Below are 72089 nucleotides of genomic sequence, written 5' to 3'. Positions count from 1 at the left end.
AACTCTTATCTTCAATAAACTACTAAAAAAAAAAAGCCAGAAGTGGTGCTGTGGCTCAAGTGGTAGAACACTAGCCTTGAGCAAAAGAAGCTCAGTGACAGCACCCAGGCCCAGAGTTCAGGCCCCAGGACGGGCAAAAAAAATTATATTGTACTTCATAGAGTAATTATGAAGATTAAGGCAAATACGTTCATTATCTAGAAATATTTATTCTGCCTCAGTGGAGATCAAGACACTATCTTAGGCTTTGGAGGAACAGTTAAAAATGAAATGAAATGGATTCTACTGCCTTCATGGAGTTTCCCATCTAGTACTGAGATACAATAGTTCCTCAATAAACGATTCTGTGAATGATAGGCATTTTCTTTTCCTTCCTTCCTTCCTTCCTTCCTTCCTTCCTTCCTTCCTTCCTTCCTTCCTTCCTTCCTCCCTCCCTCCCTCCCTCCCTTCCTTCCTCCCTCCCTCCTTCCCCGTTTCTTTCTTTCTTTCGTGCTGATACTAGGCTTGAATTTGGGACCTCGCACTGTTACGTGGCCATTTTGTTCAAGGCTGGCTCTCTACCACTGGAGTCATAGCTCTACTTTTGGCTTCTTGGTGGTTAATTGGAGATAAGAATCTCACAGATTTGCCTGCCCTAGACTGGCTTTCAACTGTAATCTTCAGATCTGAACCTCCCCCGACCCCCATCATGGGGCTTGAACTCTGGGCCTGAGTGCTGTCCCTTCAGCTCAAGGCTAGTGCTCTACCACTTAAGCCACAGTGCCACTTCTGGGGTTCTGGTGGTTTATTGGAGATAAGAGTTTCATGGCTTTTCCTGCCCGGGCTGGCTTTGAGCCGTGATCCTCAGATCTCAGCCTCCTGAGTAGCTAGGATTACAGGCGTGAGCCACCTGCGCCTGGCTTATCCCATAGCCTCTTGGTCGGAAAAGCAGTTTAGTAATAGCTGAAACTACGTCATCACTGTATTCTGGGCCTTTCACATTCACCAGCCTATGCCTCCTCCATCAGGCCTGAGTCGGCTACTGCCTAGGGTTATTGAAAGGTCAGTTAGGGCACTGAGGAAATGAAGTAGCTTTGCTCCAGGGGAAGGCCAGAGCTGGGATTCAGACCCAGGTAGGCTGGGAACAGAGCTTTGTGCTCCTCATGCTCTACTCCCCTCCTTCTAGGAGAGGGTGGGGCTGTGGACTCTCCTGAAGGGATTTTGGGAGGGTCCACAGAACGAGGCAAGAAAAGCAGGAAGCGCCAGGCTTGGCACATTGTATGTGCTCAGTGCACACCATCTAGCACACTGAGTATTTCAGGTCATCTGTATTTCCCTTGCTACTACTGAAAGCCATGGGGCCTTGAGCATGAGCATGGGGTATTCTTTGGAGACCCCGGTTCATGGCCTATGCATCCAGGATGGAAGCTGGAAACCTATTGCCCTTGAGTTATACCATCAGCAGTTCTAAAACGCCCTGTAGTTTCCAAGTGCTGTGGAAGCAAATGCAGAGCTAGTGCCTGAGACATTTCCCCCCAGGCCCAGCTGCCTCTGAGCCATCCCTGCTCACATCTGGGCACGCTTGCACAGTCCTGCTGTCTCTTGGGCTGTACCCAAGAGGGGCACAACTCCTATACCCACTGACAAAGGACACAGCATTGTCCAGCACAGCCCTCCCTCCACCAAAGGTAGGAACAGTTGATCTTCCCGAAACTCATCTGAGCTTTAGAACACTACTAGGGAAAGACGGCAGAATGCCCTTTAAAAGCACGGTTTACAGCTGGGTACCTGTGGCTCAGGCCTATAGTTCTAGCTATACAGGGGTCTGAGGTTTGAGAACCTGGGTTTGAAGCCAGCCTGGGCAGGAAAATTCATGAGCTCTTATCTCACAAATGGCTGGAAGCAGCGCTGTGGCCCAAGTGGTAGAGTGCTAGCCTTGAGCAAAAATAGTACAGGGACAGTGCCTAGGCCCTAGGATTGGTGCGCGCACGCACACGCACACACACAATCACAAATGTGTTTTATGATTAGGAAACCCTGGGGGCCTATCCACTGAGCACCACCTTTGACACTAGATTTAGTCTTCCTTCCTGGCGCTATTACTTACAATGGTATGGCTTTGGGCAAGGCCCAACTGAGTTGGTTTCTTCCTCCATGGATGGAGCAGTGATACTGAGCTGTCTAACTCCAGTTGTGGTGCAGGCTGAAGAGGTGGAAGAGTAATGAATACACGGAAGAGCTACTGCTGGGGCGATAGGAAGATGACTTCCTATTCCTACCACATGTGGGTAGATCATTCTGTATTTCCTCTCTGGGAACATTCACATTGACAGATAAGGGGTCCTGTAGAAGCATCTGGACAGAAATCCACAAGGGTTGTAAATAGACCAGCCCTGATGAGCACACCTATACAGGGCCTAACCCGATTTCCTGATGATTGGCCTCAATATCTGTTCTATTGAACTGAGCATCAGCAAAAGTAGGACTGGTGGGCGCAGTGGGCTTTTGGGAAGAGAGGACGATAAACCTTGTGAATAATATTCCCAGTGAAAATACGTGTTACAAAGGGAAATGTTCATCAGAATGGTTTCTGACAAATCCAGGTAGGACTCTGTGTGTGTGTGTGTGTATGTGTGTGTGTGCATGTGTGTGTGTGTGCATGTGTGCACGTGCATGTGTGTGTGCATGCCTGTGTGTTGAAAAGCACCAAGGACATGCTGAGGAAAATCAGCTGAGGTTTTGTTACTCATTAACGTTCCACAGGAGGTGAACTTGAATCTGGGTCTTTCAGGTCCAGCTGTGAGTCCCCGCTTTGACTCCGTTGAGGGGAAGGGATGATAATTTATGGCTCTAGTTACATTGAGCAGGACATTGTCCCCGATATGCTTTTTCATTGTTTTCTGAAAACCAATTAACTTCCAAGCTCTATATTATTTGCTTTTAAGCAATAGTGATTAATAATGTGTCTCATTGATTCCAAGACAAGGATTCTTTTCCCCCACATTTTTAACATCTCTGAAATTGGATGCTTCTTACAAGGGATGGTATATCATCATTTAATTGGCAGCATTTTTCTTTCTTAGTGGCACATAAAATAATGGCACATCTCACAATGGAGGGCATCTTAGATTTGATGGAATGCAGTAATAATGACTTGGCATGTGGAAAAGTTGGAGAATGGTGGAGAAGAGTGGATCATGGAGTATGCCCGGTTGGGGCAACCGTGGGGGTGGGTAACGTAACCTATTTTTTTTTTTTGGCCAGTCATGGTGCCTGCTACCACTTGAGCCACAGCACCACTTTCTGCTTATGTGGTGCTGAGGAATCGAACCCAGGGCCTCACGCATGCAAGGCAAGCACTCTACAACTGAGCCACCTTCCCAGCCCCACGTAACCTATTTTCTATCCCATTTTCTATTACTCCAGTTATGACCCCTGGTGTCTCACAGCCAGGCAGATCTTAGCTTTCCAGATCTGTCCAGCTGTCTTCTGTATAATAACTAAAGTTTGCTCTGTTATCATTGCTTCATATGAAGGCTGAACATGTTGCGTGAACTTCAGGGTCTTCCCTAGTCCTAGCTCTTCTTCCTGCCCCTTCCCCCTCTAATTTATTGTTATTATAAAGATGATGTAGAGAGGGGTTATGATGTCATAAGTCAGGTAATGAGCACTGTTCTTTTTTACAATGTCACCCCTTCCTTCGCTCTTTCCCAGTGCCTTCTCTCTTCTGCTGTTCTTCTCTTAGCCAGCTCGTGATGGACTTTGATTGCACTGTTTTCTAGACTATGGGGCCTGGATTCACAATGGCTGTGGGGGTACACACCAACATGACACTGAGTCACCCCGAGTCATCACATGAGTACTTTATGCAGTTTGGGATTTTTTTCAATCCTTTACCGTCCCTTAATCTGAATTCTAATGCTGGAAATCTTTTTTTATTTATGTTTTAATCCATTGTTCTTTTGAACCATTCTTTTGAATGCTGCAGAATTACCTTTCAATAAAAGAAACATATGGGCTGGGGGAATGGCTCAAGTGGTAGAGCACCTTCCTAGCAAGTGCAGGGCCACGAGTTCAAACCTAGTACCATCAACGAAAGAAAGGGAAAAGCCACTTATTTTGCTACAAATTTCAATACAGATGCTGGATCTGATAAGAGTTGTAAATAGGGAACTCACACAGCTGAGATGGGGATCTTAGTGATCTGTTCCAGAAGCTTCCACGTCTCCATCTGTGTGCCTCGGCCTTTTTTTTTTTTTTTATCCCAGTGTTCTTCTTCTTCTTTTTCTGCAGGAACAATGCCACTCCTCTGCTTCTTCCTTCCCAGCAACGCTGTAGTCAGAAAGAATCTTGCCTCCCATACATAGCACAGCACATGGCTTAACTCCGAGTACATTGGTTATTTTAATCTTATTTACCTAGATTTTCACATGCCGGTTTCTGTTGTGAATGGAGGTCGTTACAGGCAGGATTGTCTTCTCAATCTGTGTCTCTGGCTGCTTTACTCCGTGCCTTCTAGGTGGCTGTAAGAAAGAATGAATGGGTGAAGTTGCAATTGCGGTAGTCCTTAGCTGCCTGTACTGTGCTGTTCTCTGTGGCCACTGCTCACCTGCTTTTCCACCACTCCCTGGTGTGGCTTCCGCTTAAGCTTTGTCTGTGGCTAACAAGGCATTTGTAGAACCTGCATTGTTTTGCAGCATAACTATTTTCCAAGGAAGTTCACAGAATCATCTAAAACCATTCTTAGAGCGAGTTCTGAGGTAGGAACAAAGAAAGGCCAGGAGAAATCTTGCCAATATATATGACTTTGTATGTGAGTCTGTGTGTGTGCATATGGGTGTGTGTGTATCCGTGTGAAGATGGGCGACAATCCATTGTATTTCGATCTGTGCTTTCTGGTTGACTTAGCTGTTCACTTGAAGCCCCAAAGACAAAATTCAGTGACCAAAGATAATGGTAATCTAAGCAGAAAGGAAGAGAGATAAATAAAATACTAGCAGTTTTTATACTCGAGCAGTCGCTGTTAGCCTTTGCAGAGTCTTAGATAAGGAACTGTGCTCAGCCTGGCCAGCCGAAGCGATGGCGAAGTGTAGAGAATCACAAAGATAAATGTGACTCCTGGAGAGAAGGCAGACTCTGCTCCTTCTGTTGTTTTCTGGAAAGAAAGCAGAGAAAGATTGGATACCCCATCCCCATCAATTCTGTCGGATTAATGGTGCTTAAGCAGCTCCTAATAAAGCCTCCTGTTTACTAATCTTATGTCAGCTAAGAAAGACCGATGCCAGAGTCCACCAGTGGAAGGGAGGTGATAAAAATCGGAGGCAGCTTTATTGGAACACACCTTTTATCTGCTGATGAGCCTTGGCCAGCATATCTTGCTGCTTTCTATTAAAAAAAATAGTTCTGCTCAGTTTATCGTGTAGTCTTACAGAATCTGAGGGGAACATGCCACGGGGCAGGAGGCCTAATGCTTGGCCATCTGGATTTCCTGTTCCTGCTTTTAGGATTGAGCTACACGGAGGTGTGAGCTGTGTGAGAATTTCCTGGTCCTCTGAGGACAGCTCTAGTCCAGTCAAGACTGACACAGGGCCATCTGGGGAGTGAGAATCTTCACTTTCATTTGGAAAAAAAAACACAACACAAAACAATTGTCTTAGTACTGAGGCTTGAACTCAGGGCCTTGCAATTTTGCTTAGCTTTATTTGCTCAAGGTTGCTGACCTACCACTTGAGTCGTATCTCCACTTACAGCGTTTTGCGGGTTCATTAGCACTGAAGAATCTTTGAACCTTGATCCTCAGATCTCAGCTTTCTGAGTAGCTAGGACTACAGGCGTGAGCCACTGGCGCCCAATAGAGGACCCCCACCCCTCCACTCTCTCTCCTTGGGTTTTAGTCAGCAGATACTATGGATGATAGCAAAATTCTTACATGTTTGGGATTTCCTAGGGTCTCCCTAATGCTCTGGCAAACTGAATCAGAATCTGATCAATTTTACATTAAAACTAATTTCTGCTTGTATCTCCTGTGTCCTTTGTGAGGGTAGAACCCTGTAGTCTGCTGATCTTTAAAAGAATATACAGAAAACCTTCTTCAGAGTGTGCCGAAAGCAATTTACTATTTGCCTGTATTTGGGACAGTTGGTTTTGGCTACAGAGACACAATTATTTCAGGAAAGAATTTTCAGTGATGAAAATGAAAAAAAAAAGTTAAAATAGTCATAATTTACTGCCCCAGAGTGCTGGGCAGCTGTTTCCCACCCCGATGTATATTCTAATAAGTCTTTTAAATGAAGAGATTTATGAGATTATTTTAATTTTGATGTCTTTTTAATGCTTCATGCATTTTAAATACAACCTTTTAATAGTTTTTGAGATTGAAGAATTTAATTTTGTTTTATACTAGAGAAATAAATGTATTCTCAGGAGACCATACTGTGATTGTAGTTTATCTGTTCATTCTTTCCTGTCCCTCCCTCCCTCCCTCCCTTCCTCCCTTCTTTCTTTCTTCCTTCCCTCCCTCCCTCCCTTCCTTCCTTCCTTCCTTCCTTCCTTCCTTCCTTCCTTCCTTCCTTCCTCTTTCCTTCCTTCTTCCTTCCTCTTTCTTCCTCTCTCCCTTCCTCTCCCTTTCCTTCCTCTCTCCCTTCCTTCCTTTCTCTCTCTTTCTTTTTCTCCCCATCCCTCACCTCCCTTTCCTTTCCCTTCTCTCTTCCTCTCTTCTTCTTTTCCTTCCTTCCTTCCTTCCTTCCTTCCTTCCTTCCTTCCTTCCTTCTTTCTTTCCTTCCTTCCTCCCTTCCTCCCTCCCTCGCTCCCTTCTTTCCTTCCTTCCTTCCTTCCTTCCCTTCCCTCCCTCCCTTCTTCCCTCCCTCCTCATTTCCTCCTTCCTTTTCTTCTTCCTTCCTTCCCTCCCTCCCTTCTTTCTTCCTTCTTTTTCTTCCTCCTTCTCTCCCTCCCTTCTTCTTTCCTTCCTTCCTTCCTTCTTTCCTTCCCTCCCTCTCTTTCATATCAGCATATCCATGACAGAGTTCAATTGTTAACTAGAGTCCTCAACATTAGATTTTAACCAAACATTTTTGAGGTAGAAGCCAGAAAATTAGGAGAAAGAACACAGCTGTATTACCATGGAACTGATGCTAAATAGAATTTTGGGAGCTCAGATGTAGATTTGTACTGGAGAGGAAGAGATTTCCAGATGGAGATGGCCTGAGTTCATTGACTTGTCAGTGATGGTTCCTGGCGGATACAACACATGGCTTCTGAGTCAGATAGACAAAGGAGAACTCCCAGTTTAGAGAAAGCACTGTTCTTTATACAGAAACTCCAAATCTGCTTTCAAAATAACAGCATTTTCACCGTGAGACATACTTTTAGAAAAGTGATAACCTCTGGCACAATTAGATTTTGAAGACCTTTGTGATAATATTTGACTTTTACTTTCACATTCTAGGCAGAGGAAACCATAAAGTTAAGGCAATCTCTCATACCCAAGAGCTCTGAAGCACTCAAAACAGGTCTGTTAAATTTAAGCACAAAGAACCATCCTGAACTAAAAGCTTTTTTTTCTTTTACTCCCCTTGATATTTTAAAATAAATTACAACCCTAAGTTGCTTTACAAGTGTTAATAGAAGATCATAGGAATGGAGGAAACTGAGGCAGATGATCATGCCAGAGAGATTTGAAATACAGAAAAAAATTCAGTGGACTAAAAAGTTTTTTTCTCTCTTTGTTCTTGGTGAGGTCATCAAAATATTGTTTCAAATAATACTTCTATTAGTTTTGTTCTCACAATGGCACCGAGGCAGACCTCAGGATCTTGTACTTTTTATTTTAAAATTACCAGTCCCAGGGCTTGGACTCAGGGCCTGGGCACTGTCCCTGAGCTGCTTTTGTTCAAGGCTAGCACTCTACCACTTGAGCTACGACACCACTTCTGGCTTTTTCTGTGTATGTGGTACTGAGGAATTGAACACAAGGCTTCATGCATGGTAGGCAAGCACTCTACCACTAAGCCACATTCCCAGCCCTAAGATCTTGAACTTTTGCTTGGCCTTTTGGCTTAAGGCAGATGCTCTACCAATTGAGCCACAGCTCTTCTTCTGGCTTTTTGGTGGTTCATTGGAGGTAAGAGTCACGTGGGTATGTCTGCCCATGCTGGCTTTGCATTGTGATCTTCAGATCTCAGCCTGTCAAGTCACTAGAATTACAGACATGAAATACCAAACAATATTTCATACTATGGAAAATATTTTTGATATAATGCTAGATAAATATCAGGTGGCAAAAAGTATGAGAATCTATCTGAAAAGTAACTAAAGCCAAAGCGGTGCCTCTAGCAAGCATAAGGCCCCGTGTCTAGATCTAGCACTGCCAAAAAAAAAAAAGAGTATGTATATGAGAGAGAAATTTATAATAATGCATCATCATGATATAAACTGCAAGAAGTGAAATACCATTGTAAGATGGGAGCATAGTAAATGAGTTCAGCGCACATGTAACATACCATGCATATCCAAATCATAGTAATATTAAGAAAGCTTCCTAGCCGGGCACCAGTGGCTCACACCTGTAATCCTAGCTACTCAAGAGGCTGAGATCTGAGCATTACAGTTCAAAGCCAGCCAGGGCAGGAAACTCTGTGAGGCTCTTATCTCCAATAAACCACTAGAAAACCGGAAGTGGTGCTGTAGCTCAAGCGGTAGAGTGCTCACCTTGAGCTAAAGAGCACACGGACAGTGCCCAAGCCCCGAGTTCAAGCCCCATGACCAACAACAACAACAAAAAGAATGCTTGCTTGAGGGCTTGCTTTTTTTTCCCTCATCATTTCCACAAGGAAAAATGTTCTTAGATAGCAACAAACCTGATAATGTATGTATATATTTTTGTCAAGTAATAAAGGGGCCAGGATTTATTATATGAATTACTAAAATTCCTACTTTTTGGCTGAGTGTCTGTGGCTCATGCCTTTAATCCTACTCAGGAGACTTGAAATCTGAGGATCACTGTTCAAAGCTAGCAGGGAAGAAAAGTCTATGAGACTATTATCTCTGAGTCACCAACAAAAAGCCAGAAGTGAAGGGATGGCTCAAGTGGTATAGCACCAGACTAGAGTGAAACAACAAAAGAACAAGACCACACCCCTTCAGTTTGAGCCATAATATTGATGCGTGCACATATGCACGTGCACACACGCTTGCACACACACGCACATACAGACTCTTACCTTTTTGTTGTGTTGTAGTATTTGCAAATAGTGATCTTTTACTTTATTTGAGAGGGGAAAAAAAACTGTAACTTCCTGTTCTAGGACTTGGAGGTCGTTTTGAAGTGGGGCTAGCCCAGGAATGTCCTAGTCTGTGAACTTAAATGCACTTTTTACTTTGTTGTTTTTTACAACTTTCTCTGAAAAACAAACGAACTTATAAGTTATGCCCTAATGAATGCTTACTCGTTTTACTATCCCCAAATCTCCAAATCCATCTAAGTTACCTTGTCAAAAGGCAGGTCATAAATGCCCAACTGGTTTTTCCTAGAGATCACACTGGGAGATTGACCCTTATTATTATTTTTTTTTATCTTTTCCTTTATGTTGTAGTTGCAGAACAAAACTTCCCTCAGCCCTTAACTACCATAACATCTCAGGAAGACAGCCAGGTGACTTGTTTTCCTGGAGCTCAGATTCTTGAGCTGTCTGAAGGATGGACTTGTAGAGTTGTAAGTGGATTTGCAAGAGAGAATGTATGTAAATGATGCTATGCATACAAAAGGTGTAATGATAATTACTGTCATCCTTATTTGTGTTATTACAAATAGTAGTAATGAAGACACACTCCCTTAGCAACAGAGCATTGACTTTTCTGGGAGTCTCACAACATTATTATTATTAATAATAATAATGACTAGCATTATCTGTATGCTTGATCTTCCAGATATACCTCTTAGAGCCCTGCACACATTAATCTCATTTAATCCTTACAAGACCTCATGAGAGAGAGATATTCTCTAGTCCCTCCTTTGCAGAGGAGGAGTTGGAATCAGAGAGTGTTTCTGTAGCACAGGTTTTGTGCGTATTTAAATATGCACAAATTTGTGTATTATTTTTTCCTTTAAGGGTTTTTTTAAACAAAGTTGTCTACTGTAAATAGTATTCAATTAAAAAAATGCACAGAGCTCTATGCGGGTGGCTCATGCTTGTAATCTTGTTACTCAGGAATCTGATCCTTGGAGCACAAGAGCTTGAAGCCAACTAGGAGCAGCAAAAAGCTGGGTTGGAGGCTTGGTTCAAGTACTAGAGCACCAGTGATGAGCAAGAAAGCTGAGTGATGCATCAGGTTCTGAGTTCAAGCCCGAGTACCCAAAAGTGCAGAGAAAGTTAGTATTTAGCATTTCATGAATAGTTTGGGCTACCATTTCCTACTGTCATGTTTTCAGGGAAATGAGTGAAAGCATTCAACAACAACAATGTGCTTATAGTCAGTGTTGTCTACATAGCAAGGTAACTTCAGTAGTTCTCTTTTTCTTTTTGATGTACAGAAGGGCTCTAGTGCCATGAGTCTGGTATGGGGTACATTTCTTTTTGAACGGAGTCACCTTTTCCCTCATTTGATCCCAGTGTTTTTCCTCCCGACCCCCTTCACTCCACCATCAGTATTTTTCTAGCACAGAATACTTAGATAATTCCACTGAACCTTGTATCAGTTCTAAACAGGGCTCTGAGTCGACGGATGAGTCACAGTCTACAAATAGTCTACAAACATGTTTAGATGCTTTTTTTATTTTTTAGAACTCTCTCTTTCTTACGTAGGACTATTTCCTTTCCATTGATTTTGGCTTCTGTTACAACCCTGCCTACCACAAGCTGCCTTCTGTCCTTCCTTCCTCTTAAATGCTGAACATTCTCCAAAGGACATTAATGGACATTTTGAAAGTGCCACAGAAATCATTCTTATTCCTCCAACATAGCTCTTGTTTTATTTGACTTTCAGTTTGTGTATTATTTTTCTTTAATAATATTTTTAGTTTGCATACATAATTTATAATTATACGATGGTGGGCAGAGTGAGCAAACAATTTTATTCAGCTTTGCTTCATGTATTTAATGACTGTGCATTACTGCCTTGCTCCATTAAGCTGATGTCCATAATTTATATTCTTTTCTTCCATTGCACAGTTTTTGAGTTATTTTTAAGGTTTTTGTTCTTTAGATAATTCCTAGTGAATACTTTATTTTTTTTCATATAACACTTTTTTCCAATTATATGATAAGTTCCTAGGTGGGTTGGAAATAGCAAATCTTTTCACAGATCTCAAATAATAAAATTGATATTTCTAGGTGACTTGAGAGACAGAATGATTGAGACTTTGACCCCGTTTTGGGCTGAAGTTTCCAACATTAAATTAAATATTCCATTGAGAGCTATAACAAAAATGAAGTTCCTTAAATTTCTTCCCATACTTCTTCAACTAGCTTGTACTACACAAATGAATTTTTTTTCCAGACAGGTCTTGATGTGTAGCCCAAGCTGGCCTCCAACTCATGATCCTCTGCCTCCAAAATGCTGGGAGATAAGTGGAATTTTGTTTAGTCATTCTCAAGTCTACTTAATGTCGAAAGAGTTATACAGTTAATTTAATTTTGGCTATGCCACAGCCAGTTTAGGCAAAAATTATTCCACCTGCTTTCAAATTATAGCTATCAACTGAATTCTTTATATTAGCCAACTCTTTCAATTACCTGGGTAACATAAAAATTTAAGGTGAGACTTCAGAAATGGGATCTCAGGACTTTCCTACACTCACACAAGACAGAGGATATGAATTTTACCTGGATAATGTGACACTTTAAGTACCAACATCTGGACTTGTATTGTCATATCTTCATTTTACTGCATGTAGCTATATTTTCATTAGGTAAGGTGGAATGTATTCATTGCTTTGGGGCTTGTCACTGTAATGGCAGCTGGTCACTTGCTAATAAATAATCAAGGTCCTTCTCTCTAAGATCTGTGGTCACTTCTAGTTTGTCTGCTTTCTTCTTCAGTTCATGGTCAAGCTTCTAGAAGGAGTTGTCACATTGCCACTGTCCTTAAATCTGAGCCAACCCATCAAAGCACATCAACCCTCTCTCTAAATATCTGTCTGTACCTCCATTGGAATCGGTCCCAGTAATGAGCAATGAATAATTTTAGATTTTTATGATAAAACTGAATGGTGTATTTCGGCCCTTATCTTCTTTGACCTCTTTAGCATCTTACAATTGGGTCACTCTCTGAAAAAAATCTCTGTCCCTCAGCTCGCATTATCGTGCTCTCTCTCATCATCCCATCATGTGGCTTTGGATGGCTCTCAGGTGTGTGGACTCCTTCTTTTGTAAGTCTTGACGGTGATTCCGTCCATGATTCCATCTCCATATCTGTATCTACCCTGAGCTATATGTGGTATGTTCTCAAGAGGCCTGGGAATGCTTAGGAATGTTTGTTCACTTATATCTGTGGGCCACTAGACTTAACCGGTTCTGGTCCTTTTCTGGTTCTGAAACTCTTTTTCCCCTTTAGGATGCCCCTCTTGTTGCCTGTGGGAATCTGAGTTAGGAGTAACTCAGATTCCTGGTTCTAGTCTTTCTTTCCTCCAATTTTCTGCTTCCTTCAATTGGAATGAGTGAAATTACTCATCAGACCCCATTATTTTCTTCATTTGATGCCTCCCCAGACCTCCTTTCTCAGCAGGCTCTATGTGTCATCCAAAGGGATGACGCTGGACTTCCCACAGCAGTCAGGCACTTTCATGGCCAGCTGTGCACCATTTCCAACAGCTGCTTCTCAGAGACCTGGCCAGGATCTTTGCTCTCCATTTTCTTTGCTGTTTCCCTGTGTTATGCTTCTGTGCCTTTGCAAGTTATTTCTTTTGTTTTATCTACTCTCTGTCATTTTTGAGCGCCTGCTCACGTGGAAAGGTTTAGTTCTCTGCCTTCTCTGAACTTTCTCCATGTATGCTCAGATACCTTTGGGTATCTGCTTTCAAAGACAGTCTCAACTGAACTGACAGTTTCTCCTTGGAAGTTTGTGAGTCATTGAGGACTGGGTTCCAATTGTGTTTTCCTTTAAATAACATTTATGGCCCATAACTGAAAACAAAGCAAAACAAAGTTGGGCATGGTGATGCATATTTGTAATCCCATCATTTAAGAGGCTGAGACAAGACTATCACAAATTCTTGGCTAACCAGACCACTTAGTGAGCTCCTGTTTCAAAGTGTAGTAGTAGTAGTGATGCTGCTGCTGCTGATGTTAATGATGATGATGATGATGTTGTTGATGATGATGATGATGATGATAGGTAGAGGATGTAGCTTGATGGTAGAGTGCTTGCCTAGCATGCACAAAATCTTGGTTTCCATTTCTACTATCGCAAAGCAAATAAATATCAACAAAATACTATAACTTTTGTTGTGAGGAATTTAAAGTCCAAAGAAGAAAGTTAAACCATGTATATTTCCCTTCCATATTGATTGGATCCAATTTGTCTATATCTAATTTATCTTTTCACAAAATTGATATCACAGAGTACTGAGAATCTTGTGAGTTTTTAAAAACTAATATATTATGAATATTTCTCTGTTTACTTAAATATGCTGCATTGTATTTGATAGCTGCATTGTAGCTGCATTGTATTTGATAATATCCAGTAGATATACCATGATATATTTAACCATTTCTCACTGATGCCTACATAATTGTTTTGAATTTTAAATATACCAAAGCATTACAGGATTGCATTTTTATTGATATTTAACAGATTTTGTGCAATAGAAGAATACAAAAAATTATCATAATACAATTTTTAATTTCTTCAAGCTTATTCAGTAGAAGGGAAATTTTATGAAAAGACTGTCTGTGTATGTTAAAAGCTTTGTTAACCCTATGTTTTTTTCTGGTGTTGGTAATTAACCATGCTTTAGAAAACATAACCTTTGGGTTAGATTAAACATAGAACGTGTGAGAATGTGGCAGAGTGCTCAGCCTTCTCATTTTCTAACTCTGCAGTAATACAGCTTTTTATGTAACCAGTTCATATTTGTGAAGTGCTTTGAAGATGAAAGCTATTATGTAGAGGCAAAAATCACTTCATAAAAATGTTACATATAAAGTACAAAAATCCATAGACAAGACTGTAAGATTTTCAAAGTAACATCAACTCTTTCATGTAATCATTTATAACCACTATCTTTAGACTAGTAATCTAAGATTCATTTATGGATTATTCCTGGAGTATTTTAGAGCTATCTGTTATGGTGAAATTGTTTTCATAGTCAAAGGCAGTGGTGAGCAATGGCGTTATTCTTTTTAACCACAGTTATTGAGGTGGTAGTCCAATTTATAAATGGGTAAGAATAAATAAAAATTGTCCATAAATATAAATCTTTTCTTCTTGTGACATCCAGTATTATAACTATACTGATTGGAATTTTGAAGAAAAAGATTTCATTGTGTGCTGTGTAGGTTTCAAAGTTACAGCAATCGTAAATTACAAATCACCTTCTCTCTGTGTTGTATTTGAAGAAAGAGAATAAACTGTGTGAGTAACAGACCTAGAGAAGTGCTCTTCAACATTTTTATTTCTCTTTGTGCTGGTAGTGGGACTTGAACTCAGGGCATGGATGCTGTCCCTTAGCTTTTTTTTGGGGGGGGTCCGGTTGTGTGCCTGAACTCTGGGTCTTGGTGCTGTCCCTCAGCTCTTCAGCTCAAGGCTAGCGTTCTACCACTTGAGCCACAGTGCCACTTTTGGCCTTTTTTCTGCTTATGTGGTACTAAGGAATCGAACCCAGGGCTCATGCATGCAAGGCAAGCGCTCTACCACTGAGCCACTTTCCCAGCCCTACTCCTCCATTTCTGACTTAAAAAAATAATTGGAGATAAGAGTTTCTTTTTCCCAGCCCATTCCTTAGCTTTTTTACTCACAGCTGGCACTCTACCATTTGAGGCATACCTCCACTTCTGGCTTTTTTGGTTGGAAATAAGAATCTTATAGACTTCAACCTGGGGTGGCTTTGACCTGGGATCTTCAGATCCCAGCCTCCTAAGTACCTAAGGATTATAGGCATGAGCTACCAGTACTTAAGCCTATGGCAGTATTTTCATTGTGACTCTGGAAACAATTGAGATAGAGTCTTAATAATATGTCACTGTCAAAGTCAACGTATATGAACTTAACATTGGACCCTCGTCCTCATATAATATTTTTCAGTTTAAACAATTGGCTATAATGGCATCTCCCTTCCCACTTCCTATAGGCATATTTCTACTAAGGTGAAGTATTCACTATTGTAGCCGGAAACTGATGCTATCCATTTCTAGCAATTACTTACAATTATGATAACCCCCAGCCCATCTTCCCACTCAACTGACCAACTCCAAATGCTCACTAGAGCATACCTAGGATCCATGCTTCCTTTGGCTAAAGTAGAAAGTCAAGTACAGTGAAATGAAGATCAGGAGCCAGAATTCCAGCAGTGCAAAGAACCACAAATCAGGATCAACTTCCAGGATTACTGACACAATGTGCTCCAAGTCCAATGATTTTGTTTTGGCTTTTGCACCTCTCTACAAGGCTGATGGATATTCATGCAATAATTACGTCGACCTGGAAGATGAGCCAAATATTTTCTATTTAGCTTCTTGTTCATTTTCTTTTCGCTCCTCCTCTCCTCTGTAATTTTCTCTTTTTGACCCCCCCCCACCTCTCCCAAGTTGAGGTCTCCAGTACTGAATATCAGGCATCCATGAAAAATGACAAAATTAATGTTGTTCTGGAATCCTCTTTCTCTCTCTCTGGCTTATGACCTTTTTGCGCACTTGAAATTGCATTTAATATTTCATTACTACAAGTCTTTCCATTTAATTTCCTGGATTTTTTTTTCTCGCTTGGAAAAAAAAATCTACAAATTTGGTTTTGCAATGTGGAATTATGGGGTCTAATATTTCTCCAGTCTATGACAGTTCAGTAACTGGTGCTCTCCAGCATTTTTATTGCATGCCATTTTATTACTAAAAGGTTAAGCCATTTGACCATTTTATCCTACATGTATCCATCCAGCATTGCTCACAGAGAATTAAAATCATGCACAATTTAAAAATGTAACCAACATTTATCATTTATTTGAAAGCAGTGTTCTTTAACTTACCATGGAGAGACTCTTCCCCTCTCCCCTACCCTAGAAGGACAACACATAACACATGACAGGGGTCTTGTGGCCTTCCAAAGGTGGTCAGCGGGAGTGGAGGCTCACCACTTAGCCACGCAAAGGCGAAGGGATGAGGATGTTTTTTTTTGTCTGTCATTCCCTTGCAGTCATTCATAAATAGTTCTAGAGCATTGACCTTTCAGCCAATAGCAAATTCTTTCATCCCAAATAATGAAGGGTGGATCAATGAGTTGGCTAGGGAAAGTTGTGCAATCTGCTTTATTTTCCCAAATGGTTTAAAGGTAATTAAGGAAACTTGTATGGTGGGAACTCCACCAAGTTTATCACTCTTCTGGTGACTTACAAATGGGAAGGTGCTTTGTATAGTTGAGTCTCTCTCTCTCTTTCTCAGTGCTGGGGTTTGAGCTCAGGGCCTCATGCTTTCTGAGCTTTGCTTACTCAACTGTCACTCTACTACTTGAGCCATGCCTCCGGTCTTGTGTTTTGGTGTGTATATGAGAGGAGGCATCTCAGACTTTTCTTCCTGGGCTGGCTTTGCATTGTGATCCTCAGAATCTCAGTCTCCTGAGTAGCTTAGATTACAGGTGTGAAGCACCAGCGGTGTTTAGTGGGTGTCTTTTCTTGATGGCTGGGAGATTTACCAAGGATTGGCGTATCTCTGATGTAACAGATTTTCATGGAGATCCATAGGCCTTTGCGACTCTTCTTTACCCTCTCAAGGGCTCAGGTGCCAAAAAGCCATTCACATAGGACATGCAGTAAAGACTTGATTGCATTTAGAGTTGCCTGATTGGATAGCACACTCTTATGCTACTTATCATAGGATGCATATACGCTTCTGATGTGTGCTACATGCCTTCAACCACTGGATGTTCACCAACTACATATTCACTAACTGCATGTGCAACAGGGTGCCAGGAGATTGTATTGCCTGTGACCCTGCAGTCTTCTTTGTTTGTAGAAGTCCTGTTGCACAATGATGAACTCACCTAACAACACTGTTTCCCAGAACATATTCCCATTGCTCGGTGAAGTGGGCAGGCTGCATCCCACTGAATGAGCTGATGATAATGTGTAATAATGATACTTTCCCCAAGGAAAGTGAAATGCAGGGGCTGCTAGGTGTCATTTCACAGTGCTAGAGACCCTCAAAGGGGAAGAGCCCAGTGTGCTCTTGTTCCTTCTGTTGTCACCAACACGAATGGTATGCACACCCCACACAAAAGGCTTTTGCAGTGTACCTCAGACTATCTCTTGGCTTTACAAGCCACAGTGGGCTTGCTCTTCCTCTCTTCTTCTCTTTTGGATCCTTGTCTGCCCAAGACCAGGACAGACTCCACTTAGGACCTTGGTTTTTGTCCCTTCCTCTTCCCAGAACACTCTACTGACGGAGGATTTCGTGAGATCCTTTCATCTTAACCCAATATTTCCCTTTGGAGACTTGTTGAATCATTCCATTTGGATAGGCTAGCTCTTTCCCTTGGCACACCTTTTTTTCCTTGGTGGTTTCAGTTTCAATTTCTTTTCCTTTTTCCTGGTACTGGGGTTTGAACTGAGGATATTGTGCTTGCTGGAAGGTGCTCTACTATTTGAGCCATGCCTCCAGTCATTTTTGTTTTAGTTATTATTGTCATCATTATTGTGTTTTGGCCCAAGAGCCAGCCTTGGAGTATGTTCCTCCTAGCTATACCTCCCATGTTGCTGGGCTACCATGCTTGGCTTTTTGTTTTGAGATGTTGTTTTGGCAAAGCTGGCTTTGAACTGCCATCCTCCCAGACTACCTCCCACATAGCTGGAATGACAGGTTTGCACAGCTAGATCCATTCAAGTCTTCTAATGGTTTTATTTAGTTATCTTTCTACCTCTCAGCATAATTATCATCTCCCATGTGATTCATCAGATCCTTAACTCTAATCACATTACATAGCAAAGAACAGGTACTAAATAATATGTATTTGTTGAATGAATTGGTACAGGGATGACCAATTTAAGCATGATTCCTGCTTCAGCAAGTTGACATGACATTTTCCCTTTTAGCTATCTTTCTGGTCTATGCCCTGTTCAACTGTTGAAGAAACTGACTGATTTTGATAAAATTCGGTACATTGCACGACGTAAGTCCCATCTTGAATTGGATTTATAACTCAGTCTGTCATCTTGAATCCAAATGGTGGCAGATAAAACTTGACAAATGGGACTTTGAGCAGATTTCAGTTCAGTTTGGTACAGGGATCGATGTACCATTTAATTGAAATGTGTGGAGGCTAAATTTCATGAATCTTAACCCTAAGCTGAACCCACCGCAACCTGCTTCTCCTTTGTAATGATTCTGGTTTCTTCAAAACTTAACATTTGGGGTGAGATTAAAAGTGTCGTGCAGGGTGAAAATCAACAAGGAGGTTAAATGGTGGGTGTTTACCTATTTTCTCTTAAAGTCTTCACATCCTTCAACCTGACAGATCCGATGATTGACACAAATTTCCTGCAAGACTTCCTGTAGTTGGGCCTTGTGGAAAGATATCTAAAGCTAGAAGGATGGGCAGGGATATTCTCCAACTTGCCCTGAGCATCAATGCCCATAGGCCAGGGCCGATGCACATAAATAGAAGAAAAGAAACACTAAGCTTGGATTAGTGGAATTAGAGGCCTTTCCCACATGGAAAATTGGTCCCTCACTGGGGGAGCTGTGAACATCATGTTTTGCTACAGGAAACCTTTTGAACATGGTAGGAAGCATTTCATGTTGATATTTGGGATTGTCTCTCAGAATTCCACAGCACCTCATAGGAGGGTGTCATGGGTTTGTAAGATGGGGGAAAATGCTGACAAATAGTATCCTTTGTGTTGGTTTCAGATGACCTGTGCTCACAGCTATGGTGAATCCACGTAGGCGTGCCTTAGTGGCTTCTTTCCTGATAACTATCATGTAGAAGGCCCCAGCAAATTCTTAAACACTGGAAAAGCTGGTGAAAACATGATGGGCCAAAGAGGAGAAAATCCAGATTGAGATTATTTGCTGTTTGCAGTAGCAAAAAACGTGGTCTCTTTAATGAGCAACCCCAATAGATTTTCATCTGTGATAGTCTTAATAAAATCCCCCCTCCCCTCTCATATACTGGGGCTTGAACTCAGAACTTAGCTTTCTCCACTCAAGGCTAGTACTCTACCACTCAAGCCACAGCTCCACCTCTGGCTTTCTGGTGGTTAATTGGAGTTAAGAGTCTAATGTACTTTATTGTACACGGCTGGCTTCAACATCTGATCATCAGATCTCAGCCCCTTGAGTAACCAGGTGTGAGCCACTGGTGCCTGGCTACAGCTTTCTCTTGACACCGACCTCCTGCGGCGCTCCCCACCCCCAACCCCAGTAGGAACCATTTTTCTTCTTATCCTTCCTTTCTTATACATGTGTGTCACATGCCTCATTTTTTCCCCTTTTGATTCTTTTCTGATAAGAAGGCATTCCATTTATTATAGGTCTGCAGTCTGCAGAAATGCCTATGGAAGTGAATAGAAGTGACTTGCAAGACCACTTCTTAGGGGTAAGCCTCATTCAAGTGGCGTGAACGTATTCCCTTCCAGCTGTGTCCTAGGCCTGGATTCACAGGGGTAGAACAAAGCTGAGTTGCGGCAGCCATCTTCCCGCAGCTTCAATGCTAGATATTTTCCTTGCTGCTTATTCTCACTGGTCTGAGAAATCCATTCGTTGGCCCCTGCCAAAGATGGAAAGGGCAAATATCTTTTATTTTGCTTGTCTCTTCCCTCCTCCATCTGTGCAGGCACCTCTCTGCCCTGGTATCAGTAGACCCAACTGTTCCCTCATTAGCTCCCTTTGACTGTGTGCCTCCTTTTTCCTGCTCTTTTGGCTGCAGGAGTCCAGGACTGGCCTACTTATCCCACGGCCTGCAGTTCTGTGAGTTCACCTTTGCAGCTTCTCCCTTCCCCGGTGGAGCACAGATTGTGATTCTGCTTCTCTGTGGCTGATAACAGGCAGGAGGCTGCTGCCCCCGGTAGGGAGGCCAAGCTTTGAAGCTCTAAGTGTCTCTCTGGCTGGTGTTGATCTGCTCAGCCTAAGACTAAAGGATTCTAGAAAAATCCAGCCTGGCTTTCTATCAGTTCTTTCCCTCCAGGCACACAGGACCTCCTACCAGCTGGGCGCTGGAGGGAGGGAGTGGTAGCCGGCATATTCTGAGTTGGTGCGTTGCACAGTTCACCCCTCATAAGATGCAGGAAATTGGGCTAATGTTCTTCATTTTGGAGGTGAGAGATTAGAGGCTTACTGAGATTAAGTGGCTTGATCAAGGTCACTATACAAGGACTCAAAACCAGGTCTGTTTACGTAGCTCCAAAGCCTGTGTTTTGCCAAACTCCCAAGTCTTTCTTGGTAGAACAAAGATGAACATGAGTTCTTTGAAATTCTGTAATTCTGTGGGCCAGGCTGAGGATGGTGACTGGAGCGAAGTCACAGGTGTTTACTGATCAAGGCTGTGTGGAAAGCTGGGGGCAAGGAAAGGCTGGCAAGGCTGGCATGGCCCAGGTTTGAATCAGGGATTGAAAGAATATTAGCCAGGACCTTAGAGATCCTCCAGGCCCAAGTTCCCCAGCTCTGACTGTGTCTTAAAGCCACCTGGGATCTCAGACACGAACCACAGCTCAGCATGCCTCAGCCCCTTTGATAAACTCAGCCGATGATCGATGATTGTAGTGTGAGTAGAGCCAGCTTTGAGGGCCACGCCGACAGACCAATCCCCTCTTCTGTCCTACAAGTCAACTCAAAGCCTGCACACATGTCTCTCCTTCACACTCTGACTCAGGGTAGTGAGGGTGGTTTGAGACTCTGCGTGAAAACTTGGCTGTATCAGAAGGGCATGTGCACTCCCTCTCTCTGGAGGCCGTTCTAGGCACTCCTGAAATTAGCAGGAGTTTCAGGAAGAGGCAGGCTTACATACTGATACAGACAAGTCCACCCTACCTGTGTCTCAGGTCCCATTTGTACAGGGGGCAGGCTCCTGAATCCACAACATAGGCTCTGTCTGTTTGTCTGTCTGTCTGTCTATGGTCACTAGTTATTCTACTACCCATTAGAACAAACTCAAACCACATAAAACTATATGAACCTACCTATTTTTGTCCATTTCTGATCCAAAACAAAGAAATAAAAAACAAAAACTCCTAGCCATCGGTTTCCTAAGTTTAACCAGTAAATTTCTTTCCCATCCCTGGTTTTCATTAGAAACTTTGTTACCATGTTTTAATGGGGAACATCAGTACCATATGCAATAGTATAAAGTTACTTAAAAAAAAGTTAAGCAGGGAGCTTAAGCTCAAGCCTATACTCTTAGCTACTCTTGGTGAGGTTGAAAATCACTCTTGGCAAAAAAAAAATAAGGTTTCTAGACTTCATCTCAACCAATGATTGGCTGTGCATGGTTGGGGACCCATAATGTGAGAGCCCAGCGGTATGCACCTTATCAGCCCTAGTAGACCAGTGCAAAAAGGGGCTGGCGGCATGGCTCAACAATAGAGTGTCTGCCAGGTCTCCAGTTCAAGCCTCAGAACTGCAAAACCCCACCACCACCCCTGCGAGTGAACATATGTGGATAGACACTGATGCTGACCGCAGGCTTTGAGTCTGCCACCTGGTTCTTGCTTTGTTTAAAGGAAGTCTGAAATCTTGGGAGGTTTGAGGTGAAGGCTTAGTGACCCCAAGACAAGACTTGCTGTGATGGGATCAGAGATGGAAAACGGGATGGAAAAGCAGTCAGCAGGGTACTTAATGCCATGAGCACCCGCCAAATGCATTCAGTGCGAATGCGTGCGGAGCAGCCGTCTCCTGTCACCGGGCCTGGGAGCCAGAGGAGGCCCTAGCGTCCTGAGCCGCTGGGCCCGGCTAGGCTAGCGGGGTAGCTTGTCGGCCCAGAAGTCTTGGCAGGTTTTCTTCATTGTGACTTAGTCAAATGTGTTGACGGCGCGGTTGTGCCTTCTTGAATAATTATGCAACAGCAAATATGCCAAAATTCTTGGTGCATTTATACCTACAACTTTGCAGGGTGTGAAAAAAGCATGGCAGGCTCCCAGCTATCATTTTTTAAAAAAATGAGTGAGTCTGGTGGTTTATGTTTCTTTCTCTGGGTGATGGGGGAGGGGGGCACTCTTTATCTCCAGTAAGAGCATCCATTTTCTCATGTAGAAACTGGCCCTTGTCTGACCTCTCTTACCTGCTTGGTGGGATTGTAATTAGGACCAATCAGAGAGTGATTGTGACAGTGAGTGACAAGCGCCCTTTGGATGTAAAGCATTGCTATTATTCTAATACAAATGAATTTACTGGAACATGCCTGCCACAGAGCATATTCTCTATGTCCTGGGCACTGATTGGTGAAATTAAACTGTTAAAAGGAAAACTTTGCTCCCTTCTGATTTGAGTATCTGCAGTTCCTGAGGTGGGAGCCTGTTAGATTTTCATTAAAACAAAACAAAAGCAAAAACTTGGGTTCTTGGGGCTGGGAAAGTGGCTCAGTGGTAGAGTGCTTGCCTTGCATGCCTGAGGCCCTGAGTTCGATTCCTCAGCACCACATAAGCAAAAAGAAAAAAGCCGGAAGTGGCGCTGTGGCTCAAGTGGTAGAGCACTAGCCTTGAGCTGAAGAGCTGAGGGACAGCGCCCAGGCCCAGAGTTCAGGCCCCACGACCGGGCCCCCCCCCCCAAAAAAAAAAAAACTTGGGTTCTTGTAGCTGTATAGAAGTGACACATATTTCAATGAAAACACTGACCCAAACAGAAACAAACCAAAAGAAGGAAGTCAGGACTTGCAGTGTTTTGTGACTTGATGAGTACTCATGCATCTGTAGATCTCTGGGCCTTGGGCAGGCCCAAAGGCAGGCCTGCACTCCTGAATGCAGTAGCTTTGTGGAAGGCAAGTGTGGGGGCTGGTGGGAGGGGGAAGGGTAGTGAAGAGAGCGCCAGGAATGCCTGATGGGGGTGCATTTCCTTGTGGGGAGAAATTGCCAGTCTTGTTTCAAAGGAGAGAAAAAATAAACCTGTTCTGAAGAAACGGAGTCAGCCTTGCCCTTGCCTCTGCTGCTCATGTGTCTCTGGTGGCTGGGCTTCCAGATGCTTCTCATGCCTGGGAAAGTTGGCTTCTCTGTGCATTAGATTTCAACGACTTCCCTTCTGCTTTAGGCTTAAGAAATTAGTTAAGATAATGACTCCGTCTATGCCACAGTTTATGCTTGTGGAACATTTTGTGTGGTATAAACGATATGGCACAAATGTATAGATGAGAGAATTCATTATTTATCTAAGGTTTCTTTTTTGCTCTTGTATTTGGTTGGGGTGGAACTTGAACTCAGGGCCTAGGTGCTGTCCCTGAGCTTTTCCTTGCTCAAAGTTAGCATCTACCACTTTGAGCCACAGCTCCACTTCTGGCTTTCTCATTGTTTATTTGGAGATAAGAATCTCACAGCTCTTCCTGTCTGGGTTGGCTTTGAACTGTGATCCTTAGCCTCCCGAGTAGTTGGGATTACAGGTGTGACCACCAGCTCCTGACCTATTTAGGTTTTCTTTTGTGTTGTTAGGGTTTGGACTCAGGGCCTCGGGCTTGGTAGGCTGGTTTGCTACCATGGAGCCTTTTTTCCAGTCCTGGTTTTGTTTTTGTTTTTCCAAAACTAGTTATTTAAAAAATAGGCTCTTGCTTCTTGCCTGAGTGACAATCTGGACCGATCGGCCTACTTTAGGCTTCTGTCATTTCTGCAATCGTGGACACATGGCATTATTCCCAGTTTCTGTTGAGATGAGGTCTCATGGCCTTTCTCCGCGCCTTTCTCTCTGGTCTGGAAGTATAGTCCACCCAGTCTCAGCCACTCACTTAGTGTGGGACGAGAGGCACATGCCACTGTGTCCAATTAAGAACTGAAGAAGAGTCTCTAAACTTTTCTGTCCAGGATGGCTTCAAACCATGATCTTCTCAATCTCAGCCTCCCAGGTCACTAGGTTACAGATATGGGTCGCCAGCACCCAGCTATTTGTTTACTTATGTATTTATGTCTTCATTTCTATTACCCAGATCAGGGGATTGAATTCAGAGTCCAGGTAAGCAAGTATTCTACCATGTGAGCCATACTCCCAGTCCTGTATATTGATATTTTAAAAACCTTTGTTTGGGGGAATCTGCTTTAAAAGTTTGAAGTTACATCTTGAGTAATTGAAATTCAATTTCCTTATTGTAAGACTCTTGATTACACAGCCTTACATAAGAGAATACATAAAAAAAGAGAAAAATATAAGTGAAATCAGGGAAAAAGGGAAGGAAGTTAAAAAAAAAGTTCTAAATTTGCATGCAGGTTACCATGACGACAACATATCTTTATCACTTATTGAAAGTATCTGTTAACCTTCTATGGCTGCCCTCCCCGATCCAGAGCTGCAGTTCAGAACTATGACCCTGAGATTGTATAGTCCTTCCAACCTGCCCCTTTAACAGACGGACCAATTGGGGGCAGGGAAGTCCAATGATGATACAGATGGAGTTCACAGCCCATCTCATGTACACTTGACCCAGCTGGTGAACACACTCGAGTCTCGTAGCCTCACATCCACCGAGCCCTTAGGTTTCTGTGACTTAAAAGTAAATGGGAAATCTCTCTGTCATCTTGGCAAGTTATAGGAAAGTATTTTTAGAAAAAACCTTCCTTCTATCATGTTGATGCCTTTCCTTTTTTTCTCTTCTCCATATAGGAACCATAGGTGATAGTGTGGAAGTAGGGTGTTTGGGGACTGTGGAGATATTTGTGTCCCTTGAATAAATGATTGCATCTCCTGGACACAATCTGGGAGGGGCCGGTGTGAGCTGACAAGGATCGTCCTGTGTAGTGGAATGTTTTAAAATTTCTGATGACTCCAGTTGTTCCCAAGTACCATCTATCACTTCAAGTACACACATAGCTGGAAAGTGGCCAGATTTGCTTTTTAATTCCTTTTCTCTAGCAACAAAGAAACAACCATCATATCTTCATTATGACGGTGTAGTTGCTAATCTACATCTACTCAGTACGAATGCTTATAGAAAGCCACTTCTATTTCTAAGCAGAGAATTGCTTCTAGGTAGAGGTGGCTTAGCTGATCAGTGTCCTGACCTATCAGAGCTCATTGCAAGGCTCCTGTCATTTGGAATGTTCTACTGTGAGAACCCTTTGTGCTTACATGATTAAATAAGTTTTTTTAAGTCAATATGGGCAAGAAAGATTAAAACTTTCCTTTTGCATTTGCTATTTCAATCTTGATTCTAAATGAAACAAGTTGGTGCTCATGACCAATGGTTATTCAGTACTTCTTCCCCCAATGACAGAAATAGAGGGTTTTTCCTTTTCTGTGATTTTTTTTCCCAAGGACCCCCATTTCTGCCCTAAGAAGCCTACTTTTCTCTTACACAGTAATGGACAATCACCCTTGGGCTCTTAGTTGTGATAAACAGCCATTACCCTAAATGCTTCTCTCGAGGGCAATTGCTTTTCAAAAGGACGAAAGCCACATTTGGACAGTTTGATCCATTATGATCTATTTTGAATGTACACACTAGAAAAGAGCAGGTGTTTTAAAACATCCAGCCTTGTCATTTCTCCATAAGCATGCACATGAAGTAGCAACCCTCCCCACCCCCCCAGCCACTTTATTTCTCCCCTCCGAGGGTGTTCCTGGATTAGATCCCAGCATAATCATCATCTTGTGAGCACGATCAAAGTTAGAAGATGCCACAGAAGAATGGAAAATAGTTCTTTCTTATTTCAGAGAACAAAAACTTCCCATCTGTGGCTGGTACCAGAGTACTTCTCTAAGAAGGGCCTGCCCATGCTAAATCTTCCTGGCTTTTAAATAGTATACAAATTTAAATCTTGAAGGGAACAGAATAGATAGCCTTGAGCCATGTTGAGTTCTGACTGAGTAGATATGGTCTTTGCAGGTTCCCAAATGCTTAATGCTGTTACTTTAATTGCTATCCAATTTGGGTCACTGAATTCAGAAGAAAAATCCTGTCTGTTGGGTGTGGCTTATGGAGCTTACATTGGAAGAGAAAAGAAGTAAAATACGTTTCTTTCAAGGGGAGGGAAGGCAGATGGGGAGATCAAAGGTGGGCAACTAGAGTCATCATACTCAATGCACGTAGGTGAAAATGGAACCAGGGAACATGGGAGAGATGGCTGAAAGTGAGGAATGGGTCACACCAATCAAGATGCATGGTACTAAGAAGCTGATTGACATGCTGAATTGAAAGCTTTTTGTGCAACTCCATAAGTATAATATTAAAAATTAAAAATAAATGAAAAATAAGATGAGAAAAATAAACAATTCTTTTCGCAGCTAGATAACTAGTCATTGACTCACGCATTAGAATAGCCAAAAGTCACTAATCAATCCTTTTTAGAGTAGAAAGGCTCCAGGTAAATACCAGCTTTTGCCATAAATTGTACTGAGTCAATAAAAATTGGCCTAATCATTTCAATAAACATGACATGATTTCTTTTCTCATTAAAGATTTAAGGACTAATGCTACATAAACCATAACTCTCTCCAGTGAATGAAACTGAATAAAGTATGGGAAGAGAATTTTTTTGGCTGGCTCTCAGGGGAGGCTGGCGTTTTGGTTTTAAGTGCCAAGCAATCTGATTTTCAACTTAATATTTCAATGGCATGAATTTCAGTTCTTGGCTAGGAGAATTCTGACTGACAAGTCTTGCAGACTGGTTCAAGCTCAGAGGTTTGCACCCAGCAGTTTGGAACATGAGGAATGTTTATTTCTTTCCTCTCTACCTTACCCCTTCTCCCTCCCCAAGGTGATGATGTTAAGAAAAGCCAACACACTGGAAAATGGTAGTATACCAACTAATCTGGATGCGCTACATTTTTCTTCACATACTCTTTTAATTTTGAACCTATCAAGTGTTATCTGTCAATCATTGGTGTATAGCTCTTTAAGATTACAGAGTCGTGAATGTGCATAAGAGATTGACTAAATCCTGTGATTAGCAACAAACGTTAGAAGAAAAAAAAAGGTAGAGCATGCATTAAAAAAAACACGGGTGGCTAATAAACACTTTCATGTTTGCTCATGAAACAATAAGAAAATATGTGATTGGGAAGAAGATATTTTGGAGAATGCAGCACAACTGGAATTTATCTGATGTACATTTAATAATATAATAACAATACTGAGGCACCTGCAATACTTAAGAGCAAAGGGATTATTAGATTTGTGCATGGAAGGTAAAATTACTGCAAAGAATTGCTTTGGGGAATACACAAGATACAGGAAATGAAATGAAATAAAATAAATACAGGGGAGACGGCTGGTTTCTTGATTATGCTGGGTAGATTTAATTAATTGCTAATATAACACTGAGCTGTGAATTACTCAATCATGGCCATTGTTTCAATCTTAGAAATTTCCCCTTTAAATACAGATTTGTCAGAGAAAGAGAAGCCACAAGGCTAGAACTAAGTTTATGATGTCAAGTATTGACTTTTTCACAGGCAACTACATTATTGAGAAATCTTGTGATGATGTTTTTAAACAGTTTGGAAGGTCATTTCCCCCCTCCCTCTATGTTGGTGGAGGCCTTTATTGTCCTCAAGAGTCCATTTGTGAGCTGAACTGGATGGTTTTAATGCTGTCTGTGTGCTTTGCTATGGTAGATATTTGTAGCGGACATGACCAAGGCCTTCACTCCTACAGCACCTAGCTTTGGTGGGTGAGCTGACAAGTATCTCACCACCTACGTCTCCTTTCAACAGACATTGGAAGAGTGATGAATAATCCATCCACCTGCCATTTATTGAGTACCAACATTCTGCCAAGCAATGTTGTCAATGCATTTCTTTAAAATTTATGAACTGTTGGGTATTATGCTAATTGCTTTACATGTAGTACCGAATCGAGTCTTTATATAGCATGTATGATATATGCATGTATATAGGTATACATGTAAATATATGTTCATACAGAGATATATAAATCCATAATTGCATTATAGACGTGGAATGATTTGCTCTTGGGAAAGATCAGTTTCACTTTTTACAGGGAAGTTAGAAATTCTATTTTCTTTTTACATTTTTGAAATTATTTTTAAGTGGTTGGGCAAAAGGGTTTCAATGTAGCATGCCAATTTATGAGTATAATGCATCTTGATCAGTTTCACCCCTTCTACCCCCCTGACATCTTATTCTTGGAAAGGAGAAAGGCTTGGATACTACTAACCTGAGCAACTGGAGAAAAGATATAGGGGCATGTTCAACACTTGGCCTCTTAGGTTGAAGTGTGCCCTCTCTCTGTCTCTTTTTCTTTTTCTTTTTCTCTTTCTGTTTCTTTCTTTCTCTCTCTTTTTCTTTCTTTCTTTCTCTTTCTCTCTTCTCTTTCTTTCTTTCCTTCCTTCTTTCTTTCTTTTTGTCTTTCTGTCTTTCCCTTCCTTCCTTCCTTCCTTTTCTGTCTTTCTCTCTCTCTCTTTAAACCCTGGGCCTTGTACTTTGTAGGCAAGCTTCTCCTATGTGAGTCATGTCCACAGCCCTATTACTTTCTAATTTGTTTTTCACATAGCATCTCATACTTTCTTTCCCCAGGGCTCATCTTTCATAGTGATCATCCTACCTCTGTAGTTGAGATTACAGGCCATGCTCAGCCCCGCTGAACCTCACTTCCACTAGAGGTTTTACCATTGGAAGTGTCATGCAAATGCAACTTTGCCATGTCTTCGTGAAAGGGAGAAGCGACAGCGTAGTTATCTATAGGAAATCCCTTCATGTAATTAGAATATCTTTATTATAAATAAGCGTCAACCAACTGAACTCTTAACACTCCTCTAGACAGCTTCTCCATGCCTCTCTGTAACTGTGGATGCTGGCTTCTCCCCTGTTGATCTTGGGAACCCTTTATTTTGGGGTTGTGGAGGTTGTTGCAAGGGGTGAACTTGCTAGGGAGATCTGAAGCTTAATCTCAAGAGCAATCTTTAGCCAAGTCAGGTTTTTAATCGCGATGTTAGTCATCATACTGATTACATAAGGAACACGGTAGGAGCATTTCAAATGCCATCAGTTCTTGGCAGCGGAATCGCAGTGAAGATGAAGTATTAAAAACGAGGTACTTGTAAAGGCCGCCATGGAGAGGGGCCTCCAACTCCCTGCTCCTGAATATGTCTCTCCATTAATTCTGCTCCTTTATAGGAGAACTCACTGGAAGAAAAGCATAATTTGAATTAATTATTTGCACATATGGTGCATTCTTGATGTCAGCTAATGTTACATTAAGGACAGACATGCTGGGCACCCATTAAATAATCTAGTAAATATTTGTATTGTGTATGATAAACAGATTCCTTCTGTGGGTATTTTTCTGTGCCTTTGTAAACATTTCTTTAGGAGGCTGAGTCTGTTTGTTGGGGCACTATACCAGGCTTAAATCTGACAGAGAGTGCTGTTTCTATTCCAAATCTGACAAAGAAAACCTCACACCCACTGTGTTTTTTGGAGCTAAGTGAATATTTAGTAACACTTTAATATAATAGCCGGATCATTATGGTATATTACCAAACTGAATGCTATGTTAATAACATTAATCACAAGGATTCATTCTTGTCCTAGCCGGAGAGTTCTAAGCACTTTCTATGACTTGTACTATAATTCAGTAACAATTAGTGATACAATTACCTCAAGCTGGCACCATGTGAGTATTGAACCAACACAGTGTTGGGCTCAATGCAGAAGTCAAGCTGGTCTGCGCGCATATTGGGGCCAGAAGGCATTCCCGTTGTTCTTTGGTGACATAGGTTTCCTAGCTGGTGTGGGCACTGTGCGAGGCTTCCGACGTACTTCCATGAGGGCTGACTTTTCCCTCTGTCCACTGGAGGTCATGTTGTCAGAGGGAAAGATTTACAGACAGAACCTCCGGACATCCTTTTCCAGGAAGAGTCCGTTGTTTGAGAAGAGCTCACTGTGTTTCTGGGAGAAAAGGGCATGGAATAGAGAAGGCCCCTGTGCCTTTGAACTTGGGCGTTAGGTAAAGATAAATTCCTAATGACTCTTGGGCTCTGTTAGAATAAGGCCCTTAGAATGACTGTTTCAAGGAGCTTTAGGAAAGCAGCTATTTGAAAGCGGCTTCTGTGTAGGCTTGGATCCCTCTCTTGCTCACGGAAGGAAGGCCGTGTGCTCTATCATTCTACTTCATCTTTAGTGTGCAACTGAGTAGGTGTGGGGTGTGCCCACCCAGGATTCTGGGGAGACAGGAACAAACTGTGCCTGACTGTCAGCTAATGGAGATTAGTGTAACGGTGTGAATGAACAACCGCTGGATATTTTCTTGGAAAGTTAGAGGCAAGGATCTCATTCATTTTCTGGAAGTGGGGAGAGCAGGCCAATAAAGGCTTCTATTCACTTTAGGGCAATGGAGCTTAGAGTTGGCTACTTCTTGGCTGTGGAATTCAGTTTGTGGATGAAAAAAAAATTAATCATTTGATTTCCTTCTGCATGCTGCTTTAAAGAAAACAAATGCTAAGTGTATTTACTTTTTCTTTAGCCCCAAGGACAGATCTCTGATCTCATAACAAATGAATATATTCATTCATTCAGTCACTTGTTGAATGAACTTTTATTGAATGCCTGCTGGGCCTTTGGAATTGGGCTCCATTCAGGAACTGATAGAGAAATTTGAAACCTGTATTTGGGGGGCAGCAGAATGAGAGGCAGGGCAGTGTATAGTCCTAACAGGAAATGATGATAGCCAGTATCTGCAGTGGGTGAACTTCTGAAAGGATTAGTACTGGGTATGGGACCCAGGAGTGGTGTCCCTTTGGAATAGCTATCAGAGGCAGGACTGTGAAGAATATTCTAGATCAATTGTAATATTGAGTGGAAACAAGTTTTGTATGAGGCTCTGTGTAGTTATTCATTAATATTTTTTTGTGATAGAAAAAACTCCTTCAGAATGTCCAAATTGGGTTGAAGTCTGGCCCCTCCGCTCCCCAACCTCCTTCTCTCCCCTCTCCTCCCAGATCCCGCTCCGCTCTCTTGCCCTCCCCCCCTTCCTCCAGCATTGTTATATCCTCAGTACCCAGTATGATGCTTCCCATAGATGTTTGCAAAATAAATGTACAGTGACATGTCTTTGTTTTTAAACTATAAAGAAATGCTGTACACCATCTGCGGCAAGACAATACCTCCAGAAATGGGAATGCTAGCCTATATGCCGCTGAGCCAATGCATTTGGAACCACCCCGGTGGTGCCATGCTGTCTGCTAGTGCACACATGTGAAAAGGGGTGGGGAAATGAGGAGAGCATCTCTTCTTTGCTGAGCTTCTCCATGTGACTCGGGTGCCCAACAGACCAAGTCCCCCATTGGGCGACCACTAACCCCTCTGCCATCAGAGTGCATTCTACTACATGTCTTTGGTTTCAGGAAATTAAGAACTGGGATGGAGGTCCTCCATAGGGCAAAGACAACATGGCCTGGGGTTTAGAAGCCCAGGCAACCATGTGAGATGAAGAGGAGGGAGAGTAGTCTTGTGTTCTACAGGCAAAACCAAGGCAGAGGTGATGCTCGGGACAGTTTTATAGAATGTCATGGCAAGATGAGTTAAGAAAAAGTAGTGTTTAAAAGCACAGGATGCTCAGCTCCTGGCTGCTTAACTCCTGGCATCTAATCGTCGTTTCCTTTCACTACCATTTGTGTGTCTGCTTCAGAAATGATTATGTTTCAAAAAAACACAAGAGGAAAGGATGTTTAACAAGTTTAACAACTGGAATTAGCACTGTCGATATTTTGCACATAACGCTCCAGGTTTCTGTGTGCATATGTATACTTGCTATTGTCCTTTTTTAAAATCAAAAGCAATGCTACCTTTCAACTGCTTATGACGACAAGCATGTTTCATAACCTGTTGCTCACAAAGAGCTTGGATGTGATCTTCGGCTCAGGCTAAGCCCCATACGACTTGTGCAGTCATATCCTAGCCTCAGTTTCCTCATCTGCACGATGGAGGTAATCATGCCCTCCTCAAAAGGCTGTCGTGAGAACGCGTGAGACAGTATGGAGCATCACCAGCCCGTGCGGTTGTCAGAAGTTGTGGCTCTGTGCTGCGGACTCCCCCATCTTGACAGCTAGGCACAATACAAGTGTGCTTGTCTCATGTCAGTGTGAGTGACTGTCAGGGATGTAGAGGATGGAAAGAAGGTCACAATGAATATACTTTATGGCCTTTGATTTTAGCAAGGGGAGCTATTGTGAGAGGTAAAATGGGCAGGGGAAAAATGAACAGAAATATGGAAAAGGGAGCTTTACTTTATCAGTTGAGTGCATTGATTGAATATTATGCCAGGTATGGGATGGCGAGTATTTGATAGGGACTCCAGGGAGCCTTAGCGGAGAAGGGACAATAGAAGAGACAGCGTGGTTTAGGAATGAATGCATGCACTTTGGCATCAGCCAGCCTGGATTTGGTTCTGGCTGTGACACTCGTTGATCCTCTGACCTTAGTTGTGTATGTTGGCCTCCTCCAGAATCTGACCTCAACTCTTGGACTTGAGATGTCATTATTTATATTTATTTGGGTACTCCCAGAGGAACATCTTGGGGAAGAGGCTAAGGAAGCCAATGTCAGATGTGTTAATGAGAAAGGGATTTCGACAGGCACCTGGAGCCTGCACCTGCTGCGCCATCGGATGACAGGGGTGACCTGTGTCTCCATCATCCCATACAAGGAGAGAGGAAGTTCCAGTACTGTCCTCCAGATTTTACTTGTTATAGCCCGAGAGCTGTTCCTCGCACAGGGAACAGGGGCTCCTATTCATACATAGTTCAAACATTGGGAGCAAAGCAAGTCCTCAGGGAAAGGTTCTGTACAAAGCTCAGTACTCTGTGGAGGGAAAATGGGTAGGTCCTAACCTGTAGCTGCTATGACAGGTCATTGGACTCTCTAATCGCAGCTTGCCCCTCTAGGAAATGGGGATGACACTCATGTATATCTCAAGGAGCAAGGAGTATACAAAGCCAGCCTGGATAGCTATTATTGTGATGAAAGAGAATAGAATGAACAAGAGATGTACCTTCTACCAGAGTGTCCAGAGCCACTGCTCAGGGAGTAATTGATTACAGAGAGTTTGTGTCCATTTAATTTGCTTGGAGAAGTGCCCATAATAGAATCTTCTAGCCTTGGTCACTTAAAAGAATTATGTGTGGCCGACACATGGAAGACATTTATCCACTCAGACAGAAGGTTCATCTTGAGTAGAGAGAGCTTGTAATTTACTTACAGGTGTATATAGTGGGATAACTCAGGTTAATGTCCGTGAACAGAGAGCAACAATTAGCAAGTTAATTAGGGTCCTGATTTTAGTAGCAAAGGATAATCATTTATTAGCTTAGGTCGGACCCTGGGCCTTCCTGTGAAGTGACTTTTTATGAAAATATTGACTGAGAGTGAATCCCGGCACGTTTCCATGTAGAATCCACTCAGGCCAAGGAAACTCATTACCTCATACAGAGACAGTGGCGAGGACGTGGCAGGCTTGGGGCACTTGGCGTCACCAAGCCTGTGTTGTGGAAGGCCACCAGGCAGATGGAATGATCCCAATGCCGTGGCTTTCCCATGCCATTCTGCTGGTTTGTGGTTGGTGCGAGTTTCATTTCAGCCAGATTTCAGATCAATTAATATCCTCATTCATTCTGGTTAGGCATTTGTTGAAAAACAAAACATAAATACATGTCAACAACGAAGAAAGAAAACAAAGGCTACCACTAATTTTGGGGGCTAAAAAGCATCAGGAAATGGGAAATCTTCTTTCTTTCTTTTTCCTGTTTTGCCTTGCCTTTTTTTTTCTCTCTCTCTCACTGACAGCCATTGACCCATACCTGGGATTCTGTACAAGGGGCTGGAGATTATAAATCCAATTTAGAGAAGGGGAGAGGGCATGGATTGAAGAGGCAGCTGCAGTGGAAGAAGATACAAACCCCAGCTCCTCTGTTCAGCAGTAAAAGCTCTTGGGTTTATTGTGTTTATTGTGAAGTCTCTCCCCCGCCCTTCTTGCTTGTTTCTTTCTTTCTTTTTTTTCTTTTCCCCCTTCCTGGCACCAGCACCTGCTTAGTGTGGTTACAAAGTTGCTCAGCATGTCTCTTGACTAATAAGGTGGACTCTTGGCCGCGCCTCATAAGCTGTAGAAAGGATGATGGACAGGGCTTTTAAAATCAGTTTGGCTCCTGTTTCTTACTCCATCAGTCATGAATTGTAAATCTGAGCTGTTGTTGTTTGTAAACTAGAACCAGAAATGAGGTTGCTGCAAATGGAGCTTTGGTAAGTCGTTTCAGCTTTCGGGAGGAAGTTGAATCAGGGCTCTAGAAACAACCCTTGGCCTTCTTTTGTCCTGGCAGATGACACATAGTCGTTTCCCTCTTGGGTTTAAGCTGAATTTGCCCGAGGAAATGCTTAATATTAATGAGAAAGGGCCGGTTTAAAATTATGTGAGGCAGTATTTTTTGTTTGTTTGTGATGATACTCTGCCACTTGAGCCATGTCTCCAGTCTGAGTTTTTCTTTTTCCTTTTTGGCCAGTCATGGGGCTTGAACTCTGGGCCTGGGTGCTGTCTCTGAGCTCTTCAGCTTAAGGAGAGCGCTCTACCACTTGAGCCACAGCACCACTTCTGTTTTTCTTGTAGATAATTGAAGATAAGAGTCGCAGGGACTTTTCTGCCCTGGCTGGCTTTGAACCGCGATCCTCAGATCTCCGTTTCCTGATTACAGGTGTAAGGATTACAGGTGTAAGCCACCGGTGCCCGGCCAGTTGTGGGTTTTTCTTAACACTGCCTTGGTGAAGTTAAATTTTCAGTTATAAAAGAAAAAGGACAGACACTAGTGGCTCATGGCTGTGATCCTAGTTACTTACATCTGAGGATTGTGGTTCAAAGCCAGCCCAGGCAGGAAAGAGACTGTTATATTCAGTGAATTTCCACAAAGTCAGAAGGGGAACTGCTCAGGGACAGCTCCCAGACCCCAAGTTCAAGTCCCAGGACCAGCACAAGAAAATAAGAAAATGAAAGTAAATGTAAAGCTACTCCAAAAATCATTTTCTCATGGCTTGTGTTCCAGTATCCTAGATGATCATTGGTGAACACTGATCAATTGTTACAATGCAACGCGTCCTCTTGTGTGGTAGGAAGAGGCTTGTCCCAAGCAACATCACCTTCCAGGCCAGAGGAACTCTGACAATATGGTTAAGAGAGACCGTGATATAGGGAGATTATCTGGGTAGGCCCTCTGTGATCCTAAAATTCCTTTCAATTAAGGACTTGTTCCTTTTTCCTAGCTGTGTATGTTACTGGTTCTAGGATGAGAGGGTGGTGTGCAAGAAACTAGAATGAGCCCAAAAGCTTCATAGTGAAGAAACAATCCTCCCCCAGATCACCCCAAAGGAACTGGCCTTGTTTTGAGCCCAGAGACATGCTTGTCAGACTTCTGACCTTCAGACGTGTTAGTGAATACATTGGCTTAACGTATTGGTTTAAGCCACCCCGGACATGGTATTGTGTTGTGGTGAGAGCACAAACCCATGCATGGCCATTTCCCTAAAGATTAAGAGGCTTCTGAACATCAGCAATGCAACCAGGTAGTCAGGAAGAATTATATCATGTTTTTCAGCAGTATGAAAGGCTCTGTTGCTGGTGTGTCTCAAGGAATCTCGTTCTGTGGCTCTAGATTGCTCAGACTATCTGAGGCTGTGGGTGATGGAGCACCAAGAAGAAATGAGCAAATACTCATGGGGGTTTCCTATGCTGCCCACTGAGCTGGACAGTCACCCTCAACCCTCACCATGGTCTGTGAGGTGTACATCATGGTTCTCAGATGGGGAACTTGGCTCTAAGAAGTGAAATGACTTTCTTATGCTCATGGAACCAGTAAGTGAGATGATGACTCTCCAAGGATCTATTTTTTTTGTTTTCTTTTCTTTTTCTTTTGCTGGTCCTAGGGCTTCAACTCTGGGGCTGGGCACTGTCTTTGAGTTTCTTTTGCTCAAGGTGAGTGTTCTACCACTTGAGCCACAACACAATACTTCTTCTGGCTTTTTTGAATAGTTTATTGGAGATAAGAATCTCATGGACTTTCCTGCCAGGCTGGCTTCGAACTATAATCCTCAGATCTCTGTCTGCTGAGTAGCTAGGATTACAGGTGCGACCCAACTGCACTGGGCCTTAAAAAATTATTTTTGTTTTTATAGCAAACCTTAGGAACTGGGCATTAAAATAAAAAAATTTGTGGCCAACTCCTCTGCTGTAGAAACAAAATGACTACAAGTCTCCTTGCTGCTTCTTCAGTTGCTGAGGGTCTGGTGCCTCCCTCCCTGTCCTGATAAAAGGCAAGGGATAATCTTATAAATGCATGAAACAAATGCATGAAAGAAAAAAACATTAAAATACATATCTAAAGGTTCATTTTCCTAACATCACATTATCTGACCTTTTCTGCTTGACTCATACATATATTAGATATTGCAAGTAAGGGAAACCATGGGACCTATGTTTCTTTGGGCCTGGCTTACTTCACTTAATATAATTTTTTCCAAGTTTTTCCATTTCCTAACAAATGGGGCAATGTCATTCTTTCTGATGAAGGCATAGAATTCCATTGTGTATATATACCACATTTATAAGATTATCTCTTTGTTGCTTTGTATGTCCCTCCCCCACAGTATAACCCCTGCTTTCACTATATTTGATGTCAGTATAACTTGTGGAGGAGATGGGGAAAAACAAGTTGTTTAAGGATACAAGTGGACCTGTTGCAACAATGAGCAGTACAAGTTGTCTTGTCGAAAACGAGCTTTGGTGCGGGGCGGGGGGAGGAAGGATTGGGGTGGGGTGGGGAGACTGCTTGATAAGAAATGTACGCATTATCCTGCCCATGTAATTGTAACCCCTCTGTACAGTATGTTCACAAAAAAAAAAAGTCAAGGGAAAGGTGGGACCCATACAAAATGGCTCATCTTGGTCTCCACTTATGCTCCCTTACGCCTTCTGCTTTCCTTGATTACTAATCAGAAATGCTCCGTGGCTTGGGGAATAAGCACCTTGTTTGTTAGCAAAGGAATCAAGTTGGTATTTAAGATGAAAAAAAGAGTAAAAAAAAACGACTGATTATTTCAAAGGGTCATTTGGTTTGACTGCTGGCAGTGGGTTAGGTTTAATGTACATACCAAACCCCTGAGTTCTTAAGACCCTCAGCCAGCCGTTTGGTCATCCTGCCTGTCACCTAAGGAGAATGTTGGACATCGGTTATCGAACCTCAATCCCCAGTGCCATGGAGGATGGGCTTCTTTGAATTCAGACAGCTGTCCTAGAGGAGGCCTGCCCAGAGGGCTCCCCAGCGTCCATCTACAGCATTGCATTCTGTGACGGTACAGAAGTGGCTTAGAAAGCGTAACCACATTCCACTGAGAGTGGGAAGGAGGCAGATTAGAAAGATGAACCCATTTTGGTACATTGTCTTAGGTTCCACTGATTGGAGACTAAAGCTTACCTGGGCATGTGCTCAGGTTTGAGGCTGAGCAGGTAGCCATTGGCTGGGGAAGATGCCTAAAAACAGTCCCAGTATCATCTGTAGCTTAGAGCCAAGTTTCTAGACCTTGGCATTATATAAGACCTTGGTGTTATACAAGAGTCCTGTGGTCAGTTATACCCTACTCCTGAGATTCGGGGATAAGTGGGTGGCCTCAATATATCTTATCCCTAATCATTAGTTCTGATATGTTCTTTCACCTGGAGCTAGGCCAGGATTCTAGAACCTTCTTTTCTTTCCACTTGTACTGGCCATTTCTCATGCTAGCTGTTCTCTGGCCTAGCTTCTGATTAGGGCTGACCTTGTCCATCCCTGTGCTTTCTATTTGAGTGATGTCTTTGTCTTGTTTGTCCCAGCAAACGACAAAGCTAAAGTCCTCTCCCCCTACCCATCTTGGAATCTGGGTCAGTTTCTGTTCCCCTCATGGCTTCACCTCCCAGCTGCTCCTGGCCTCTTGCCTCCTACTGCCTGGGAACTCTCTGTAGTTCAAGTCCCAGCATGCCTCACTCAGGAGTTGGAAAAGCAACAGAGTAGGCCCCAAATCCATCCCGCCGAGTCTGCTTGATTTACACCCTGAAATTACACCCTCAGGTTTTCAACTCTTCTTTGAGGCTTTTATTGTGACCTGGAGCCCAAGAAATAGCGTACCCAGCTCTGCCACTACGCTGGATAGAATTAAAATTCTTACTGAAAGAATAATAATAATAAAAAAAGCAAGCAAAACCTCTCTCTTCTTTGGTGACTATGCAGGCTTTTTTTTTTTTAAAGAAGACTATATTAAAAAAAAAGCAAAGCCTGTGATTTTTAGGTTAGGAAATAGTGTCAGGGTACACCATGCCCCATATCAGGATGCAGTACATTTTCTGTACCATGAAATCCTTTTCTTCCCCTCAAGCACAACTTTTAAGATAATTTTAAATGCTTAACACTAAGGATTTCTTAGTCAGGATAGGGAATATCTTTGTGGAAAGAATTTTAGGTTATATTTTTGCAATATTCCCCCTTCCCATTTTGTAAATTGATACATCTTTTGTCAACACACATATTAAATACTCCTTTAATGTATCACCCCTTTGCTCCGAAAGATTTGTTTCCTAATCTCTTCTTTAACTGAATCTTAAGTTTCTAGTCATTCCAGCACTTGATTCTACCAGGGCCTGTATATGTGTGTGTGTGTGTGTGTGTGTGTGTGTGTATGTGTGTGTGTTTGCATGCACATGTGCGCGCCAATTCTAGACCTTGAACTCAGAGCCTGGGTACTGTCCTTGCTCAAGACTTGTGCTCTACTACTTGAGCTACAGCTCTGCTTCTAGTTTTTTGCTGGTTAATTGGAAATAAGAGTCTAATAGACTTTCCTGCCCAGGCTGGCTTTGAACAGTGATCCTCAGATCTCAGCCTCTTGAATAGCTAGGATTATAGCCTTGAACCTCCAGTGCCCAGTAAGGTTTTAATGTTGTTTTTTCCCCAGGTTCTACTCATTAGGAATGAAAGGTTGTGCTAGGGTTAGTAAAAAGCCCCAGATATTGGAGTTCTAGGTTCACATCCTGTCCATCCATTATCAGCCCTGTGACTTGGCAAATCTGCTCATTTGTCAGTTTCAGTCTCCTCACCTGCAAAAAGGGAGCGTAGCCTGATCCATTTTATATTGGATATGAAGATTAGCTTCTTGCATGTGAAATGAATTTGGCACACGATAATATTACATACATATGAGTTATGATTATATTCCCTCGCGAGGGGACTGGTGATTCAGAATAAGGGAAATATTTATGTCCTATTTTTTTATTCCCTTTGCATTCCAGATGTATGTGTCCTTGAAGTGGACTTAACCTAAAATTTGCAACTTATTTTTTAGATGCTATTTGTATTAGCATACCTAACCCCAGGGCAGCTCTGCAGATTCAGAATGTACCAGCTAAAAACATTTCCCCCAAGATGCACACAGACTAAATCTCTGTTCCTACCCTAACCATTTGCATATGCATACAAAGTCTTACTAGTAATCAAGGAAGTTAAACACCTTTTAGGTTTGGCTTACTCTCTTAGTCCATTCCCACTGCCATTAGAATATGATGGACTATTTAATTTATAAACATTAGAGATTTATGCTTCCCAGCTCTAGAGGCTGAGAAGTACAAGGTTACAATGACAGCAGGGTGTGTCTCAGAGGTCGCGCTTTGCTTCGAGGTTCTTCTTTGTTGCTGCATGCTCTGGAGAACAAGAGCATGATGGAGGATGGAAGGGATGGACGGCAGAGGGAAGGACCCTCAAGCCCTTTCGTGAGGCATTGATCTCAGCCATGGGTGCAGGTTCTTCATGAACGAATCATCCCCCTCAACACACCCTCTCTTTACGCTGTTGTATCAAGGGTCAGCTTTGGAGACCAGTTCCCAAACCTTCAAGCCATCGCAGTCATGTTGGGTTTACGGCCATGTCACTGAGGAAATGTGGACCTGGGGTCATTGATCAGTGAATATGGGTTTGGTTTGAATCAGGGAATGGTTAGAGACAGAATGTTTCAGTGGTGGTTTTTGCTATTTTAAAACTTTCTATTCTGGTTCCCTGGCCCCCTTCTTCCAAATAAATCCCACAAGTCAATTAACCTTCAGAGCTTAGTTTGAAGCTCATTGAGAACATCAGAAAATGAGAATGCCACAGAGGGTCAGATTTCTAGTCTCTAGCCCACTTTTCTATCATCAATATTAGGGGGGGGATTGTCTTGTGGGAAAACATGAAAGAGAGCTGCCATAAAATTATCTTTAGAAGTTAGCTATTACCCTATCAGCGAGCAAAGCAAAGCATCAAACCAGGCTGGATGCCATGATGGAACCCAAAGGAGAAGTCAAAGGCTCAAGATCAGAGTCCATAAAATTTCTCAATTGTTTCAAAACTTAGCTTAATTAAAAGAAGTTAGTTTTGTTTTTAATCATCTTGCTCATTTGCTCTAAGGAACAGTCCCTCTGATGTTACCATGTACTCAGGAAGGAAGCACATTCCGAAATCACAAATTTAAGTCTTAGTAATACAACATTGGAATGACTTCCACACATGTCACTTGGTAGCCATGATACTCAGGTCTCTCTGAAAGGTAAATCCATGGGGTTCTTAGTTTCATATTTTAGTTGAAGGAAGCAGGATAGGATAATCGATCAGAGGAGAGATTATAGGGATAGAAGAATTGGCCATTGTCAGCAGATTCCTTAACCTTGTGTGACAGTTAATCTTCTTTATCAACTTGACTGGGTTGAGGGAAGACTAGAGGATTAGTGAAGCCCCCCCGCCTGGTGTCTCTGAGGGCATTTTCAGAGTTAACATTTAAATCCTGAGGGCTCTGATCTAATCAATGAATTAACCCCCTGATGCATTCATAATATCATAGTATTATTTAGAGGAGGTAAAAATAGGAGGGAGTAGGTTCACTGAGGACATTTCTTTGAGACTATATCTTGCCCTGATTTCTTCCTGTTAATAACGTTTGTCTGCTTCCTGGCCTCCATGATGTGAAATGCTCTGCGCCATCACCTTCTCCCAATCCTGATGGACTGACAACCTCTGAAAAGGAGTGCCTGAATAAATCTGTCTTCTTTTAAGTTGTTTTCTCAAGTATGTTAGTCACAGCTACAAAATGTACCTAACACAACTCACTTGGTCTTGGGTTTCTCATTTGCAATCAGAGACAAACATTTACTGAATATCACATCACCTACCTACCTACCCGCTCACACTCATACTCTCACACACACATACACATAGACTTCTTGCAGGTTCTCTTCAAGCATGTTTGGACCGGTGTGTGTGTGTGTGTGTGTGTGTGTGTGTGTGTGAAGTGCTTAGAACACTACCTGGCACATACTAAGGATTTAGTACATTGAAGTTCAGCCAGTGAGGACTCAACAAATGCCCTTTTATTTCATGCGTGTGTGTAGCGTACCAGGGCCACACAGGTATGTAAGACATGGTCCCTACTTTTGACACTCTTCCAATAAAGGCAGAGGTGAGGGAAGCCTGTGAATTTAGTCATTAAAGAAGCTACAAGTTGGGACTAGATTTGATGCGTTTTGTGAGAAAATGATGGAAATACTTTCAAAATGGTGGCAAAACTCTCCTAGATCTGTCTCCTGCCCATATGAACATCTTCATCCTAGGCTTCTCCCTTTTCTCACTCAGTGTGGCTTATACTCAGCCTGTTCACTCAGGTAACAGCTATTGGACAGGTATTCAGTGAACACCGTCTACCAGCAAGACCTTGTTCCATGTGGAGGGATGAAGAAACCAGATTTGGTCTAATGGAACACAATTTCTGCCAGTGTCCCAAACATCCTAAGCTATTTCAACCTCAAGGGCTGGAACAGTATGTCCCTTCCACCTGGAAAGTCTTTTTCTGATTCCTTCTTAAGAGTTTGTGCCATCAAACATTCATATTTTAACATGTCCTTTCAAAGACCAACCTTGTTTATCTCTGAGCCCAGGCCCATGCTACATTAAATTCCACTATTATCCTTTCCCAGACATCCTTAGCTATTATCTGAAAGCACTCACCATGGTTTGTACTCTTGTTTGCCCATTAGATTGTAAGCTATATAAGGTCACACACTGCATTGATTTTATGGCTGCACCACATCTAGGCTTAACCAATTCCCAATAGATTTAAAAGAATATATATACTGATTTAATCCAAGTGCTAGTGGCTCAAACCTTGTGTGGTCCTAGTCAAGACCTAGTCAGGAAATCCAAGTTTGAAGCCAGCCTGAGCTAGAAAGTCCATAAGACTCCAATGATCAGCAATTATCTCTAATTAACTAGCAAAAAACCCAGCAATGGCACTATGGCTCAAGTGATAGAGCACTAGTCTTGGCAGGTGACCCTAAGGGACACTGTCGGGCCCTGTGTTCAAGCCCCAGTTCTGGCACATACACACAGAAAATACATATACTGATTTAATGCTAGAGTTGATATAGCATGGAAAATATAGTGCTTATTTTTATTTTATAAGCATTCATGGAAAAATTGTGCAGATATTTAGTGGGTGATAATGCATTTAGATTGGTAGGTTTATTTTGGTTCTGCTAGCTGATTTTATATCTATATGTATATATAATATTTTAATTGCTAAAGTATGATCCCAGGGAGCTATTCCTTATTATTACAAAGCTTTCAAATAGAATTCTTTCGTCCCCACAGGACTAGCTTTTAGAGTGCAATTTTCTCCTCCTTGGGATTTCCGCATATTCGTTCATCTCTGTAAATGCATGGGTCACTTAGAATGAAAGTACTTTGTTGTTGCATTGGCTCACTCCTTGAGTTACAAAATGTAAATCTCTTCTTTGACCACCTTTATCACTCGTGTAAACCCAAGTTGCTTTTTGAAGCAATGAAGAAACAAACACATACTGGGGTGGAGGTAGACAGGAAGGGGACCAGGGTGGTTGACTGATTTAAACATGTAGAGTCAATCATAACTTGAAGCATTGCTCAAACATCAGCCTCCTCTTTTTGCCCCAGTTGATGGAGCCAGACAGTATCCTGTGTTACCATCTTTTTGGAAATGTATTCCTTTCAAGTTCTAAAACTGCTATGAAAAAAAAAAGATAATCCACCACCATGGCAAATGATACTGTTAGATGTGGACGGAAACCCTATAAAATTGTATGGGTGATATTAATTTAGTCACCTACGGCTTAATAGTCATTTTATGGACATTAAAAAAAAGTTTTGTAGCCATAATGTTTTATCTATCTTTATGGTCTCTTATGCTGTGTTTAATCAGTGTAATTATGGGAGAAGATAATTAAATAGAGTACTATTACAGTTCTTAAGATTTTAGTGCGTTATTACTAATTTAACCACAAAAAAGGAAGTTATGGAAGATCGAAGCCATGGCAACTCTTCAAGAGACACAATCCAGTGTGAATTTTCAGTGAGCCATTTAAATGATAGAACTGGAGCTGAGCCTTCTTTATTTGTCAGTCTATTTATGTTACTATATATATATATATATATATATATATTACTATATATGTATTATTTACAAGTGAAAAGGAAGCAGAGGAGTCTCATACTTGTACTATCCTTTGAAACTACTGAGAGCTCTCTATAAGTGAAAAGTGATTTCATTAGGATTAATTTAGGGCCCTCCTAACGTTATTTGTGACTACAAATAAAGCTGTGTGTGTGTTCACATGCAATATATTTGATTGTATATATGAATTCAGGGTCTGTTAGCCATACTGTTATTTTGTGAGCATAAATAAAAACAATTCCATATTTAAAAAATGACAACAGGGATTGCCACAAATTTGAGGAGGGCCTTTGGAGCTGTCTTGCTTGAGGGAACGCAGCACTTGAGGTCCCCTTTGTGGCTATGAAAGTCCACACTTTATAGCTGGTAGGACCAATTAGAGCGTGCTCTGTAGTATGTGTGATGAAGAAAGAATTTAATGAAGCCAGGAACATATACAATTTAGGTTGGAGGAGGCAGGGTGTTTGGGTCCAGGTAGGTGTAGGGAGAGAACAGTGTGAGCACACATGTGGAGGTTTCAAAGCTCTGGGGAAAAGGCAAATGAACTCCCAACCAATCTCTGTGCCAATAGAATGAGAAATAAGTTAGGAGAAGTAAAAAAAAACAACAGACCATAATGTGGGGAAACTTAACACATCGTGCAAAAGGCATTGGGCTGAATACTAGGGAATATTATGCCTTCACAAGGAACAAGATTCTGATATATGCACACTATAGATGAACCTTGAAGACTGCTAAATAAAATAAGCCAGCCCCAACGGGACAAATATTAAATGTGTCCACTTGGCTAGGGGAACCTAGCATAGTCGCCTTGATGGACACAGAAAGGGACAGGGCAGGGAGGAAGAAGGGCAGAACAAAAGTTACTTTCTAGATACAGGGCAGTAAAGTTGGTGGAACGGCAATGCGAATGGTCGTAAGGCCACTTCCTATTTATTTATTTTTTGCCATAAAAGGAAAAACAACAAAACCTCTCCCCATCTCCCCAAACGTTGGCCTAAATTTTGCAGACATGGGGAGGCCTTGGGGTTCTTGTGGAAGGCAGAATGGTATCATCATGAAACATTTGGAATCGAGCCTTTGGTTTTGTTTAGCCTGGTTCTTTGGCTGGCAAGCTGTGTTGGGCACCATTTTTGTTACTATACATAGAAGCATGGCTCTGCACACTGTATCATTTTCTAATGGCAAATGTACAATGGAGAATTAAAGTGGGACATTGAGGTGCTTCTGGCTCACGCCTCTAGTGCTAGTTACTCAGGAGGCTGAGATCTGAGCCCAGGTTCAGAAAGTCCATGAGACTTTGATCTCCAATAAATTAGCAAAAGCCAAAAGTCCAACTGTTGTTCAAGTGGCAGAATGCTAGCCTTGTGTGCACAAGCTCAATGACAGTGCCTAGGCCATGAGTTCAAGTCCCAGAACCGACACACACACAACACAAAAATGGGGCATTAAAAAATGACTCATACCCTTCATTTGAAAGACATCTTGGTGATTCCAAAAACAAACTGATTTGTTTGTGTGTTTCTATGAAACATGAGTTAGATGAAGTGCCAGAACCTAACGTTGGAAGTTATCAGCCTGGAATTAATGAATAAAGGGGAGGAGTGATCTTTAGGTTTTAGAGTAGTTTTGTACACTGAACTGATGTTGTTCTCCAGCAAATATATTCTCATTGTATGCGCCAAGGAAATGATGAAAATAATCATTAAAATGCTTCCTTTCCTCTCTTCTTCATTGGAAGAAGCCACAAGTCTGTGTTCACAGTTTAAAACAAACCTTCCTTTTAGTATTCGAATAGCAGCTCTAAATGCTTTCGGTGTGGTTCACTTGGCTCGAGGGATTTCACAGGAAGAGAATCACATGGGGCCTCACAAATCATCATTTCTGATCTCCTTGCACTAGAGACAAAAGAAGTTAAGGCTCAGAGAGTCATCTTGAGATCCTTTTCTAATTCCATAGATATTCTGGCAGTTAAAACAAATGGCAAGGCTAGACAAGGTGACCCCTTGTCAGGTGTCCCAAGCTCCAGACAACAGGAAGGTCCTTGCAGGAAGACGAGAAAAGGAAAGGAGGGAGGCCAAGACAAGGGAGGGGTCTGGATGTCACTGCTTAAGTCTGGGGAGGTTTATTTGCCATGGATTTTTGGCTGAGCTAGATGCGGAGCTTTGAGTGTGGCCTGGAGATTCCACATAGGTTCACCCTGTATTAACTATAATTTGGGGCAAGTTGAAGTTGTTGTTGGGGAATAATGGTATGACCAATTGGAGGTTTAGTTAAGATTGCTAAGGCAGGGTTTGTGATGCTAGAACACATTTCATAGGAGAGCAGCTGGGACCAGGTTATCAGGGGTATGGTCAGTTGTGATGATGCCCATGGGGGAGTCTTTCTGCCCCCAACCTCTGCAGTTACCCTTCTAGAAGCTCGTATACCTCAGGCTTACTCTCTGGAGCTGTTATCTTCTGGTATTATGGCTTATTTATATTTGTATCTGACCTACAACACTATTGTTCCTCTAGGTCAGGGACTAGGCTCTTTCTACTCCAGCTATATCTCAGCTTCAGCTCAGGGACCTAGAAAATCACAGTTCAATAAACTATTCAACAGTTGTTTGGCTTGTTTTGCATAGAAAAGGGACAAAACTTAGAAGCTGATGGCCTGTGTAGGTGGCATAGGGTGGTAATGGTGAGTGTGGGTGTGAAGATACATCACAAAGCAAGAAGTGATTATTTGCTTTATAACACTTTGTTATAAAATGTATCAAAAGATTCTCTGCTTGATAATGGGTATTGGGAGGTTTTGTTTTTGTTTCTGGATTGTAATTTAACAATAGAAAAAAGAATCCCCCCATTTTAGAATGTCCAGAATCTTTGACTCAGGAAGTTTTCCTTTGGAATTATTTTCTGGAGAAATTCAAAATTGCAGGAAGAATTTTTTTTCACGAAGTTGTTCATAGTAACATTATAAAGTAGTACAAAGAAAAGCGTGGGGGGGTGGGTGGAAGGGTCAGCTATCTCTGAAAATGGTTAGTACTAAGGTATTTGAGTAGAGTCACACATTGGAATAAGATGCAACCATTAGCCAGGTGCTGGTGGCTCATGCCTGTAATCCTAGCTACTCAAAGGCTGAGATCTGAGAATGGCAGTTGGAAGTGAGCCATGGCAGGCAAATCTATGAGACTTTTATCTCCAATTAAGGACCCAAATCCAGAGATGGGACTGAGGTTCAAGGTGTAGAGCACTAGACTTAAGCAATAAAAGCTCAGGGACAGTGCCCAGGCCCTAAGTTCAAGCTCCAGGATGTATACACACACACATATACACACACACACACACACACACACACACACACACACACACACACACATTTGATGTAACCATTAAAACAAATGCAAGTGAGGGTTGTAATAACAAGGACAATGCATGTATTATGTAAATTTAGTGATCTATGCAAATTTATGATATTTGTTAAAGTACAGAAATAAAACACATGCGCACCTAACAGTGATTGCTTCCATATTGTGTTAAGAATGGGTGATTGCTTTCTTCTTTTTATTTTTCTGTATTTTCAAGAAATGTTTATTACTTTCATAAGCAGGAGGAAAACCTTTGAAACTATTCAATTTCCTTAATCTATTTGCAATTAGGACATAGTTGCACCTGGGCACAGCTTTTAGTATGCATTTCAGAAGGAAATTTTCCAGCCCAAGGTGTACCTACTCTCCTTGTCTTCTCCTCCTCCTTAGCCTCCACCTCCTCTTCCTTTTTTTTTTTAAATAAGTTTTTTATTGTGAAAATACCATACAGAGGGGTTACAGTTACATGAGCAAGGTCATGAGTACATTTCTTATCAAGCATTGTTGCCTCCTCCTCCTTTGCTTATCCCCTACCATCCCTGCCCTCCCATCTCCACGACTACATCCCTCCCCCCGCCCTGCCCCCTGCCAAAGTTGTAAAGTTCATTTTTCGACATAGCATCTTGTACATCTTATTGTTGCAATGGGTCAATCTGTATCCCTATTTAAACAATTTGTTTTTTCCCTTTCCCTCCCCAAAGTATGCCAACATCAAATACAGTGAAAACAGGGGTTATACCATCGGGGAGGGACATACAAAGCAATAACAAAAAAAATCACCTTATAAATATGTTAGAAACAATACAAGAAAGAAGAAACCACTTGTGCCCTTATCCTCTGGATTTAGCTTCCCAAGTAGTTACAATTACAGACGTGAGCCATTGGCACCATGAGTAATACCTTCCACCAATTATTGGGAGTAATATCAAAGGATTTTGCCCTCTGGCCGTCACTAATCCAGTACCTTATTATTATTATTTTATTTTTATTTTTGGTAGATTGTGGGGCTTGAACTCTGGGCTTGGGTACTATCCCTCAGCTCTTCAGCTCAAGGCAAGTGTTCTACTGCTTGAGCCAATACGCCACTTCTGGTTTTCTAGTGGTTTATTGGAGATAAAAGTCTCATGGAGTTTCCTGCCCCTGCTGGCTTTGAACCTCGATCCTCAGATCTCAGCCTCCTGAGTAACTAGGATTACAGGCGTGAGCCACCACCCAGCCTTATTATTATTTTTTTAATAGATTGTAGTAGGGATTGAATAGGTTGGTAGAGAACACTTAGCAACGAACATGGACTTCCTACACATTGAATGTGCTATGCAATTTGATAATGGTCCTGAAAGGAAGGAGATTTGATAGGACAACCCTGATTGGAAGGTTGGGTCATTTGAAATCCTTGTGCTAAATGATAAGAGCAGAGTGGAGAAGCTGAAGAGAAAATCCAGTCCCTAGTATATGCACATTTGAATTGAAGACTTCCATTCAATTGTATATGCTTTTTAGCTTTTCTCCCAGGCAGTCAATATCTCTCGCATATCTACTTCATTCCTTCATGCATTTGAGCCTGAAACACTAAGGCATTGATCTCAATACTAGGTGCATAAGATCAATGGGAAGCAACATTTTAAGCTGATGATACCCTTAAGTGACTGTGATTGTGCTGAGACTATGAAGAATGAATGCACAAAACCCCAGGAGACCATATGGGGGGCCCTGTCTCTTCATTTTGCAAGTGGCATTCAATCTGTAATAAGAATAAGGAAGACTCTCTCTCTCTCTCTCTCTCTCTATATATATATATACTTTATGTATAGTGTATATGCTATATATTATGTATATAGAAATATTGTATATATAGCATATAAATACATTATCTCTATTTGTGGTAATGCTGGGGCTTGAACTCAGGGCCTTGTGCTCTCTTGCTTGGCTTTTTCACTCATGACTGGTGCTCTAGCACTTGAGCCATACCTCCACTTCCGGCTGAGTTCAGTTTTTGTGTGGCTGGTGGCAAGAGCTGGAGGGCTGAGGCCTCCCTTGCCTTGAAGATCCAGTAAAGATTACAGATTTTATCCTAAAGGTAATAGGGTTCATGGGAATGGGAGTTATTTGAAGAGTACCCAAAATTACTCAGTCTTTTTTTTTTTTTTTTTACCTGAAGAGGAAAAAAATAAAGCTTAAGAAGATGGAGATGGTGCTGAGGGATGAACTTGGCTGGTTTCATTTGAACAAATAAATCACAGGTTGCCATTTATCCGCAATCAGCAGTAATCCCAGTATTCTCACCCTGGGTCAGGCTGGACAAAAGCAGCCCACTCGGCTCCTTTCCACATTTGTCAGCCTGTAATAGCATCGTTATCTGAGGAAATCTCTCCATTGCTCCCCAACATAAACTGTTTGCTAGGCAGCCTGGGTCAGCATTGCCTGCTAAGCTCCAGACTGACCCGAGTGCCCTGTTTGAACTATGGAAGGTTCAACAGAATTGAAGTGGTCAGAATGGAGGCGTTGGTGTTTACCTGTCTGGGTCTGGGAGTGCAAAGGCTCCGCCGCTCTGAGCACCATCTGCACGCACTGGTTCATGGGCTGAATGGCCAAAAAGGACATTGCTTCACCATTGCTGCCCCCAAACAATCAGACCATTCCAATCCAGAGCCCTTGATCGAAATGAATGAAAGAAAGGACATTCTTCTATATTGAGGTATGGGGGGGGAGCCCCCTCAAGTAACAAAAGAATACAAACAAAAGTATACCTGGCTCTTCCCTCTTTTTAATTCTTTTTTTTTTTTGATGCCAATGATGAGACAAAAACAGCCTCCCTTGAAAAGACAGGCAATTTCAGTAGGCAAACACCTTTAACTACAGTGGAGATTTGCTGCCTGGGCTGGAATACCTTAAATGCTGGAATACCTTAAAGGAAGAGAGTTGGACTGGCAAAGTCCTCTTGGCTGGAAAGGGTTAAAGAATGTGGAACTAATTTCTGAGTGCTTCTTTTCTTTTGTTAATGGGAGCTGACATTCCCTACAATCAAATGGGACTGAACCTAATCATATTCTCTGAGACAGAAGAAATTAAGGTCTGTGGTAGAATCCTGACAGAATTTTCATGCTTTTCCAAAAGCCCAAATTACGCTATTTACTAAAATCACATGTTGGTAGATCTTTGTCTTAATGCTCTGATTGGGGGGCTTGCTAATTTCCATGTTGTGGGGGGTGGGGCTTCGGTATTATCAGCAACTTGCCCACATTTATCTTCTGATGCACTGGGGCCTTTCAGCGCTCTGCCTGGCGGACTCAATGCAGCATGACTTCAGGGTTTGGCCTGACCATCAGCAGCAGAGAGCACTGAGTCATTTTGTTTGTCTCTAAGGCCCAGCATGGCATCTTCCTTCCCAAATGATCTTTTTGGGATGTAGCAGCAGTGATGCTGTCCAGAATTTGTCCAGCAGAGTACCTGAGGCCCAACCCCATGTTCAAAGGGAAAGAAAATAAAAGAAAAAAAATAACGCCCCCCCCAAACCCCAACCCTCTTAAAAAAACAACAATAATCAATATCCACATTCCCCCCCTCTCCCCCAATTAGTTTTTGATGATTGGTTGTATAGGCTCCTTCCTTCCTTCCCTTTTCTTTTCTTTTTTGTCAGGACCTAAGTTTGAAGTTAGGGCCTCATTCAGCTTACGTGCTTAAATGGCTGTCTACCACATGAACCATGACTTTAGATTTGCTTTTAACTGATTATTTTGGAGCTGGAGTCTTGTGGATGTTTCTATTCAGGCTGGCTTTGAAACTTGATCTTCCAGATCTCAGCTTCCATGTAGCTAGGATGATCAGTTTGAGCCAGGTACTAGATGTATATACTGGCCTTCCATGCTTCCATCCAAAAAAGAGCAGACACTGAAGTAGATACCATGAGGATGCTGCTCAAAACAGCTGAGAATGGTTGCTCAAAGATCAAGACAGTGTGGCCAATCAGGATGAATGCTTGTTTAAACAGCCAGTGATGGGCTCCTATATGCATTAAGGGTGGCTCTCCGATAAGCTCACAAATCCTCAAGTTATAGTCCAAGTTGACAACTTCCCCAAGGGCCATTTCAAGCCACCAATGTGATAACAGCTGGTTTGAAAAGCTCTTGCAAATTTAACTATTAGCTCTTGAAATGCCAATATAAGCCAGGTCTAGTACATGATTGTCTATAGCAAGGAAGTACTGGTTTAATAGTATTTCAGTATACACGCATGCATACGTGTATACACCCACACTCCTTCCCCCCCAGGTATACTTTTCGTCCTCTAAAACTGGGAAGTAATGAATGACATCTTGGAACAACCCAGCAGGGAATATGTGTCTGAAGTTTTACCACATGAACTAATAGGGTTGTCAAAAGGAAATCTAGAGTTTGATTTTTTTTTTAGCTTCTCTATTGTAGTTAGCTGCAGACTCAAGCTTCATTTTTTGAAATTCATTTTTCACTAAATGCTTTAAAAAATACCCTTCAATTGAGAGGAGAAAATAATTTTGTACCCTGGCCACCAGTGAAGCCAGCTTGAGAGTTACCAATTTAAAAAACCATTTTCAGATTTGGTATGTGGGCAAAATAAGTAGAAGCTATAATCAAGAAATTCTGCATAAGAGCAAATGGATTCGAGCTGATTTTAACTCGGTGGGTAATGAATTCGCCTACATCATAGTTGGAATACTTCCTTGCAAGGTTTCTTGGAGGCAGCTATGGTCTAAAGTTTGGTTGATGCTTTTATTAGGTCAAGGTTCTCCATTAATCCAGAGTCTATTTTAGAAGGGGGGGGGGAAAACAAATGCAGCCCGTCTGATTTTTAATTTTTTTTTTTTTTAGTTTGAACACCTTGGTCAGAAGCCTATTATTTCTCTTTGGAGGACATGTCTAGAGTTGCTCTTAGCAAATGAAGTCCTTACAAAGAATTCTAATAGGCATCCTGTTGCCTTGTTGTCTGTTCTTAAGTCTTTTTAAATTTGAATTGGGAAAGCCTCTCCCTTGAAATGTGGATCTCTTTGGAAGTGCTCTTTGTGGAGCTCAACATTAAGTCTGCATATAGCAGAGATTTGTTTATTCTACAACTTCTGATAAATATTGCCCTGCCCATCCACAAACATCTCTACTGGTGCCCCTTGGGTTCTGGGAAAGTGGTTACATCAGGAGTCTGCTGTGAAGGAATTAGTCAGAGAAATACATATCTCATTCTTTAAAAAAATTTTTTTTTGCCTTGATTTCTTTACATATCAAAATTAGTTTCTGCCTCTCAGTTGGGGGAAAAATACAGTAACTCCGAGTGGAAAACCTGTCTTCAGTTATATTTAGCAGGAGAATGAGTCAAACTATTGAGAGTCTGCCAGCTTCATCATTATAGGATTATACATTTTAATGGGACACAAGTACGAAGGCCTTTGCGTTTGAGTGACGTCACACACACACACACACACACACACACACACACACACACACACACACACACACTTACTTTATTTTCCAAGCATTCTGAGGCCTGGAAACTACTGAGTCTTTTGAAAGCCAGGTGTTCAGTGACCTCTGCTGCTTATTTGCTTCATTTTAATCACTTGATCCTTCTTATGCGGCATCATTGAGCACGAGGGAATCCACACCAGCACATTTAATTCCAAGAGCACCTCTGTTTTAGACATTTTACATGATGACTTAGCAGAGAAATGAATTTCCTCTTCAGAGTCTGCTTAGCTAATTCAGGCTTGCCCTAGGAGGAGTCAGGCCTCGCATTTTCTAACCTTCTCTCTCAGTGCATCAAGGACTGGGTGAGAGAAAAATGGGGTCCCAGGAAATCAACTACTGCTCCCGTACTTGTAGAATTTCAGAGGATTGTTAGAGCAGGATTTCTGGGCCTTATTTTCTGGCTGCTGACCTGCTTGTGTGAGTTCAGTTCAGGACAAGGAATTGGTCATCTATCTCCCTGTGGTTGTCTTTGTGTGGTCCTCTTACTGCTAATCTAGATGTGGAAGTCTCCATGCCACACAAAGAATCATGATCTTAAGGGAAACTCTGCCATGGGCTCCCAGAGCCTTCACTATGTTGCTTATAAAAGGACACCTGCTCAGATGCTCCGGCTCACAAACAGTTTCTCAGTCTGGATATAAGGATGTGCTTTGTTTTCACAAGATGTTCGTTACCTGGAGAAATATTTTCATGTTCTTCATGCTTAACTATATTTTGGGAATATCAGAAAGAACGCCAAGTGAGACTTGATTTTACATGCATTTTGCAATGGAGGTAAAAGTGGGAGTTAGAGCAAAGGTGTATGCCTTCTGACTAATGCTGAGAGCAAAGATTGTTTGCTTGCTTTTAGACTTGGCCATGTGAATGCCAATTCTATAGAAGCTATAAGATGTATAATGAATAGTATGGTTTGATCTTCTTTGAAGCAGCTTGATCTTTTGTTCTAGAATAAAAAAATAGAGAGATAAATGTTTCAACCTCCCCTCCTTCTTATTATGCAAAACAGAAGATAGATTGGGAATTTTAAGAAGCATCACTTGAGCCTACAGGAAATATAGGGCCTCAGGAAGGTGGGAGACATTGTGGTATTAGTTCACAGCAAGCACGAAAATTTCTACTTAGATAAATGGACAATTTAGATATTTGAGTTTATATAATCAATGAAAGCAGTCCTTTTGAATATTCCTGGACACAGAGCCTTCTCCTGGCACATTGTTTATTTTAGTGTGAGTTATTCTAGTTGTTTTTCAGTAGTATTTTCTGGAACTTGCTTTATATACTGTGAGGCACACCCATGTCTGGTTGAACTCTTAGAGAAGAATTGTCTTTCATTTTGCTGAGCTTGCTTTTATTTTCTTGGGCAACAAACATGAAGAAGAAGAAGAAAAAGAATTACTATAAAATCTTAGACATCCCTCCCTGTGGATAGAAACAAGTACTTGAGAGAGAAGCCACACATCCTTCTTATAGTGTATTCAACTCATTCTGCAAAAATGGAATGGGAGGAAAAAAAATTCTCCGGACTCCAAATGTCTGCCTTGAGTTATGAGTATCAATAACATTAGCCATAACCACAGATGGAATCGTTACTTGTATGAACATGTAATTCTATTAAAAAATAAAGCTCACTAAGCTACTTGGGGGAAAATCGTACCTAAGCAGTGAATCTCCAAAGCTAATTGTGTTATGTTAAAAACACTTCCTCAACCCATCTATATATTTCTCTCTTTAATTTCACGGAGTATTTCGTTGGTCTTACCCTATGGCCCAAGGTAACTTTGAGTGTCTGCCCAGTCATCAAGAAACTTAGCATTAATTGCTGTATTCATATGTTTTTCCTTTCTTGGTACTTCTCTCTCCTCTCATAACAAAGTAACTTGCATCCCAGGACAAATTAGGTATTTTCTCAAGTGCTTGAGTTCCTGTACAGTATTTTCTGATCTCATTTTTTCCTTCTCTGTTTCCAATTGATCCTCCCCACCCCTCCTCTTCCTTCTTTTCTCTTTTCCTGTCCTCTCCTTCCCTTCTTCTTCTTTCCCTTCCCCATTCCTTTGTTCCTTCCCTCCTTCCTTTTCCTTCTTCCTTCCCTCCTTCCTCCCTTTCTTCCTTTCCTCCTTCCTCCCTTTCTTCCTTTTCTACTTCCTTCCTCCCTCTCCTTCCTCCCCTTCCTTCCTCCCTTTCTTCCCTTTCCTTCCTTCCTTTCCTTCCTTCTTTCCTTCCTTCCTTCCTTCGCCCCCCCTCTCTCTTTCCTTCATTCTTTCTTTCTTTCATCTGGTAGACCTGCTCATTCCTCCCCATCTAAATAGTATTGATCCTTGAAAGTAACAGTTACATTCTAACTTCTCTGAAAGTTCTTCACACTCAGCTGGGTCATCAGTTTGGTACAACAGCAACAGTTTAGCATCTCTTGCATGTTTGCAGGTTCTCGAGACTAGGTATTCAGCGGTTTCCAAATTAATATCCTTGGCTTCATTAGTGTGTGTTGTGTGATTTACCTAAAAACTGCTCTGACCACATTAGAGATGAAGATTGGACAAAAGGGTAACTTGGACTATCACCTTGCAAGACTTTTTTATGCTTTATATAAAAAAGTGTGTGTGTGTGTGTGTGTGTGTGTGTGTGTGAGTGAGTGTTTATCACTTTTTCTGAGCTTATCACAATGAAAATGTTTCATTTGTCTTTTCTGATATTCCTTTAGATCATTGCTTGCTCAATCTTCTACTTTAATGCCAAGAGTTAAGTTATAAGCTTAAGAATTAAGACCTTCTGGGCTGGGAAGATGGCTCAGTGGTAGAGTGCTTGCCTTGCATGACTGAGGCCCTGGGTTCGATTCCTTAGCACCACATAGCAAAAAGAAAAAAAACCGGAGGTGGCACTGTGGCTCAAGTGGTAGAGCACTAGCCTTGAGCTGAAGAGCTGAGGGACAGGGCTCAGGCCCAGAGTTCAGGCCCCACTACTGGACCCCCCCAAAAAAAAAGAATTAAGACCTTCTAGAGTTATAACTGTTTCCACAGACCTTATTAATACCACGTGCTCTCATTATTTCAGGAGTAGGGAAACTGAGGCAGAGAGGACTATAATAAGCTACCAGGCTGAACTAAGTTCCTGCAAGCTAATCAACATTTTTTTTTCCATTTGCTGTGTCACCTCCTTGTGTTTTTCTATTTACTGTATTTCATTTGACAAATCATTAAAAACAGATAGCACAACACTGGCCCTAGGACCAATCAGGGCCCAGTCCCATTATTTTTAGCTTTCCATGTGGAGAATTGGCTATTTATGCCTGTGCTTCCGTTCCTCCCGGTTAAGAAAGCTTTAATCATGACAGAATGTCACCTTTTACCCCGCAGTCGCTGGCTAGCGGGCCTCGCTTTAATAGCCTCCTATGAGAGACCTTCTCAACAGTCTTTAGAAAGTCTAAATAAATTATGCCCACAGATTCCTTTTTTATCTGCTGTTCTTAGCACACAATTTTCCCAAACAAAAAACCAGGCCAGAGTGCACGGTTAGTCTTGGTAGGTGCTTTGAAATGCCTTTCTGTGGCATGTCTTCCTGTTTTGTGTTTGGGTCAAGATGGGTGCTTTCTGAGGCTGGCACATGGGTAGATGCAGGTGACGGCAGTTGTGAAGGGCAAAAATGGGGTCTTTCAGAGCCATCTCCATTGCCCATGTGCCGGGCGGCCATCTTGCTGTGCTATTAGGAGCAGGCTGTTGGTGTTTGTTGTCTCCTGTTCTTGCTCCAGTCCCAGCCACCTCTGCTCTGCCTTTTGAGGATTCCATTCTTTCATCTCTACCCCTCCTACAGCCCCCAGAGCAAGTTGAAGCTCTCTTTCCTTGAGGCCTCCTGGTTCCCGTGATGAAATTCTACATTTTTCTAGTTCTTTCCATGTGCCAGGCAAATGACATACATGATCACATTTATCCCTCAAGTGTTTACAGACAGGCCTTGTGATTCCAGGTGTATAGATGGTCACGTGATCAAGGGGAAGGGGAAGTTCTTAGGTAAGGAAATGGAGGAGCTGAGGTGAAGACTTGGGGTCTTGCTATTGACACTGTGGGACAGGGCAGCTGCCTTTGATATGAAGGATGTGACATGGAAGGTTTTAACACAATACTGCTCCCCCCACCCTCTCTCCGATGGTATTAGAGTTTGAACTCAAGGCTTTGTGTGTTAGCTAGGCACTCTACTACTTGAGCTATATCTCCAACTTGTTTTGCTCTGGTTCTTTTTGAGTTAGGATCTTGCTTTCCTCCCTATCCCCAGGCTATCCTTCATTGGGATGGCAGGTATGTGCCACCATGCCCAGCTTTTGTCTGTTGAGATGGAGATTTGAACTTTTTATTTTTTTTGCCTGAACTAGTATGGAACGGTGATCCTGCTGGTCTCAAACTCCTAAGAGTAGTTGGGATTATAGGTGTGAACCGTCATGCCTAGCTTAACAAAATATTATATTTAATGTTTGAGGAAAAGATTAAAAATATTCAGCTAAGACTTCTCAGCAGCATAATCATGCTTCTCCATTTTTGCTCCAAAGGGAAGATATGACAGCAGGTTATTGAAACACATCCCCTTAAGAAATTGTTGAAAGGTAGAGCATGGCCCTCGGCGCTCATTGACGTCAGAGGTCTTGTTTAGGATCCTGACTTGGACCCTACTGTGGCTCAGCAGCTTTTGAGACCTGCTATGGCTGATTGTCCTGCTCATTGTATCTTTCTCTACTGGCACAACTGCCTCTGGCCATGTAAGCAAGAACCTCATGTGCCACACACACTTGCTGTCAATGAATGCCGTGTCACTGGAGCTAGCTTTGTGTACCAGGAAAGATTGTGATCATGCTGCTAGACCAGACAGCTGAGAATATGAATGCTCCTGAAGATCATTCTGGAATCCAGGACAAGACAGAACACTCACGGTCAGTATGACCCACCATGTATCAGAAGCTGCACCCGTGGCTTGGCTTGTTTGGGCACTGGATGTATCTGGACTTGGAGTTCTTCACAGAGCTTGGAGCTTTGGTGCAACATGGTCATTTAAGAAGAGCAGGCCCAGACTAGAACCTTTAGATCATTCCATGGTCTGGTCTAAAGGAAGAGTCTCCCAGGTATGTCCTGTGGCTATTCTGGCTAGGAGAACACTTTTTGTGTGGGTGTCCTAGCCATTGCACTATAGGATAAATACCAGATTCCCTGACTTCTACCTACTAAATGCCACTTGTGTCTCCCAGCTGTGACAACTGAAATATCAGCAGAAATTGCTAAATGTCCCCTGGGTATAGCACAGAATCAGCCCTGGTGGAGAAACACCAATCCAGGGTCAACTGAAATGTCAGCCTGGGCAGAGCTAGTGAGTAAAATCTTGGCTCGGTGACGCATCACGATCCTAGGTATGCTTTTGGAACCAGCAGCTATTACTTGTGGGTAGAATTTGGGAAGATATTTACAGCCCAATATGGTGCATAAAACATCACTTATTCCCAGTGTTTGTATATCAAGGAAGACCGTTTTCTTTAAGTGGCTAAGAGAGCACATACTTGGCTTACAACCTCTAGCCCTACCTTTATCTCCCTCTTCCTCAGGGTAGACATTGCAAACCCATCCTGACGTTCTCTTCCTATGGAGCTGTTTGGCTCCAGTATCCTTTCAACGTAGGCTGCTGGATGCTCTCGTTGTTTAGAATTAGTAAACAAGATACAACCTGCTTGTCATCATCTCTGGACTTGAGCCAATGAAGTCAATTCAGAAAGAACTGCCAAGTGTTAAGGCAGTGATGGGATTTCTTTTTGATACAAGGGGGTCTGGACCCTGGATTTCTAGTTGGTTTTGATTTCCTTTAACATCTATAGAGCTAAAAAATGGAGCCAATGCAATAAGCAGTGGAGCAATGCGGGAAAAAATGTCAATTATCCTTTGTAAGTTTTTCGCTAGTAGAAATAGATAGCTTTAGAGACTAAAGGTACCTGTCTAAATTAGCAGATGAGACTACAATTGTTACTTCCACTCTGGATTTGAACCCAGGGCCTTCTTATTTATATTTTATTTATTTTTTTGTGCCAGTTCTAGGGCTTGAACTCAGGGCCTAGACACTGTTTTTCAGTTTTTGTGCTGAAGGCTAGTGTTCTACCACTTGAACCATGGCTCTACTCTTGACTTTTTGGTGGTTTAATAGGAGATAAGAGTCTCATATACTTTCTTGCCCAGGCTGCCTTTGAGCTGTGATCCTCAGATCTCAGCCTCCTAAGTAGCTAGGATTACAGGTATGAACTATCAGCACCTGGCTTAGGATGTTTATTTTGAGATGAATTCTTGTTGACTTGTTTGTCCCCTTAGGCTAACCTAGAACCGCCACCTTCCTATCCTGAGTAGCTGAGATTGTAGCATGAGCCACCACAGTGGACCCAAAATATTATAATTTTTAAGCCTATGCCCATGAATACATGTAGTTCCAATTAATCAGGAATTGAAAACATTCCATGTTTCATTGCATGACTATATTTTATTGTAATTTCCCTGTTTATGGATATTTATGTTCTTACCTAGCTTTTATTTTTGCAAACAATCTTGTGAAGTACATCCTTGTGATTTCCCCTAGAATGTCTCTTGTGTAAATACCCAGTGAAATTGGTGGTTCATTGGCACAGACCTGTGTAAATTTACTAGGCCATATAAGTACAAATATTTAATATTTAATACTAAATAAAATAGAAGCAGATGACTAGGTGATAGTAATGTTCTCCAAAGCTGGAGGTTCCTACTGGCAGTGATGAGAATTTCCATTTCTAGAAACTCTCAGATGGGCCAGAGAAAAGCTTCCTTTTCTTGCTTGACCTTCAATTATCCAGTCAGTTTGGTTATGATATACCTGGCAGCAGGTCTGGCAGTTTTGAGATCTTCCTGCTAGAGAATTTTCCAGCTATGGTAGAGTGTAACTTTCATCCAGTCCAATATACATCACAATACTGGCTCTTTGTTTATTGGGATGGCGTGGGCAGAGAGGGAAGGGCTGGTGCTAGAGCTCTAGGTACTGTACTTTATCTTTTCTGCTTGTGGCTGGTACCTATCACATCAGCCTTTTTGATGGTTAATCAGTGATTAGAGTCTTAGGGACTTTTCTGCCCAGGCTGGCTTGGAAGCATGTTCCTCACGTCTCAGCCTCAGGAGTACCTAGGATGACAGTGCATGGATCACAGGCACCCTGCTTGTAATGGCTCTTTTAAGAGGCAAGTGCTAAAGCTGGAAGGAACCTTGTGCTTGCAAGTATCCCCTACTTCCAGTTTTTGGAGAATGCCTCTTGCTTTGGCTGGATTGTGGCCTGGGCCTTCCTTTCTGGTTTTATTGACTCTTGGCTCCCTTTGATGTCTCTATCTGAGCTATGTCTCTCTTTCACATGATGAGTTTCTTCTCCTTTTCCTGTGCTGCCTTATTCTCCAGTGTGCAAGTTGATGCAAATACATTTATTTAGTTCCGCTGCAATCTCCTTATCCTTCTCACTGTCTCCTTTGCATGCTGCTTCTCTCCCCAATTCCCTGATTCCTTTGTGGCCATCTTATTTCTGATGCACTTTGTTGTGTTATCATTGGCTGTTTGTTTCAAACATCATTTTTAATCCCTTCCAATCTATAATTTACATCTCACCTGCTAAAGTTTATTTTTCTGTAAGCCTCACAGTGGAATAGATTTCAATGTTTTGAAAGATCTTTGGTCTCAATAAGCATCTGAAATTTGCTTTCTTCCTGCTCCTCGTCCTCCTCCTCTTCCTCCTCCTCGTCCTCCTCCTCCTCTTCTCCTTCTCCTTCTCCTCTTCTTCCCTCTTCCACTTTCCTTTCCCCTTCCTCTTCCTCCTATCCCTCCTCTTTCTCTTCCTGTTCCTCCTCCCTCCTTTCTCCTTTTCTTCTTCTTTCCTTTCTCCTTTCTTCTCCTTCCTATTTTTTTCCTCCTGTTTCTTGCCACTCTTTTTATTTTTTTTGTTCTAATTATGGATTTAAAATTTGGAGACTCTTTTTCAAGATTTTTTTATTATGATAAAATTATAGGAAGAACATTATAAGCTGTTTAATGGTAAGATGACATAGTAAACACGTGGGAAACTTGTAGAAAAGTAAATTTCATTTTTCTCTAATAAACCATTACAATTTCTGCTACTGGTTACATGCTAGTTATAGTTATACTGACCTGTCTTCAAAGCAAGTCAGCAAACTGCGACTTTGTTTTAGATCAGTTGATAAATTCTTTCCCTTTTGTGGGGAAAGTCATAGAATTTGCAAATATTTGGCTGGAGTCACAGAATTAAGTAAAGGAAAAAAAATAAAACATCTAAGTTAATTTTTTAATAAATTAGAAAATTAAAGAGTTTGCTTTCAAATTTCCTTGTTTATTTTATTTTATTATTATTTTTTGGTAAGGTTTGGGGCTTGAGCTCAGGCCCTGGACACTGTTCCTGATCTCTTTTGCTCAGTGCTAGTGCTTTACCACTTTGGGTCTATAGCTCCTCTCTCTGTTTTCAGCTGGTTACTTGGAGATAAGTGTCTCATGGACTTTCCTTCCTGGGCTGGCTTCAAACTGTGAGCCTCAGATCTCAGCCTCTTGAGTAGCTAGGATTATTGGCGTAAGCCACCAGTGCCTGGCTCCTTGTTTATTCTTTCTTCTATAGAAACTCCCTCCCCCCATACTTCAGAATCTAATCCTTAGACTCCTCTTCTTCTTGATTCATCTCCCATTTCTAATTATACCTAGCTTAGACCTTTTAATGTGGTTTTACATGGCACTGAAAATCTACTAAAGTTTTTACATTTTTTAAAACTCTTCAGATTGTATAATACCTATTGATCTATGTTTAAATTCATGGAATCATTCCTTTATTGTTTCTATTATGCTGTTATATTCATCTAATGTTTTATTTTGTAGAAAGAATGAGAGATAATTCTGTTTCTTATTTCTAGAAATTATATTCTTATAGTGTTTATTTTTCCTTGTGATATAGTCTATTTAGTCACTCATTACAAGCATGTTTTCTTTTACCTAACTGAACAAAGTTCAAATCATTGTTTTAACCTCAAAGTCTGATGTTTCCAACATTTGGATTATTTGAGTTAATTGCATTTTCCTTAATACTGGGTTACAGTATTACTCATATATATATATATTTACAGTATTACCCATATATTTTTCTAGTTATTATTTTTGTTTGTTTCCTTGTAGTACTAAAACCAAACCCAAGGCCTTGCACATGCTAGGCAAGTTCTGTACCATGGGGTGATGTCTCCAGCCCTACATTTTGTTTATTTATTGATTTAGTACTTGTCCAGGGGTTTGAGCTCAGGGCCTGGGCACTATCCCTAAGCTTTTGTGTTCAAGGCTAGTGCTCTTTCACTTGAGCCACAGGTCTATCTCCAGCTTTTTGGGAATTAATTGGAGATAAGAGTCTAACAATATCATTCTTTATGATGGGCCGGTAGAACTCCATCACATATATATATGTGTGTGTGTGTATATATATATATATATATATATATGTGTGTGTGTGTGTGTGTGTGTGTGTGTGTGTGTGTGTGTGTGTGTGTTTGTATATATATACATACACACACACACACACACACATATATCTCACATTTTCTTGATCCATTTGTCCACTGAGGAACATCCAGGTTGATTCTATATCTTGGTTATGGTAACCAATGCTATGATAAACATGGTTGTGCTGGTGGCTTTAGTGTGGCCTGGTTTGTGGTTCATTGGATAAATGCCCAGGAGTGGAATTGCTGGGTTATAGGGGAACTCTATGTTTAGTCTTTTAAGGAACCTCCATACTGCTTTCTAGAGTGGTTGAACAAGTTTACATTCCCACGAACAATACAATAGGGTTCCCTTTTGGCCACATTCCTGCCAGCATCTGTTATTTTTAGTTTTCCTGATCATGGCCATTCTAACTAGAGCGAGGTGGAATCTCAGTGTTGTTTTGATTTACATTTCTTTTATGGCTAGAGATGTTGAACAATTCTTCATGTATCAATTAGCCATTCTTTTTTCTTCCTCTGAGGAGTCTCTTTAGGTCTTTAGCCAATTTATTGATTGGGTTGTTCTGTTTTTGAGGGTTATTTTTTGGAGGTTTAATTTTTTGAACTCTAAGTATATTTTGGGTCTGAGGCCCTTGTCTGATGTATAGCTAGTAAATATTTTCTCCCATTCTGTGGACTTTTTTTCTGTACCATTTGTAGGGAAATGGAAAGACTTGGAAAATATTAAGTGAAATAAGCCAGAACCAAAGAAACATAGGCTGCATGGTTTCCCTCATTTGTGGTAACTAGAATGTACCTATAAATCTATAAGTAAACACACTGGATGACCAAAACAAATAAAATAAAATAAAATCCTAGTAATTAACATATAGAGACCAAAGGAGGCTAAGCATAGGTAAGGCTCAATAGCTATGGACAGATGACTATCTGTAATGAGCTCTAAAAAAGGAAACGAGACACTCGTTAGTTGCCTGTTTTTGTTCTCTTTTCCTTTTGTATTGTTTGTTCCTTTGTATTTGGGAGGGGAAGGGAGGACACATAAAAGGTGGAACAAGGGTGAACAAATACAAATGAACAAATACAGTGATCCTCACCAGACCCTGTAGAAAATGAACTGGACAGCTTTAGGGTGGAGATAGGAGGGTAAGCCTGGGAGAGAGTTCAGAAAGAATTATACTGATGGAACCTGACTCGTATAACTTTAACCCCTTTGTATATCAACTACACAAAAACAATTTTAAAAAAAACTCAAAAGAGTCTAACAGATTTTCCTGCCTGGGCTGGCTTTGAACCTCCATCCTCAGATCTTAGCCTTCCAAGTAGCTAGAATTACAGGCATATGCCATCAGCACCCGGATTCCTCATTTTATTTCTAAAAAAGTATCTTGAATAATTTTAGCAATTTTATGGGGTAGAAGTTCAGGCTCTGTTATACTCCTCAAAGAGGTTTTTTGTTGTTGTTGTTTGTTTTGTGGTGCCAGTTCAGGGGCTTGAACACAGAGCCTGAGCACTGCCCCCTGAGCTTTTTTGCTCAAGGCTAGCACTCTGCCACTTGAACCACAGCTCTACTTTCAGAATTTTGGTAGTGAATTGGAGATAAGAGTCTGGACTTTCCTGCCCAGGCTCACTTTGAACCATGGTCCTCAGATCTCAGCCTCCTGGGTAGCTAGGATTCTAGGTTGTGAGCCACTGGTTTATGGCTTTTTTTTTTTTTCCAAATAATTAATGAACTTGGTTGAAGTCATGCAGAGTCTCTTTCTTGGGTGGTGACTGCAATCTCACCCTTAGCTGATCTGCTGTCAGTTGGCCCCATGCAGTTCTGTTCATAGTCACCAGAGATTTGCTGTCCTCTGATTGTTCAGAAGAGTAAGGTTCTTCCTTTAAATCAGCCGAGCACCATAAAAGGGGGAACACATCTGTGACAATATCTTTTCCCAGTATTGATTTCTTTTCAGCATCTGCCTGCTTTTATTTATTTTCTAGAGCCTTCATGTAGTTGTTTTTGTTATTTTGTCCAGAGTTTATAGTTGTTATCTGCAAGGTAGTCAATCCGACGGGAGCATTTTCAACCACAGTGGAAGTAGATCTCCTCAACCCCATGTTTTAAAATGCCATCTTTATGTCTGTGCATGTCATATTTTTTCAACTCTAGTCAAGGGAGTTCTTGAGCTCCAGGTATGTATGGCAAGCTGTCTCCTATATGCATCTCCATTTGGACCTGTACCACTGGTTCCAAACCCAGTATGTCTGAAATGCATTTATTTTGGTTTCTCTATACAAAATATTTTTCCTCACTCATTCTCAGTAAATGGAATACCATCTTCTTTGTTGTCTAACCAGGATTCACTCTTGACATGCTATTCTTCTCTAACCCTCAACTCATCAGCCAAACCCACTGGCTTTATATGAAACACACTTTTTAGATTCAGCCAGTGCTTAACACCCCAAATATTACCAACCTTACCACATCTCCTTCCTTGACAAAGGCAGTAGCTTCTCAGTATTGGTCTTCGATAAATCTACCCCTCATCCACTGCTAACCAATTATCATATAATAGTAGAATGTTCTTTAGTTATAAATCAGATAACATGACTCTCTGGGTAGAAATGTTAGAGTGATTTAGATTTTCTTTGTTCATGGAATGAGAATCTGAGTTTCTTACCATAGTCTGTATGGCTACATGTAACCTGGTTCACATCCACTGTGACCATCCATACTGTCCACTTTTCTGTCAATCTTTCTCACTTGTGGTATAAGCGATACCTAGAATTTTTCCCTTTTTGTTTGGTGTTACTGACTCCTCTTTCTCCTGCTTAAACTCACATATTTACTTCTCTAGGTGATCTTTTCTAATCAACTTGTATAATTGCTTTCTATAGCATCACCTTGTTTATTTCATTCCTAGTGTGTTTTATATTTGTAATTATTGTTCTTATTTATTGTTTGTCTTTTTTTTCTTCCCAGGTGGGAATGCATAATCTCTTTCTGTCTTGATTATACTTCCTTACTTCTGGCTTTAGGAGGTACTCAACAGAATCCCTCTGTATTATTAACATATGCTAATAATAAAGGAAGGTACTAAGTAATATTTGTTCAATGAATGACATTAGAAATTCTGAACTACTTCTTTCTTTAATATATTAACTGGTCAATTCATCTAAATTTCTCTCTGTCTATCTGTCTCTTTTTCTCTTACACATTATGCTCAAAGGTTAAAAAAATGTCCCCACTAGGACTGTGATTTTTCCTTACTTGTATCAATCTCCTTGAAGATTTTGCTCTTATCCCATTGCTAATTAGCTGGATCATCCTAAGTCTTCCATCTTCATGAAGCCTAGTTTTCTCTTTCTTTTTTTTTTAAACCCAAGATATGAAGAAGTAAAATGAGAATCTGCAGCTTACTATTTTTTGTTTCAAATGAAGTCTGATGCTGAACTTCACAGAGCTCGCTTTCTAGCTAGGCTGGGGGGCCCATTGTCTTTCCAGTCACTCCCATACTTGAACTCTGAGAATCTTCTCTGGGTCCTGAGATCTTCAGAATACAGTTTGGGAATCATCGTCCTTTTGGCCTGAGAAGGCTTGGTTTCTGTAGCATGATCGATTTTTTTCTGAGATCAACTCCAGATAAGTAAATCCCATACTTCCTTCTGCAGTACAAAATAAAATTAATCCTTCTGTACTGTGTACATCAAAAATGAGTTACTCCTATTAAAAAAAAACGAAGCTCAGAAAATGTGACTTGTAATTTAACTAGAAGTTATTCTGATCTTAGGGTACCTCTGAGAAGATGTGCTCTCCAAACCTTATTTATTTATGTTTTAATCCTCTGAAGGGACATTTGTGTGCTTAGTTACTTGGGCAAGGTAGGGATTTCGACATCACAGCTCAAGAGCCAGGGTCCATGTCTCTCCCTACCCTGTGAGATATGAGGCAGGGAAAGTCACAGCTGTAGTAGTGTCTTGGGTATTCATTATAAAAGGGAGGGCAGGTGAGTGGAAAGAGCCAGGACAAGACAGGGGAGCGGCTCATGACTCAGCGGAGATGGGGTCACAGTTAATTAAAGCCTCAAATACACTTCATCTCTGGAACCAGCTTCTCTGCTGCTACTAAATCAAGACTTCATTTCCTTTTTATCTACCTGTGTTCCTCAGAGAATCTGCCTTTATAAACGCACAGTGGCTTTTTAGTCTTTTAAGAGCTTCACAAGGACTCTTTCTCTCCTAGTTCTTTGAGTCCCGTAACAAATGAGGTTGATTTTCAGCTTCCCCCTTGCCACCTCTTATTTTGGGGAGAGTAAAAGCTTCTTGAAGGCAAGGAGGGGGATTGAAATTGCCTCTAATTGGCTGGGTGCCGGTAGCTCATGCCTGTAACCCTAGTTACTCAGGAGGCTGAGACTGAGGATCACGGTTCAAAGCCAGCCCAGGAAAGTCTGTGAGACTCATCTCTAATAAACCACCAGAAAACTGGAAGTGGTGCTGTGGCTCAAGTGGTAGAGCACTGGCCTTGAGCTAAAGAGCTGAGGGATAGCGCCCAGGCCCAGAGTTCAAGCCCTATCACCACCACCACCACCACCAACAACAACAATAACAACAAAAAGAAAAGAAAAGAAATTGCCTCAAATTTAGAAGAGTGCTCAGTACATGCTAGGCATATATACGAAGTGTCTTTGGCATTGTGCAGTTCAAATAAAGGCTTGGAAAAGCATAGTTTCCTGTTTGTAAAAGTGATGTGTATTTGTTGTAGGAAATTTAATATCAGTAGAAAGTTCATTCCATGTGTCTATTGAGCTGCCTCCAATGCCTTGCTAGTGACAACCTCCTAGGAAATCTGTGGGAAACTGATACCCTCTTGTGGTGGTACTCCATGGATTTAGCCATGTGCTGGGCACAACTCTTGGCTTCTCTGGGCATCTTCCATTGACAAGAGAGCCAAGCCAGAGGGCTGGCAATTTAAATATTATTTAAACTTAAAAAACCCCAACAAGAATGAAATTGATTTATGAAACCCTATAAACCTGTGAATATTTTACTGTCAATCTCCGGGGAAAATTTTTAGTAAAAATTCTAGAGAAGCAGAGAATGATGCATTTAACATGGGAGATAAATAAAGATCACTGACGTCAACCAACGGGCAGACTGGCTAGCTTGATTTCTTTCCCAGTGGATTATAGACTGATGGATTGGGGATATACTATGGTGAGGATAGGTATTGATTTCATCAGTGTATTGAACAAAGATCATTAGGTTATTATATTATTATTATTAATATTATTGGTTAGTGCTCAGTGGTTAAGACAGAGAGCTGAAGGGTGACAAAGTTAGAAGAATATTTTTTTCCCATAAAAATTAGTTGATTTTAATATGTCAAACTTAACCTTAAAATAGATTTCAAACGCCCAAGTCATCAGCCAGCTTGGGATCATCCAACTTTGGCTTTTTCTTAGACCTTTCTTGATCACTTGAAATCTCTGTAGAACATGGATAGCTTTTTTATTATTAAAGGGTCTCTATTTTTTTTAAAGGGCAATTCTAGTTTGCTTCTGTTGTTTTGGTTTGGTTATTGATAAGACCCAGTGTGACTCTCAAAATGTTTTGACTTAGTGGATAAATCATGTGATCAGCCATGTTTGATAATGCATTTTGGGGCACAGAAAACTGGAATTTTGAGACCTGAGATGGAATTGAAACCACCTAAGTTTCAGTTGCAGCACAGCCATGTACGTTGTATGTATAAGTTAAATACCTGCAACAGTTTAGTCTGCAGAGCCTAAAATATTTACAGCCAAGTCCTTTCTAGTCAAGTTCCCCATCCATAAAGAGTATGGAGATAAGGGAACTAACATACTGGGTGTTTTTTTAAAAAAAATTTATTTTATTGTAAGGCTGCTGAACAGAAAGGTTACAGTTACATAAGTAAGGTAATGCATACATTTCTTGTTGAGAATTGTTACACCCTCCTTTGTTGTTCTCCCACTATCCCTTCCCTCCCTCACCTCCCCTACTCCTCCCCCAAAATGTTGTAAAGTTCACTTTCAATATAGTATCTTGTATCATTGTTACAATGGGTCATCCTGTGTCCTTGTTTCAGCAATACTGGGTGTTTACAGTGTTGCCATTTAGGGCCAATAACTGAACTCTGCTTACTTCTTTCCATCTTGGAGATGAGAATAAGATCTACCTCACAAGATTATTGGTGAGGATCAAATGAAACAATCGTGTGTAGTACTTGCACCATCTCTGGGTCATTGGAAGTGATGCTTGTATATTGCAAGTGATGCTTGTTATATTACAACATATTAGAACAACTCCTTTGACAAGTGATATAAAGGTTGGAGGCCTCATATTGGAACCATCTATCCTTTTATTACCCACTACAAGTCAGATTTAAGTACAAGAAGTTCCCTTCTCTAAGGCTACCCATTGCAATGCAAGTGGGTAATCATTAAGGATTTATTTGATCAAAATAGCCTTGTACCAAGTCAACCATTTTCTCCAACTTCTCCCAGACAGCCTCTACATTTGTCAGCCTGCTCTTTGGTGGACTGAATCTTCCAGAAGAGAAACTTGTCTTTTCAGATTCCCTCGACATTTTAAGGGAGTTGAGGTAGGGTTGCTGCTCAAGGTCTGTCCCTAAAATGGATTTACATCCCCTGCACACATTGCTTATTGAAACTATAGCCCTAGCAGAAGAAGTTCCTTTGAACATCCTCCTCTTTGGCATTTGTTTTTCACGAGGGAATTTGAACAACATACAATTCAGTTAAACTGGACATGCAGCGTCTTTGGTTTAAGAGGCACCAGAAAGGGAAAAAAAAAAAAACAACCAATTTCAGCCTTTTCTTTCCCCTTTTTCTATACAGCACTGTTTATTAGACCAGATGATATACTTGACTCCAAAACATTCATATAGAAAAAAATTGAAGAATTGTGATTAAAATTGATTTTTATTCCCTTTGGGAAGTTGGAATCAAAAATGGTTACCTGCTCATTTATGAAACAGATTTATTCTGTTGACATGGAAGCTTGTTTGAAATGTAATTGAATTTCTGTTACCTAATGGAAAGTGACAGTTAACAGTATTTATTTTCCATTTGTGTCTCAGCAGATAACATAACACAATTTTGATTTGTAGTTAGCTTCGGAATCTGAGATTGTTCTATCTCTGTAATTGAAAAGATGAGAGTGTGGTGGCCCCGATACAACCCAACACAATCCTTTTTTTGTTTCTATACAACCAGTAAAGTTAGCTTGAATATAGTAAATAACCTCTCTTCCATGCCAGGGAGGGTTCTCTTCACAGCTCTGTTGAGAATCCTGCCTTTCTTATTAGGCGATGACATATCTTTCTCTGCTGATAATCTCTTCATTTAGATTCACATTGTTTTCCTCCCACCACTAATTTCTGTAAATAACCTCAATTCTGCTTGCTACCCCTCCATTTTGTTCAAAAATAACTTCTATCTGGAAATAAAGTGAATAGCTGACATCCCTAGGTACTGACGGAAAGACGTCTTAGCAGGTGATGGAAATTCCACGCGAGGCCGGGATTTTCAGGGTCTAAGAATAGGAGTTTCCTTGTACTTGAGGTTAGTTACCTCTGAGTCTTGACCCAGAAGTCCATTGCTTGTCTGTGCAAGAATAATGCCGTCTAAAGGAGACAGACAATGGGAGCGAATGTTCATTAAGGTGGTTTTGTTTTTCATTTAGTGAAGCTGAAGTCTGTCTGAAGTCAGATGTGGAACCCATCTCCCCCAGGCAGTAATTCATTTGTCTTCTGTTAACTTTGTTCTTTGAATTCTTTGCTTTCCCCAAAACCACTTTGGATGGGTAATTCCTGACTGCCATTTGAGAAGCGCCGTGTGTATGTGTGACAAATGGCAGTGATGGAGGTTTCACGGCCATTGGGCTTGATTATGGAATGCCCTGCCTGGCCCTTGGCTCACTAAGCGGCCATGAGAACTTTGCTTCTTCATCCACCTGCTATAAATGAGGGCCCGGAAGGCCTTCAACAGTAGTTGGAAGAAAAGTCCTCAGTGAAGCTACAGCATTTTGATTCAATAAAACTAGCCTCTGCCTCAAGGCCACCTCCAATCAAACACCCTGTCAAAGTGCCCGGGTTGAAGACAAGTGGGCACAGTGGCCTGGAGGGCAGGGGCCGAGAGGAGATAGGCCAGATGCTGTCCATTCATAACCACAGCCATGAGGGCAGAGTGGACCTTTCTGCTTCTACCAATTCTGACGTGGTTCATCAGTCTCCGTGGGTAATGCAACCCTCTTTAGAAACACAGTGTTCTAGCAAGGACGATATGCAGGACTCTTTTTTTTTTCTTTTTAACATTTCTAGTAGGTGGTGTTTTGTAAATAGTTATGCAGCCACAACATCAAGCCTTTTACATGACATCAGACATCATACCCATCAATTATTATTCTATCATCAAACCATTTTCTCGTTCATGCTGAAAAATGAATCAAGAGGGAAGATAGATTTTTGGAGGTGGCTGGCATCCAGAATGGCAGGCGGCTGGGAGAAGGCAGTGTCTGTGTCACACAAACAACTTGGGGGTGGAGGGGGCTTCAGAGTAAAGAAGTGGCCGCTCACAATGCAGAAGTGCGCTGACCTCCAGTCCTTGTCTTCTGTGGCCTTCACAGCTAACTAAAGTCTCTCTTAACTGGTCCTGCTATTTCACTAAATGCACCCTAGGCTATTTAATAATTTGATGACTCAGTTTCTCTGTCAATAAAAAAAAAATCTTTTCAGCAATTTTACCTACCCCATCGGGCAATTTGCAATTTGCTGCCCATTTTAGGGATACAAGGCTCTCAGTTTCTACTGGTGTGATTATTTACTTAACAGCTAGCATTCAACTCTCATCAACATGAGCCTCATTAACCTTAAACTTGGGTGGTTTTGCCAGATAAAAATCCTTCCCAATTCGACATAACGACTTGTACATCTCATTGTTGGGGCCCAAAAGATCTTTGTAAGATGAATATGGAAAACAAATTTACATAGGAAGGTAAAAATCTGGATTGTATTCATGTATTCATTGTTCACTGGCTCTTCCATGATTATTTTGACTTTTACGATGACATTCTTTATGCATACTGAATTAAGTAGTAAACATAAAATTGGCTGAAGTACATAGAAATTTTAAAAATCTTTATGAATGAAGACCCAAAGTAAGCTCTATAAAGGCAATACTGGTATGGTAACTTTGACCCACATTTTCTCTGTCCTTCTGTTCTCTTGTCTGTAGTATATGAACTTTCATCTTTGAGTTAAAAAGAATCTCCAGAATCTCCAGTCATTATTATTAGTATTTTTGGTGTGCTGGTACTGGGGCTCGAACTCAGGGCCGGAACACTCTTTCTTTCTTTCCCTTTTCTTTCTTTCTTTTTTGACGCTCTGTCACTTCACAGGACTGGCTTTAAACTATGATCCTCAGATCTCAGCCTCCTGAGTATTTATAATTACTGGAATGAGCCATTGGTGCCCAGCTCATTATATTTTTATTTTTCAGACAAAAACAAGAAAAGATAAGGCAACAAGAAGAAGGGTCTGCAGGTTTCTGTCATTCTTTTAGTATGCTTTAGTCATCCCAATGGTCTCTTCTTGCATTTTATTGAAGAGTTGCTTCCCCCACCTAGTTGCAAAGGTAACCTGAAGTGTACAATGAACATTGGTGCTACAGATGAAATTGAAGCTTTATTATTAGGGAAAAGGATTTAATGAATACTAGATAATCAGCTTACCTAGTAGATATTAGGTAGATATTCTCTTACTTATAAACAGATGGGTCTGTTTAATTACAATTTATTGTGGATCAGCTTAATATTAGATGCCAAAAATAGATATTTTATTGAACCCCAAACTGATATTATCCATTTATAGTTATGCATGAGGGTGTCTATACTTACTGGTTTTTATACAGACATAAATTTTATTGTCTGCTTATATAAAA

This window comes from Dipodomys ordii, unplaced genomic scaffold (genome assembly GCF_000151885.1).
Source record: "Dipodomys ordii isolate 6190 unplaced genomic scaffold, Dord_2.0 Scaffold8, whole genome shotgun sequence".
NCBI classification, from domain to species: domain Eukaryota; kingdom Metazoa; phylum Chordata; class Mammalia; order Rodentia; family Heteromyidae; genus Dipodomys; species Dipodomys ordii.
This window is presented reverse-complemented; position numbering follows the sequence as displayed.